The sequence below is a fragment of the Erpetoichthys calabaricus genome, chromosome 4 (genome assembly GCF_900747795.2).
Source record: "Erpetoichthys calabaricus chromosome 4, fErpCal1.3, whole genome shotgun sequence".
Lineage (NCBI taxonomy): Eukaryota > Metazoa > Chordata > Cladistia > Polypteriformes > Polypteridae > Erpetoichthys > Erpetoichthys calabaricus.
Window position 1 is genome coordinate 32,124,054 of NC_041397.2, and position 72,089 is coordinate 32,196,142.

At 40.1% G+C, this 72,089-nt stretch overlaps 1 protein-coding gene across 1 annotated transcript; it reads left to right on the top strand.

The window, feature by feature from the left end:
- The first annotated feature begins 1,511 nt into the window (after window positions 1–1,511).
- LOC114650807 (zinc-binding protein A33-like) lies at window positions 1,512–32,862 on the top strand. The gene is made up of 5 exons (XM_051926145.1): window positions 1,512–2,214; window positions 18,904–19,137; window positions 19,804–19,826; window positions 29,531–29,679; window positions 32,315–32,862. The coding sequence occupies exons 1-5, from the start codon at window positions 1,597–1,599 to the stop codon at window positions 32,860–32,862; spliced, it is 1,572 nt and encodes a 523-aa protein (XP_051782105.1). The 5' UTR covers window positions 1,512–1,596.
- Window positions 32,863–72,089: the final 39,227 nt, after the last annotated feature.

Consider the following 72,089-nt stretch of genomic DNA (forward strand, 5'->3'; position numbering starts at 1 on the left):
AAAAGGAACATTTGAACAAATCCGAACTTTATTTAAAAGCCAAGCAAGATAGTAACATTGCAGGAGTTCACCATTTTTAATCAGGCGACTGGCAGTAGTGGAGTCAGGCACAGAGAAGGTCAGCTGCTGAGAAAGCGTCTCGACTGTTGCAGGGCGGTGAAGCAGGTGACACGCTAATGAAAAAGAGGCACAGGGTTTATTGGTTTTTAAAGACTGCTTCCTTCATTGTGTTTTAACCTCAGTTTTAAAGGATTGCGGCGGCTCTCTCTGTAGCGCTGCCTGTGTTTGTGTGACTCTGTCGCGCTGCCTGTGTGTGCGTGGCTCTCTCTCTCGGGCTGCCTGTGTGTGCCTCTGTCTCTCTCTGGCGCTGCCTCTGTGTGAACCAAGGTTCCACTGAGGTTGACTAATGAAAAGTCAACGTGGCTCAGAGCTGCAAGTGGACTGTGGCGCAGACAAACAGAAATGACGGCATGTTTTCCGAGGCGTCGCGTCCGAGTTGGTGGGCGTGGCTCTGTGATTTTTTTCGTCGTATCCAATGGGCTAAGAGATGGTGGGCGTGGCTCCTTCCCGCGTGCGCCATTGGCGTCTGTCTTGTTGGCGGTTTAGTGAATCCACGCCCCTTCCGGCGTGCTTTCCATGGGTGGCTACTTGTCTCCCGGCTTAGTGAATTATATATATAGATTTTGATATAACACTGTGGGTCTCTTGTAATTATGTAAATAGTATTTACTTAATTTCACCTTTAAAATGTCTTGAAATTTGCATAGTCAAAATAAGGAAATGCCTTATAGATTAGAACCTTAGAACAATTCTGACAAGAACAGGCAATTCAGCTGAACAAGCCCGTTAATCCTATTAACCTAATGTTTCCAAAATGGCATTAAATCTAAATTAGACCATTAAAGTCTTACTCTGTACCAGGCCAGGCCATTCGGTAATTTATTCCATGTGTCTATGGTTCTCTGTGTGAAGAAAACCTTTCTAACATTTTTACGAAGTTCGTCCCTGTGTTCTTGTTGGAGCATTAATAAGTCTTGTGAAGAAGATGGATAACTGCATCCTCCACTCAAATCCTGCACCAAGTCACTGGATTTGAGGAGTTAATAGTTTCTCTTTTAGTCTTGAACACCTGCTAAGATGTCTGGGTTAGACTAGCTGGTGATGGTAATTTTTCGCTGCCTTACTGCTCCTCCTCCTCCAGGGTTCATTCAGTACTTAACACCTGATGATGGTGGGATCGAGTCCAGCCCACGACCCTGTAATAGTGTGTTGCTTTGTGAATTCATACTGTCTTTCTATATTTAAAAGGTATATTTGTTTTGTAATCTGAAGATGTGTGCTTATATTTCTGCTGAGCTTTGCTTACCAATGCTTAAGATCATTTTTCATGCCTAAGATTAAAATATCCATTAATTATTGATATGTTTATTCACGCCTCCCCTCCAGGTCACATTTCTTTTTTTTTTTCTTTTCATACGTGAGTTTTTTCTTACCGGACTTGTTATCAAAGTTGAAGATTCTGTGCTGTCAATGAGAAGAAAATAAACCCAGGCTGTATGGGAAGAACCTCATTTTTTATTTTGGTGCTTTGTAGTCATGGCAGGTATTGTAAAGCCAGTAAACAACCCTAAAGATGAACTAACCTGCTTCATGTGCTTGCAGATATATTCATATCCAGTTTCTCTCAGCTGCACACATAGCTTCTGCCTCAAATGCATCCAAGATCACTTTAAATACAGAGACGACACAGAAAAATACTCCTGCCCAGAATGCTATGCCAAGTTTGAAGAGAAACCAAGGCTGCTGAAGAACACTGACCTTTCTGAGCAGGTGCTTCATCTGGTAAGGGGCCGTGAACAAAGTGTTTTCTGTGACTACTGTTTGGAGGAGGAAGCTCCCGCAACAATGAGCTGCCTGCAGTGTGAAGCCTCCTTCTGTGTGGCACACCTTCGTCCTCACAATGAGAAGGTCTACCTTCAGAGTCACGTCCTGGTCGAGCCAAGTGAAATGATGGCATTGCGGAGATGCAAGGTGCACAGGGAGATGCTGAAGCTCTTTTGCCGTGATCACCGGACATGTATCTGTACACTTTGCAGCCTTGTAGGTGAGCACAAGCAGCACATGGTATGCACAGTTGAAGAAGCAAAGATGGAAGCAGAGGTAAGAGGCAGAATTCTAAAATATAAAACTCATTTCTTTTTCATTTCTGGTATGTTTAGATAAAATAAGAAGCTTAATAATGCTTGGTATGGGACATCTTCAATGTCAGTTTCCTTTGTTCCTTTTTCCTATGGCTGTGTGCGGGGCTTCCTGACTGGCTCCTACATCTCACCAGAAATTGCTCTTCATGCTCCCTTTCTCAGCATCTCATTCTAGCTTGATGGATCTAAAGGCCACACTTGTTCTTGCATAGCTTGCCGCAGATGCATTTCACAATCTTCATCATTGTCATTTTCCTGTTTGCATGTGTCATCACCATTAAATCCATTCTTCTTCCCCCACTTCGGGATCCCCTGGGGGTATTTTCTTTACAGTCTATCTGCAGCTTTCTTGGGTGCCTTCCTCACTATATTATCGTGGTATTCCCCTCAACTTACTCAAGTTCATTACATGATTGGTTTCCTCTCGCACCTTAAAATTAACACACACATGTATAGATATACACACACACACACATACACGCAGACCCTAACCACATAAGTGCCGTTTGAATAACACATACACAGCCTGTCACTCCCTTGCACTTCAAGAGGCTTACTTATCATTGGCACGAACAACGTACAGTATGTTAGATATATCTAAGACCTAAATATTACTTAGGTCTTGAAGAACATATTTAAACATACAAAGACCCAGCACCCTTGGCTATAGGCCATTTATCAACCGATGATGTCTTACATTATCAACCGATGATGTCTTACTTTACCTCACTGTTCTTTCTTGGATGGAGAACCCCTCCTCAGTCTGATAAACCCTGCAGTTGTAAGCGTTTGGCAAACTTCTAAGTGCTCCAGGTCCTCTTAATATTTACTTTATTACTTCAATCACTTGAGATATAAAGACAAAATATAGAAATTTTAAAGCAACATGCTATTTATTAAAGAATAATAATACCAGTAGAAAAAAGCATGAAAAAATTAGAAAAGTCTGTATACAGTATACTGTATATAGTCTTTAGAAAAAGCTTACGGAAAGTGTCAAGGATTGGAAATTGTCCTGGAATGGCTTTAGCAATAGATGTTATTCATGAAATGCTTCCACTGAAAATAATATGAAAACAGTTGCACGCCTCTCTGTCTCCTTTCTGGACATCACTCTTGCCTTCTCCTGACATGGCTGTTTCATCTTCTTTGGTCCCTCGGACAAACCTTCAGGGACACGTGATATTATACACACTTGATTGGGTGGCTGTCAATATGATGGATGACTTCGCTCACGGTTTTTGATCTGTTTATGTTTCTTCGTTTCCCCGGTCATAAAATAATCAATACAGCCTGAGGCATCATCCTGATCTTCTGCTTTGTTTGCAAGCATGTTTTAAGATGATACAATTCAGAAGGAGATAATGCTTTGATGTATTAGTACAATTCAGGAAAAGAAGGTGCTTTGATTTTAAATTGCCCATGCAAGTGTCCTGTGTTTAAGTTTGTTTGGGCAAACTAATAATGAAAATATAGGTATCTATTATTTAAAAAATTGCAGATCTTGCACCACAGGACACTTGCAGAAAACTCAGAACAGGTTGCTAGTCCATCCTGATTCCAAGCTGCCAACTGCATCTCCAGTCATCACCAATTTGTTCTTGGTTGTCTTACTCAACCATTTCCTGGATGTCACTGGCAAAAGCAGATAATCGCTTACTCAATAAATATTGCAGATAAACTGTGATGCATCCTCAGGGATATAACCTGGAGTCCTTGAGTGTTTCGGGTCTTTCAACATCAGATACCCTCATCCAGGCAAGCCAGTCTAGCATGATCAATCCCCGGCCTTGCATCCCAGCAGCAGTTGACCATGGGGCCACCCTCTTTATCCATAGCCTTCTGGTGGTCATTTCTGTAGCATCTGTGATCATCCTAATTGCCTCCTTTTTCAAAAGTCCTACCACACCCAACTGGGTCATAACTTTATAGAGAGACTGGCCTGCGGAGCACACCTGTATTGGCTCACAGCGAGTGTTCCAGCCCTGTCTTACACATTGCTCTACCAGCTCCTGGTACTTACTGAGCTTTCTCTCATATGCCTCCTGCATGTGCTCTTCCCAGGGTATGGTGAGTTCTAATATGATCACCTTTTTTGGAGACGTTCGAGAAGATGATCATGCTTGGATGGAGTCTTGTTAAGGCAGTGTGTTCAGGAAACCTTAGCTGATATTGAAGGGGACATCTGCATTTCAATTACAAAGAAAACAAGAACAAGCACATAAACAGTTTGAATAATAAGCCAAACAAAAGACATAAATAACAATCCCATAGACAAAGTTGAGAGGAGGAAATGAAAACTAAAAAGTCTGAATAGTGTAAGTCGCTCTAATTCAGGCTGTTTATAAGATATGTTATAATTCACTTCATGAGGTCGAAGAGTCAGAAGGCGCCAGACAAAAAACAACAGAAGTGATCTCAAAGTGTCATAAGTAATTCTGTAAAACATTAATAGAAAAACATATCTTGGGGAAAAAAAAATCATAGACAAACTTATAAAACTAGCTGCAACAAAAAATTTGAATTGGATAAGGAGGACACTTTTTACATAAAAATATAATAAATTAGAAAAGCTACAGAACAAAACAGAAACCTAGAAAATACATATAAAGGTAACCGAAAAAAATAAACATTGAGTCCAGATGTGTAACAAAAACAATAAGAAAAAAGTATGTGCAACTAAGACTGAATCAATGCTCACGTTGAAAGTAGAAGACGTCATTCAAAGTAGCTCCATTGTTGTCCAGGGCGAAATTCAAAGTCGGCCATTCTAAGTTTGTGGTAGATGAATGAAAAAAATGGCCACCAATGCATTTCGACAATCAGTTCCTTCATCTGGGTGTGTAATGTAACTAAATAAAATAGATAACCTCCACTTTAATTTATAATGAATATGAATTTTAAAAAACGAGTATGGTATTAAGTTTCCATTCTATTGTATGTGTAAAAATAACATTGTGTTGGAAATATCAACCCATAGGTTTTTTATTGGACTGTAATACTTATGAAATGAAAATCATAAAAAATGTGGAATATGTGAAGGTTGTACTGTAAATACAAAGAGTACCATGCATTACTAATACTAAAGTCAGCGGAGGCTTAGCTATCTCAGCAGGCATCTCGCTTATGAACAAATGTAATGGCCACCCAACTTGTGTAAATCAAACTTTATTATAAATAATATCTTTGTAACAATATTTATATATATATATATATATACTAGGTGGTTACCCCCTGCTCACTTCGCTCACCAACCCCCTTGGCCTGCGCTACGCGCCAGCCACTTCGTGTCTCTTCCGCTGGCATTGTGAAGAGGGGGGCTGAACACACTCCAAGGAGATGTGGTCGCTCCTCCGTAACCCCCTCTTAAATGGTTGATACAATGGGAAACAAATACAGTTTTTTTTTTACCTCCTCTTTGCTCAATCAGCTGCTGGATTGCTGCTGTTGCCGTGCTGCGTGATCTGTATCTCGTGCGGTGCTTCGAACATTTAAAAGCCTCTACAGCAGCTGTCTTTGTCATCTACTCTTTGTCTTTTATTTCAGGCCCCGGGCCCACTGGACTTGAGTTTTTGATATTTTATAGTTTATAATTTAAAAACGGAATAAGAATCTTAAAATCTAACAAAATCACATTAAAGTTCAATAAATTCTGAAAAGAATGATACCAAACATATATATGCGTGACAAAAAAGTGACATAAAAAGTCACATAAAATCGTTGCACTTTTAGGCTTAGGATTTTATATATAGAGAGTATATATATACAGTATATATATATATATGTGTGTGTGTGTGTGTGTGTGTGGGTGTATATTCTTGGGTGTGTATAAATGTGCTATAACCAAAGTGTTTATCACATCACTAAGCACACCTTAACTAAAACAGACTGCTTACCTGTCAAGCTGCGTGTTGTGTCACTTGATAACAGTTCTGTGTTACCTTTCAGTCACATTTTAGGTACATTTTCTTTTTTATTGTGTTTTTAAAGTATTTTTCATGTTTCAATGGAATTTCTGCTATGCTTGTTTATTATTATTTGTTTTTCTGTTTTTATTTATTAGTTTTTTAAGTACTGTGTCTTTAAGTGTTCGCTTCTTCCTTTGGGTTTTGTGAGTGGAAACACCCCAATGTCTCTGCTGAAGGACCCCCTCTGCCTTTATATTCTGACGAGCCTGGAGAGTTGCTCCTTAAGTGGTTCATCGACATTCAAAGAGTGTAATATTTAAGGATTGATTTGCTTTTCTGGATTTTTCTTCTGTTTCTGTAGATTGTGACTTTTGGATGATGTTTTGCTTACTGTGAGTTGCCTTTTTATTTTAACCCTTTTGCCTTGGTTTTTTTTCCTGTCTTTCACTATCGTGTGTGTGTGTGTGTTTTTTGCGATTTTCCAAATTAATATTTATTAAGATTTTGCTTTAGCTTTGTTCTTCCAAGCCAGAAGTTTTTTTGATGGATCTTCTCTATCGAATGTCATTTTGGTGTAATTTTGGGTATTTTTTTGACTTTAAAGCATATTTTGAACTTCATACACCAGCTCTCATTGGGCTTATTAGGCCAGAACCTGCGCATGGAGTCACTTTGGGGCGAGAATACATCCAGGCAGTTTGGTGAAGGAATGGCCTGCATTGTGGGTCTTTGGGAGACCTCATACCCCTTTGCGCCATGTTCGTGACACCCTTCTATAACCAACTAAAATTGGACTCTTTACTGTGTGTTTCATGTGCAACTCTGTATAATCAAGAGAAGAAGCAGTTGGGCATACGTGGGCAAGCATAAAAGATACAAGTAAAGGTGATTAAAAAGCACTAAAAATTGGAAATCAGAAAGGTCTAATGGTGACCTTTTGGCCTCAGTGTTAAAAATAATGTTTGAAGCAAGATTGAAAGCACAGTGGCAGAATCAGGCTTTGACAAATTAGTGAAGACAAGAAGAAAAACAGTTCAGGTCAGTGCTTGAGGCAAACAACAGGTAAGAGCCAATGGTCCTCATGCTGCATACTGACATAGAGTATGTGTCAGCTAGTGTCAGAAAATCATATTAAATTTAGAATTTCTGCTGTGAATAGATAGATAGATAGATAGATAGATAGATAGATAGATAGATAGATAGATAGATAGATAGATAGATAGATAGATAGATAGATAGATAGATAGATAGATAGATAGATAGATAGATAGATAGATAGATAGATAGATAGATAGATAGATACTTTATTAATCCCAATGGGAAATTCACATAAAATGTTCTAGGACAGTGGTTACCAAAGTGTGCGCCGTTGCGCCCTAGGGAACTGCGGCTTCCTCATAGGGGCACCGAGAAATATTACCAAATTTTCATAATTTTATTTCCATTTTCAATTCAATGAGATAGGACATGATATCTGGCAGACCTGATGTAAACAGGTGACTCACTTAGTAATAACTGTTTGCGGAAGCCTCTACAAATGGTTACTAGATGGCGCTCTACAATAGTTTCTTGATTGTTTTACTAGTTTGTCGAACGTTCTCTGTACTTGATGATCATATATAAATAGCTGTCAGTTTTGGGCATTCTCAGTGTTGAATTAGTTTGCAGAGATAGTATCAACTGTATATTGTGATTAAGTCAAGTTTCTGAAGTATTTCTTCTCGTATGTATTTTTAAAAATGTATAAGTTTTTACTAAACAGTAATAAGCGTTGTGAGAGTGAAAATAACGAGGGCACACCGTCAACCAGTGGCAAAGTCAATCACAGTTCATAGAAGCGCAAATATCGAAAATATGATGCCAGTTATTTAAACTATGGTTTTATATTGACAGAAGTCAATGGTGAAGAGAGGCCGCAGTGTGTACTGTGTATGAAAGTTTTGGCACCAGGGTGCATGCTACCAAGTAAGTTGAAATGCCATTTAGAAACCAATCATCCCAGCATGGTTAATAAATCTCGTGACTACTTTACCAGAAAGTTAAAAGAGAGAAATCAACAAAAAGGTAGTTTTTAAGAGCAGGCATCAATACCAAGCAATGCATTGCTAGCATCTTACAAGGTGGCACATAGAATCACACTGACCTCTCTCATTCATGCTGGCTGGTTGGCTCGTCCTCTTTCTTTCATCACAGTGCCGCGCTTTCGCTCTCCAAGCCTTTTTTTATTACCATGCTTCTTTTAACTTCACCTGTTTGTTGTCTGGTACAAATCTTGTTATCGATATTTAACCCACTTCCTATTGTCCAAATGACTTGAAATTTTGCCCACTTACTCACTTCCGATGACAATACATGAATCAATAATCAGTTTCACTAATTGATCAATTAATCCATGTTAATTAAGAAATGAAATTTTCATATGAAGAATAGTTAAAGATTTCACCAATAGATGGCATTAGTAGAATAGAATAGAAATATTGACGGAAGTGTAAAAATGTTGATTACAAAATTATACTAAAACAAACCCAAGACTAAAAAGTTTTAAATAACATATCCATCCATCCATTATCCAACCCGCTATATCCTAACTACAGCCAATGCCAGGACGCAAGGCAGGAAACAAACCCTGGGCAGGGCGCCAGCCCACCGCAGGGCACGCACACACACACACACACACACACTAGGGACAATTTTGAATCGCCAATGCACCTAACCTGCATGTCTTTGGAATGTTGGAGGAAACCGGAGCACCCGGAGGAAGCCCACGCAGACATGGGGAGAACTTGCATACTCCACGCAAGGAGGACCCGGGAAGCGAACCCAGGCCTCTTAACTGTGAGGTAGCAGCGCTACCCACTGCACCACCCTGAAAATAACATATATATAAAAAAATACTTTTTAAAAACCATGCTTATATTAAGTTAAAAAGTGTTTTTCATCAATCAATAAAATCTTAGCAAAAGCGCCCACGCTTTTATTTTACGAGTAACGTATGAGAGACTTATTTTTTACTTTTTAGTACACTTTTTAACTTAATATAAGCGTGGTTTTTAAAAAGTATTTTTATATATATATTACTCCTTTCCTTTTAGTCTCTTTTTTTTCCCTCTCCTTCTGTGCCGGCCCATTTTTATATGGATTCGTGGGTGCAGCGTTTTAATGGCATTGTTCAATTACATTTTTTTGTGATCTTAAATACGTGTTTTATTTCTTTTTACTTAACCCTTTAATTAAAAAGAAAAGATTGGCTATTTTGCAAATTAGAATTTGACCAGGGAAGGGTTGGGTTGTAGAAAGAGGATTGCTTGGGAAAACCTGGATTCAGCAAGGGCGCAGAGAATTGAAAAAGTTTGGGAACCACTGATCTAGTGCAGGGGTGGGCAAACTCATTCCTGGAGGGCCGCAGTGGCCGCAGGTTTTTGTTCCAACCCAGTTGCTTAATTAGAAAACAATCCTTGCCAATAATTACACTTCATGGCTTGTTAGTGCTTTAACTCTGTGATGTCAAGTCATTCTCATATCCTTGATTTTTTTTTCCATTCTAAGGATATCATCCAAATACTTTGAAGTGTAAAACGGATGAGTAATTCTCAATCCTTCACTTTTTTCTCTTCTCTTTCCTTCCAAGTATTTAATTAAACCAAATAGTGCATGATAAATACACACAGGTGTAAAGGGTAACAAACAAAATGGATAACTGCTGGTTTCTTTTGTCATTTGCATCTTATTGCTAATAAGGAGTAATTAAAAACCGAGAATGCAGCTGTTTAAGACTTAATTAAGCAACAAGGGTTCAAAATCTTAATGAGGGAGACAACTAAAATGAAGCAGAAGTGTTTCTAGAGCAGTAAGTGCTTCTTATTAAGCAATTGGGTTGGAACAAAAACCTGCAGCCACTGCGGCCGTCCAGGAATGACTTTGCACACCCCTGGTCTAGGAGATGCTGCTAATGTTCAAATCATATGTTTCTTTAATGAAGGTACACAAATGTCAGTTATTCGAATGAAAATCTGTCTGCAGCTTTGGCATTTCATTAAATGGACACCCATGCTTGCACATTTTATAAACTGTTCAGAAAACACAGAGAATTTGACTGACTTTCACAGTATTATGAAGAGGAAAATGTGTAAGTGCTGATACAAGTTCCAATGAGTACTGGAAACGATAAAGGAAATTATACTAGAAAATACACTGTAGCCTTCAAAAGACTTAGGATTACTGTAATGTTCCAAAAGGATCCAAGTGGTTTAAAACCAGAATAGTGTATCTCAGACCTGTGTAGAGTGTTTTGAAGGATTATTAAACACGTCCATGTGGGGTTCTTCTATGGCAGGGGTTCTTAACCTGAGGTCCGTGGACCCATAGGGGGTTCATAGATAAGTTTCAGGGGTCCATGAGAGTCAGATAAAAAATAACATTTATATGCACTACACAGCCTTCTCATTGAAATAAAGTAGATAATGAGAGAGCAGATGTAGTAGTAATAGTAGTATGAAACATAGTAGTAGTAGATCTGTTTTAATTTGCACAAGAGGATTGTATTTCGTAATTACAATGAGTGGCCATTACTGTTTGAATAAAAAAGAGTTATTTTTTCAAATTGTTTACTTTAAAATTTAATAATACTTTGTGTATGTCATATATGTATTAGACAATCAAATCTCAATAAATAAAGTACATTGTATTAAGTGTATGCAAAGTTGTGCTTATGTGAATATTTCTGGTGAAGGGGGACCAAAGCTTTCATAGGATTCTTAAAGAAGTCTGTGACTCAAAAAAGGTGAAGAATCACCGTTCTATGTCTTCTGTGCTTTTGCACCCATAACTCAAACAAGTGTATAATAAGCTGAGGTTCATTCTGTCCCTAACATCCTAAACCAGACAAGCTGTTTAGGAAAAAGGATGGGAGGAAGGACGGTTTAATGGATAAGAGCTCTGACTGTGTTTGCTTAAAAAAAATATGGAAGTCAGAAATGGGTAATTGTTAATTCAATGTTAAAGGGACATTTTTTTATACACAATTTCATAAAAAGGATTGTTGATTTGAACAAAACAGAACATTCTTATTGTAGCAAGCAATAAGTCTGGGAATTTGTTGAAAACATAATGTAGAGTATATTTGTCCCGTTTGGACAAATTGTATTCACATTTTTTAAAATGTGCAGGCGTTCTGTCTTTTCTTTTAGAAAGCTGTGCATCCATTTTTCATGTCACACTTTCTCATGAATTAACAACCACTTACCCCTGAATGGTAAAACCATTTGAGAATGATATGTGACGTTGCCTTGGCAACCTCCAAGAGCACTGTCACATTTTGGGATGCTGATGAGTAATGTTATTATAAGCTCTAGCTGGGCTGGAATTACTAATACAGTTACTTGGTGGAATTTTACAGCAGAAAGACTAGGCAAAAAAAATAATAAATAAATAAAATAAAAAGTGTTTGTACCTGCGATAATCTGCCTTTAATCATCATTTTACAGGCGTCTCTGACTGAATATTTGAAAGAGTTCAGCACAAAGAGGATAAAAACCAAAGCAGCAATAAACAGCCTCAGACAGCTAAACTCCCATACACAGGTAAAATATTATTTGTTTTAGGCACTGAAATATCAATCACACGTTCTTCACTTGTGCATAAGGGATTCTCTTTTTTTTTCTTGAAAAATTATTAATATTTTTTAGTAATACTTGTATGTAATATTTATGTGTTTGCCAGACTCATTTGAATTATTGCTGTGAAGTGTTTCAATCAACAACTTTCAGAATTTATGTGATGTACTGATATGACACCATCAAGATGACCCATAATTCTGCAGTGTTTCACACTTCCCGGTCCAGGGTTGGCTTCTGCGTTGCACCCAATGCTTCCAGGGGAGTCTGCACGTTTTTATGTTGTTGCATTGCATTTAATATACTTAGGACATGGAGGACTATCATAAATATTAAATATTAAAAGAAAGATGAAGGTGCTTGTGTACACAGGGCCTTGTGCTATCATTTGGAATACTGATGGTAGTTCATGCCAAGCTCAATGAAGATGGCAGTCCAAGTGGACTTTTCCTAAGAAGAGACTGCAAGATTGAATAGTTTACTGATGTTAAGTGAGAAACAATTCTCTGTTAAAGTGGGTACCATTAATTCATTTGATTGAAATATTTAAAAAATGTAATTGACAAATAGCTCCACTTTTGGGGGCACGATAGTACAACAATTAATGTTCAAGGCTCCGGGTTCATAGCTCCACTCATTTTTGTGTAATGTTTTCAAATCCTCTCTTGTCTCTCCAAAATTTTTTTCCAAGTCCAACCAAATTCTCAAAGACATGATGCAACGGCATTTGAATGTATGGATTTGTTTACTAAATACATTGTGTGGCGCAGTGGTAGTGCTGCTGTTTCACAGTAAGGAGACCAGGGTTTGTATTCCACGTCCTCCCCGTGTAGAGTTTGCATGTTCTCTCAGTGTGTGTTTCCTCCAAGTGCTCCAGTTTCCTTCCACAGTCCAAAGACATGCAGGTTCAGCGGATTGGCGATACTAAACTGGCCTGCGTATGTGTGGGTGCATGTGCCCTGCGATGGACTGGCACCCTGTCCAAGGTTTGTTCTCTGCCTTGTGCCCTATGCTAACTTTGATAGGCTGCGCACCCTGTTCATTACAAAGGGGGTCATGTAAAGGCTGGCTGACAAAATCAGTTTTTCCTATATTGAGTCCCAAATGTGGGGTGAGTGATAGGATCCATTTTTGTAGTGATGAGCAAAACTGCAAATTTTTGTTTTGCTTACAGCTTTGCAAAATTGATACTTAAATTTATTCCACACGAGATTTTAGAACCACAATACTCACTAGAATTTTAGGAGGGAATATTAAAAGTTCTGCGGTGGGCTGGCACCCTGCCTGGGGTTTGTTTCCTGCCTTGCACCCTGTGTTGGCTGGGATTGGCTCCAACAGACCCCCGTGACCCTGTGTTCGCATTCAGCGGGTTGGAAGATGGATGGATGGATATTAAAAGTTTTTTGGCTTTGAAAGTTAGGAATATTAATCCCTAACACCTCATTCATGCTTCCACATTTACGTTCATTTTTTCCGCCACTGCAATCCACAGCATCAGTTCTAATTCGTGGCTCTCGTTCACATCACTGCAGAGGTGCACAGGGCAGTTTTTGCTTTTACAAATGTGGATGCTGCTATATATTTTTCTTATGAAGATACACCTGAATGCATTATCATGGATATTACTGCATTATCTCACACAGAAAAACACAACACAAGGGAATCTGTCTCAGTCTGTCACCCTTTCCTGATGAGGCTGAGGATACGTATGCTTCAGATGCCATGGAGGAACGTATCGGTGTGCTGGCTCATCATTGTCCAATTTTCATTTGCAAAATCTCTAACTTGCTCATGCTAAAGGATACATTTTGATTAAAGAATATACAGTCATATGAAAAAGTTTGGAAACCCCTCTTAATTTTTTGGATTTTTGTTTATCATTGGCTGAGCTTTCAAAGTAACATCTTCCTTTTAATATATGACATGCCTTATGGACAGTAGTATTTCAGCAGTGACATTAAGTTTATTGGATTAACAGAAAATATGCAATATGCATCATAACAAAATTAGACAGGTGCATAAATATGGGCACCCTAACAGAAATATTACATCAATACTTAGTTGAGCCTCTTTTTGTAAATCTAACAGCCTCTAGACGATGTCCTCCTATACCCTTTGATGAGTGTCTGGATTCTGCATGGAGATATTTTTGACCATTCTTCCATACAAAATCTCTCCAGTTCAGTTTAATTTGATGGCTGCCAAACATGGACAGCCTGCTTCAAATCATCCCATAGATTTTCGATGATATTCAAGTCAGGGGACTGTGACAGCCATTCCAGAACATTGTACAGTACTTCTCCCTCTGCATGAATGCCTTTGTAGATTTCCAACTGTGTTTTGGGTCATTGTCTTGTTGGAATATCCAACCCCTGCGTAACTTCAACTTTGTGACTAATACTTGAGCATTATCCTGAAGAATTTGTTGATATTGGGTTGAATTTATCCGACCCTTGACTTTAACAAGAGCCACAGTCCCTGAACTAGCCACACAGCCCCACAGCATGATGGAACCTCCACCAAATTTGACAGTAGGTAGCAGGTGTTTTTCTTGGAATGCGGTGTTCTTCTTCTGCCATGCAGAGCGCTTTTTCTTATGACCAAATAACTAAATTTTTGTCTCATCAGTCCAAAGCACTTTGTTCCAAAATGAATCTGGCTTGTCTAAATGAGCATTGGCATACAACAAGCGACTCTGTTTGTGGCGTGAGTACAGAAAGGGCTTCTTTCTCATCACCCTGCCAAGCAGATGTTCTTTGTGCAAATTGCGCTGAATTGTAGAACGATGTACAGATTCACCATCTGCAGCAAGATGTTCTTGCAGGCCTTTGGAGATGATCAGTGGGTTGTCTGTAACCATTCTCACAATCCCGCACATATGCCACTCCAGTATTTTTCTTGGTATTTTCATATGACTGTATTTAAGGCACCATTTTTTTAAAAGGTGCAAATATATTTTCAATATACATTTTTTTAAGTAAATCCCATACATTAAACATTTTGTGTTTTAGAAGAATCTACCTGAAATACCCAGCGTTGCAATTGTTCGAGAAAAATATAATTGAATAAAACTACAACTTTAAAAATAAAAATAAATTAACAAACAATGAAGACTCACTAATGAGCTTGTCTTGCAGTCTTGTATGTATGTTATCATCCAGCTGACACTCGGAACCGGCCAACTCTATTTAATTTGAAAAGCAACAGGGGTGCGGTGGTGCTCAAATATAAAGAATGCAGGCAGTCACCTCCCGTTCACCCTATGGTGGTCGTTCTGAGAGTCAACTGGATGATAACATGCAGGTGGGTTAGAGTTGATTTGACCCTACAGTATTTTTAGTCGACCAATGAGGAACATGTGTACCAAGTTTCATGAAAATTGCTTCAGCCGTTCAGAATGATGCTGGAACATACAAACATATATACACACATACATACATTGACTTTTATATATGGATATTTACGATTTTCTGCATACGATGATCTCAGCCTTACATTGTCTCCAGGATTTGGTGCTATATTCTAAGTAAGTGTGGCAGAACTGGGTTTCTAATTATTAAACATAATGAGAAGTCATGGAAGGCTAACTAAAAAGATTACAATATACAAACTTTCGAGGCAACTCAGGCTGCTTCTTCAGGCAACATGGAATTCTCATTACACCCATAATGGCTAACACTGTACAACACCCTAGTACTATAATTATTAGACGGTAATTAATGGTAGCTTGCTGGGCAGAGCAACACATAGGGTGAAGAATTAGGGCAGAATTTCAGCTCTGTGACTAACCAAATCAGTACATTATACTCTATGAGCTTATGATACATATACTCCCAACTTAGCAGTAGAATAGAAAGTTAGAAGGCATTATACCTCCTTCTTTTTTAGGCCTTTGAAGAATTAATCATCTTTTTTTAAGAAAGATCTTCACACAAACCAAAATATACACTTGCAAAAATATGGCATATTATATACTGTATACACCGATCAGCCACAATAATAACACCACTGACAGGAAATGTGATTACCTCATTACAGTGGCACCTGTCTAGGGGTGGGATATATCAGGTGATGTGTTCAAACAGGAAAAAAGGGCAAACATAAGGAAAAAATAATATAGTTCAAAAAATATGAAAAAACGTTAATCACGTACACCTGAAATCAGTCCTGTCTAAATTTTACAAAAATGTCAGTTTCCCCGAAAGGGAGAATAATAGAGGGAGCAAGACTACGCCAACATTTCACATGCTTATGGAGCTGCTGCACTGCCACACTGTGATTTTTCAGATCTCGTGTCCCCGCTTTTCACACCAGCCTAGGACAGTAATCAGCTATAAAAACAGTCCAAATGTTTTACTAAGGGGAAGCCACCTCAGCACTGCAGGACCGTTTCGATGTCACAGATTGGAGTGTGTTTGCTCAGGGTGCAGAGCTAGAGGAATATACATTTAAAGTTCTTTCTTACATAAACATTTGTGTTGCGTAGCAAAGATGGTAAAAGTGTTTCCTAGTGTAGTGTGTGGCTGGGACGCCTCCACGCTGGAAGGACCAGGGGAGCAAGCGTGGCCAGAGTGTTACCTCCCCCGGCATACTACATGGACTCCCGCAGGGCTTCATGGGAGTTGGAGTTTGGTGCAACCCTGTTGAGATCCACGGGCGCCACCAGGGAGTACAGCAGTAGGATCTGCTGGGCCCTTTTGGGCAATTCTTCTGCCACACCTGGCAGTCCTGCTGGAAACTAGGTAATCAAGCACCTGGAGCACTTCTGGGAGAGAGAGAGAAGGAAGACTTGTGTATAGTGCTTGTGCTGGGAACTGTACTGTATTTGTGGGAAACGGGGGAAGGCGTTTCCCACGAGGTAAAAAAGAAAATAAAAAACTCCGTGTGTGCCGCTTGTCTGTGTCAGGTTGAGGTGGCGGTGCCAGCCTGGTGGTCCACACTAGTTATAATCACCTGGGCTGAATAATGAAATACAGACTTTGTTCAGGGCACAGGATGAAGCATTTAAATCTGGAGACTACAAGGAAGCGTGAGGGAGGTTGAAGAATTGTGTTGCAAAGTGCAAGTACAAAGAAGTGCATTAAGGGGGATTTTAATAACATCAACTACCAGGATAATGTTGATGGGCATAAAGACGATCATCAGCTCGATAGTAAGGACAGTTCAATTTTTAAAGACTCCAATAGCAACAACACACTCTCCCAGACACTCTGAACTGGTTCTTCGCTCGTTGTGACTGTCCGAATGGAGAAATCAACATCCATGATGGAACTTTAGAGATGGCCCAGACTGTAAGATTACATCAGCATGAGGTCACATCCACTCTGCATAGCTTGACATCAGCAAAGCAGCTGGGGCAGATGGGGTCAAGGGACAAGTGTTGAAGGCTTGCGCAGACCAAATAGCTGAGGTGTTTACCTGCATTTCTAACATCTCATTAGAAAAAGCTGTGGTCCCTATGTGCCTTAAGTCAACCACAAGAAAAGCAAAATCACTCCCCTCTGCAATGAATGGTAAACTTCTTTTGTGCCACCATTGAGAGCACCCTGTGCTAGTGCTGTATAGTGTGATATGCCAGCTAAAATATGAAAGAATTACATCATGTGGTGAAGATGGCACAATGAGTACAATCTCAGTACTAGAGGATATTTATACTGGTCAACTTCAGAAAAAATTGCTAGTGGTATTATTAAAGGTCCAACACATCCTGGACATGGATTGTTTGCCCCCTTCCCTCTGGTTAATTAAAAGCAGAACAAATAAATTCAGGGACAGTTTCTATCCAAGAGCCATCATCTCTGTAACCCCTCCACTACTCAAGATTGATAAAAGAGATTGGCTGTTGTGCATTGTGTTCTGTAATTTAGTGTTACCTCTTGTCTCATGTTTCATGTGTATATCTGTTTTTTAATTTATATATTTATTATGTTGTCTTAGAGAAAGTGCCAAATAAAAATGTTGTTGTTTTTAACTACAATAATAATAAAGATTATCTATCTATCTATCTATCTATCTATCTATCTATCTATCTATCTATCTATCTATCTATCTATCTATCTATCTATCTATCTATCTATCTATCTATCTATCTATCTATCTATCTATCTATCTATCTATCTGTCTATCTATCTATCTGTCTATCTATCTATCTATCTATCTATCTATCTATCTATCTATCTATCTATCTATCTATCTATCTATCTATCTATCTATCTATCTATCTATCTATCATGACCACAAGACACAACTGCACAGACACAAGTCCCTAGTTCAGGTCAAAGGTTAATTATAATAAAGTACCTTAAAAAGGCTTCTTTTCAGTATAATAACCTTCAGATCACAATCACAATCCCTTTTCTCTTCTTTTTTCCATCTTTTTTCTTCTCCACATCTCCCAGGCAAGCATTGTCCTTCTTCCATCTGGGGGAGGGAGAGCAACTCCTTTTTTATCCAGGACCCAAGCGTACTTCCAGTGTTAGGGCATATCTCATTAGAAGTAGTTCTGGGTCAAGCAGAAGTCTCTGAAATTAGGGAGCATAAATGCCTGCAGAACCCCCTGGTATCACCCATGGAGTCTAACAAGCCTGCTCCATGGCCCCACAATTCAAAGCATGCCCTGCAGGTGTCCATTTGTGTACAGAGGCCCAGTGATGCTGCCATGTAGGAAAAGGAGTCATTTGCAATTCCTCAATGATGTTATCCTCCTGGACAGGTAAGGGTCCTTTATCCAACCCTGCCAATTTCATGGCAAAGACAGGACGTCTCTTGCCTTTTCTTTCTCCTGGATGTCAGCCCAGACATGCTGCTAATGAATATCTATCTATCTATCTATCTATCTATCTATCTATCTATCTATCTATCTATCTATCTATCTATCTATCTATCTATCTATCTATCTATCTATCTATCTATCTATCTATCTATCTATCTATCTAAAAATACTAAAAATATTAGAAGAAAAGAGATACTGCTGTTGCAGAATGTTGTTTTCTGCCAAACACAGAAGCAAAGATTTCTAATTCTTTAAACAAATTAAGTTATTTTTTTTACAAAATATAATGCGGTATTTGTGATTTTAACTTGTAACCATAAGAGGCTGATTAACTTAAGATGTCTTTTTAAAAATCAAATAAAAAAATAATGAAAGGTGCTCTCACCACTTGTCTGTTGCCCTTTATGCAGAATGCGTATTCAGCCTTCCATGACCAGGCAGTTCATCACTATAAAGGCATTAAAGCTGTACTTGAAGAGGATGAAGTGTTGACACTTCGGTTCATTGATTCAGAACGGCAAGTTGCGATAAATTTCATTGAAAACCAAACCAAAGAAAAAGTCGAAGAACTGGATGACATCGAGAGAACTATACAGCAGATCCATATCATTTTAAATCAGACAGATGCTGTAAGGTTTCTGAAGGTAACTAAGGTTTTTCCCACTACCTTCCCTGTCTTATCACTTAAAGGAGAAAAACTGTTAATGAGTGCTTAAAAGCGTGCCCCAGAAACTGAGAAAAAAAGGATGAAATATGACTCTGTCAAACGTGAATACTCAGCCAGCCTGTTGGTGTTTTTAAGTGCCTTTAGTTTTGTATACAACTTTAATTCTAATGTTTAATTTATAGTGATGCATTCTTTCTTTTTAGGGTTAATCCTGAGATGTAGGTGTAAAACCATACTGTGAAGACTCCCAATTTTTAATAGTTCTGTTGAAGCTTCCCTTTATTACCAGAATATTACCACTTCATGTTTTATTTCGACACAGTAGTTTTTCACTGAAAGTATCTTTAATAAAGAAAACTTGTACAAAATACCAAAGGGCACATTAAATTTCCTGATTTGTGTCTGAAGAAGCAGTTAAATAAAATCTCAGGCTATTTTTAAGAGGTGAGTCAAAGATCGGGAGAGTGTAAGGTGTCATATCATTATCTATATTTACTCAGAATGATGCCTTTTCTTCCAGAGGATTATCTGAGTATAGTAATTTATATTTTGAAATCTCCATCTGTTCTACTTGTTGTTCCTATCTGTGCTAAAATTAAACCATATTCTATTGTAATTCATCTCTTTCATCTTTCATTTACAGGGTTCCAACTGCAATTCACATAGGTAAGCCAAAGAAACAATAGTGATAACAGCAATATTGTCCTAAAGTTTAATATATTCTTAGGTAATTCATTGTCTAATATAATACTTTGGGTCAAACAAAGCCCAGAGCACCAGGCACTTATTTTTTAAGTTTTCCATTTTCTGGTGAAGTACGCAATTTTGTACCAAAGAGGTTAATAAGGAAACTTGTGATGAGAATAGAACCTTCAGCATAACACTGCTTACCGTATATATTCACGTATAAGTCGGGTAATGAAACCAAAAAATCAGTCATAAAATCAGACCCTGACTTATACGCCCGTTCAAAAATACGACACTTCATTTGTTTTTTGTTTTTACATCTTCTTGCCTCCTTCAATCTCACACCAGGACACTCAGACACATCGAAATTTGTTGCAGCAGCGCAGTTACTAATTTATTTCGCTACTTCAACGACATTTAATTTAAAACCAGCTTCATATTTTCTTCTGATTGAACGCTCCATCATAGATAAGGGATGCTCTTATGATAAAGGTGTATGAAGTTGTGAGATACAAAAAACACAAATTAGTGCAAACGTTGCTTTAGAATAGTTTGGATATTACCGTGTGGTCACATAGGCACGATACATAGGAAAAAAAGGCAGTGTGCCCCGTGGTTACTCTCTCAGGTGGGCGCTAGCATATCATAATCTCTTAGACCAACAGCATGAGTTTTCCGCATTCAACTTATACAACTGACATTGTAAAATACCAGAAATTATATGCTAAAATTAAGTCCCGACTTATCCGTGGGAGAACTTATCCGCGAGTATATATGGTAATAATATTTTTCATCACATCGTGTTTCCAAAATATCAATAAACTTTACATTCTGCTGCGATTTCATCTAAAAAGTTCCATGTACCCATAAAACTGCATGTGAAGACTTCCCTATTTTTTTTTTCAAAATTTTATCCTTAACTAACTACCTTTAAAGCCTCCTTCATTGTTGTCAGACAGCTGTACTTTTGAACACTTCCATTCTGTCATTTCTGAGTCATCTGAGTTATCTTGATGGAATACTCCACTCAAAAATTAAATTAATCTGTTACTCACATCGTGATTGTATTGATGGCTGAGTAAAACTTTTAATGTCATGGAGAATGAAGAACACAAAATACCTGATAGAATGGACTTTAATGGAGATCTAGCTTGAGCAACAGCAAACAAAATCAAATCATCCATAAAAAATAGAAACCTTTCAAATGACTTGTGTCACATAATCCATACTTCAGTTATCCAGTCATATGTTCACTAATATAGAAAACATGAGAGTGAAGTGTGCTCAATCAGGACTGATGACCCATCTCTCCCCTCATTTGTTGGTCACACAGCAGTACTTCAGGGTTTTTCTTCAACTGTTGAATCTGCACTTTTAAACCGACCTTCTGCTTGTTCAGGCATCTCTGATATGCGAGGTATACATGTTTCACTCACTTTGTTCAATTTTTACTCTCTTATTGTACACATCTCTTATGACGTTTGTCTGGACTCTGCTATGATTTCTCTGAAAGTCAGGTTTGTTTAGGATTACACCAAACGCATTCAGGTGTTGACCAAAACTACAATACTGAGACACCCTTTGGAAAGGGTGCTACCCAGAAAACCCTGGTCTGACTGCATGAAATACTCTGCATTATGTGTGACATTCTGGATGCTGTGGTAGTCACATTGAGGATTGGCTGTCAGTAATTGAGCACTCTCATTGATAGCATAATGCAGGGCCATTTCTGGGCATAGGCTGTCTAAGCAAGCGCCTCAGTCGCCCTCTCATAATCAGGACACATTATTGCCGTCTTCTGTAGACATTCCTTTTATTATCTTGTTTAGAAAAAAATGTCCATACTTGACCATAGCACAAACAAATGTTGATGTTGTGCAAGGAACAATCTTTGTTCTGTTGCATACACTAGTGCAGGCATCAAGCTAGGCAGCTCATGTGACGTGCGACCTTTTCGCTACCTGAGTGCCTCACCAGGAGTCAGGACTCACCCGCCGGCCTTCCCACGTGATGTGCAACCTGTCAGATGGCCACACAGCTGGGTCCCAGTCCCCTCCTCCTCCTGTTCAAGAGCACCACTGCAGGGTGAGTGACAGCTGTGAGCGACTAAGTGAGTGACTTTGTGAGTAACTGAGTCTAGGCAGCTTCTTTATCGCCACTGCCTGCATGGCTGGTTCCTCGGGTCTGGAGATACTCAGATGAGTGAGTGAGCTTGAGGAGAGGAAGTATTTGAGGCAGGAGCACTCACACTTCAATAGGGACACAGTGGCCACTACACCACCAGGGATGTTTAAACAATACATACACTCCAGGGGGACATTACACACCACGCAAAAAGACCCTGGTGGTGATGCTACAGTGACCAGTCAGACCTTGATGGGAAAGCACTGGCACAAGAAATGGAAGTTTTCCTGCATTTTCTTAAATCTAACATGACCAAACTGGGGCTATTATCTTTCTTGCAAGAAACTAATTTACATAAAATATATCCAAATATGTGGATAGCCCTCAGAATTGCAGCAATTGCTTCCATAACTCCATCTCAGTGGCCTTGCAATGATTAGCATTAACAGACACGTGTCTAGGAATATAATATAATGATGTTATAAATGATTTTGCTCCAAGTCAATGCAAGTCTGATTTTAAAAAGACTTTTATTTGCAATGTTAAGTCCCTCCATTTACCAGCAACGTGATTCTAATGTTATTTATTTGTTATTTCTCTGGAGCCTGTTAAAGACAGGGATGTGCGGTCAGGGGAGGCTGGCACAGCCTCACCTGTCATCATTTAAAGTAAAAAAACTAATAATGATAACATAAAACTAATTTGTCCACCGGTCTGTGCTATGAATTTGTTTTCTGTATGATTTCAATAGTTGTGATCATTTTTATAGTCAAAATCGCTGAATTTGCCCACTTCCTGTTCAAATACGGGGAGAAACGTGAGGAGGTGCAGCACCAACGAGCCTCACCTCACCTGGGACTGCGCTCTCCATCACACACTGGGTTGATGCCTGCAATTGGCACGTGCCTGTTGCTGTCTCTCTGTATGTCGCCAATATAATGTTTCCAGACATGTTTATTATAAACCTGACTTTCCACAGTCTGGCTAATATCTTTAATGAATGTGTGTGACATATTTAGTCTTGCTGATCGGACATAAAACCGCAGTGAAAGGGCACAAGGCGAGGCAACAGGTGCTCGTTGCTGCTGTTCTTCTACACAGAGGCGCCAATAAGTTAGCAATATCAGAAAGTCAAGTGCACTGCAGCCGTCCGTTTATTTTTATTTGTTGTTCCGACTGACTGCCAAAATGGAAGATTAAGATTTTTAAAACAAAAGGAAAATAAGGAGTACTTTTACAAGAAGTGACAGAGATTTTCGTGGAGAAGGATAGGTGCATGGACTTCATTTACAAATAAAGGTAAGACCATAAATGGTTTTCAATTTTATAAAAAAAAGTGGGATCAGACTAAGAAAAAAAATCCAATACTTAAAATCTAAATTTTGACTTTAAATAAAATATTCTTTTGTTTTTCTTGTTATCCTTTTGTTGGACAGTCTGTATTAAATTGATTAAAGCATCAGAATTAAAAATTTTAAAAAACAACTAAATATTTCAATTAAGGTCAAAATTGAAATCCGTTTTTTTTGTACACCACTCTGTACTTTTATTTGTATTGAATAACTGTGAATTGAGCAATTACAACGGCAAATTTAGAAAACGTGGAGGGTGAGGAGCACATGTGCTTTCTCTGCTCTCTATCCCCGCTATAAATGTAACATTCTTTCTTAATCAAATATGTACCTTACTTATCTGTGTGTAAAGAATGCTGATGAGATATGAAACATAAACAGTAGTCAACGTGAATGCTGCCAGTTGAAGAGTGAATAAGCTTCTCGTTGGGGTTCATGTATTTGTAAACTGACTGAAGGAGTCCGTGCCTCACCAGCCATGAACCTCACTGCACGTCACTGGTTAAAGAAGTTATTTACATGCAAAGTGGTTCTATTTTGTTACTTTATTGTTCTATATAAATTTTTAATGTTTTGGTACATGCACAGTTTACTTGGGTTTCCTCCCACAGTCCAAAGATATGCAGGTTAGGTGCATTGGCGATCCTAAATTGTCCCTAGTGTGTGCTTGGTGTGCGTGTATGTGTGTGTGAGTGGGTGTGTGTGTGTGTGTGTGCCCTGCGGTGGGCTGGCGCCCTGCGCTGGGTTTGTTCCTGCCTTGCGCCATGTGCTGGCTGACTGACTGACTGGCAGTTTACATGCAAATTAGTTATATTGTTATGTTATTATTATTACTCTATTTACATGTATTTATTTTTTAATTAAATAAGTGAGTAACCTCTGTTAGTGGCATATTGTGTGTGTGTGTGTGTGTGTGTGTGTGTGTGTGTGTGTGTGTGTGTGTGTGTGTGTGTGTGTGTGATGGTGTGAGGGGGGGGCATATTTGGGGCCTGCAAAAACTGGTCAGTCATTAAGATGATGGTTGGAATGAAAACTTGCAGCCGCTGTGGCCCTCCAGGACCAGAAATGGAGACCCCTGCTCTGTATGTCCATCCATCCATTTTCCAACCCGCTGAATCCGAACACAGGGTCACGGGGCTCTGCTGGAGCCAATCCCAGCCAACACAGGGCACAAGGCAGGAACCAATCCTGGGCAGGGTGCCAACCCACCGCAGGACACACACAAATACACCCACACACCAAGCACACACTAGGGCCAATTTAGAATCGCCAATCCACCTAACCAGCATGTCTTTAGACTGTGGGAGGAAACCGGAGCGCCCGGAGGTGGCCATGGCGGCACGGTGGCACAGTGGGTTGCACTGCTGCCTCGCAGTTGGGAGACCTGGGGATCTGGGTTTGCTTCCCGGGTCCTCCCTGCATGTTCTCCCCGTGTCTGCGTGGGTTTCCTCCGGGCTCTGTATGTTTATTTGACAATCTGATGCTTTGTCTGTCACTGCCTTCTGTAAAGCTTGCTAAATTCTTTTGATCCACGTGTTTCTAACATTGCAGTGTAATGTTCTATTTTTCTAAGGTTATTTTATCAAGGATGGTGTCCCACCTTGCGTCTACTGATTTTGATTTTCTACTGAGTCAACTCATTGACTCAGGCGCCAACGCGAGTGGCAGCCTTTCCAGCAGCTCCATGTACGACTTTATCTTTCTACATTTTTATCTATTTCACTGTTCACTCTTACAACTTTCTTTTATGTGGACTCGTTCCCTGGACACTTTTTACTACTTGGACATGGATTTTTATACGCCGAGACTTGTCTATTCAGGCAGTCAACTTCAAGCGCTGAGAACAAATGCCCGCGCCGGTGTGGTTCCCTATTTACCTGACGAGGTAAGAAAGTGGTATCATGGCAGCAGAGCCGGAGCTAAGCTAAAGGAGAAGCAGCTTACGAGAAAATGGTGATATAAGCCTTCGGTGCCTTCTGTGATCCTAGGAAATGTGAACTCAATAAGATCGATGAACTGGCCACGCTGGTAAAAAATGTCAGGACCTACAGAGAATGCAGTTTGTTGTGTTTTTGTGAAACATGGCTAACAACTAATATCCCAGATGCTAACGTGGAGCTACCCGGGTTTAGCACAGTTAGAGCGGACAGAGACACAAATACCTGCAGGAAGCAGAAAGGAGGAGGACTCACTCTCTATGTGAATACAAGGTGGCGCAATTCTGGACTTGTAAATGTCAAAATCTCCACTTGCTGCAGGGACATCGAACTGTTGGCTGTAAGTTTGCGTCCCAATTATTTGCCCAGAGAGTTTGGACACGTCATTGTTGTTATTGTATACATCCCACCTCGGGCGGACATGGAGATAGCGGGTGACATCATCCATTCTGCTGTTGTGCTAATCGCTTCAGCCATGTAATGCTGGACAAAACATTACCTGCCTTCTCCCAGTATGTGGATTGTAACACCCAGGGAAATAGGACTATTGACCTACTGTAGGCAAAAGTTAGAGATGCATACAGCGCCACCCCGCTGCCTGTGCTTGGGAAAGCAGATCATAACCTGGTTCTGCTTCAGCCTCATTACAAATCAAGAGTGAGGGTCCTACCTACAACCACACGCTCATTCAGGAAGTGGACCCCTGAGGCAGAGCAGGCTCTGAGAGACTGCTTTGGAACTACGGACTGGGATATCCTGCAGGGATCATATAGTGAGAACATTGAGGAGGTTGTTGACTGCACTACTGAATACATCAACTTCTGTATGGACATTGTAGTTCCAGTAAGAACAGTACGTTGCTATGCTAACAACAAGCCATGGATTACAAGTGACATCAAGGGTCTTTTGAAGCAGAAGAAAAGGGCTTTTAAAGGCGGTGATCAGCATGAGCTCAAGCGCGTGCAGAAGGAACTCCAAGTCCAGCTCAGGGCGGCGAAGAAGCAGTACAGGAGAAAGCTGGAGCAGAAGTTGCAGAATAACAGCATGAAGAAAGTGTGGGATGGGATGAAGATCATCACTGGCTGCAGCTCGAAGCGGGGTGCCACCATCGAGAGAAATGTGGAGAGAGCAAACCAGATGAACAACTTCTTTAACAGGTTTGACCACCCTAACTCACTCTCACCTCGGAGTACTGCATCCTCCACCCCTCCTTCTGCTGATACCAGCATAGGAGAGAGTCTACCCCCCACCCACAATTACAACAGCCCAGGTAAGCAGAGAGCTGAGAAGACTTCGTGCCAGCAAAACAGTGGGTCCAGATGGAGTATCGGCACGACTGTTGAAGGCCTGTGCGTTGGAGCTGGGGAGTCCTCTACAGCGCATCTTCAACCTGAGCCTGGAACAGGGGAGAGTCCCAAAACTTTGGAAAACATCTTGCATCACCCCAGTCCCAAAGGTATCATGTCCTAGTGAGGTGAATGACTTCCGGCCTGTCACTCTGACGTCACATGTGATGAAGACCATGGAGCGGCTGCTGCTTCACCACCTGAGGCCACAGGTCCGCCACGTCCTTGACAGTCTGCAGTTCGCATACCAGGAGAAGGTGGGAGCGGAGGATGCCATCATCTACATGCTACACCGATCCCTCTACCACTTGGACAGAGGCAGTGGTGCTGTAAGAATTATGTTTCTGGACTTCTCTAGCGCCTTCAGCACCATCCAACCTCTGTTCCTTAGGGACAAGCTGACAGAGATGGGAGTAGATTCATACCTGGTGGCATGGATCGTGGACTATCTTACAGACAGACCTCAGTATGTGCATCTCGGGAACTGCAGGTCTGACATTGTGGTCAGCAACACAGGAGCGCCGTAGGGGACTGTACTTTCTCCGGTCCTGTTCAGCCTATATACATCGGACTTCCAATACAACTCAGAGTCCTGCCACGTGCAAAAGTTCGCTGACGACACTGCTATTGTGGGCTGCATCAGGAGTGGGCAGGAGGAGGAGTATAGGAACCTAATCAAGGACTTTGTTAAATGGTGCGACTCAAACCACCTACAACTGAACACCAGCAAAATCAGGAGCTGGTCGTGGATTTTAGGAGGACCAGGCCCCTCCTGGACCCCATGATCATCAGAGGTGACTGTGTGCAGAGGGTGCATACCTATAAATACCTGGGAGTGCAGCTGGGTGATAAACTGGACTGGACTGCCAATACTGATGCTCTGTGTAAGAAAGGACAAAGCCGACTATACTTCCTTAGAAGGCTGGCGTCCTTCAACATCTTCAATAAGATGCTGCAGATGTTCTATCAGATGGTTGTGGTGAGTGCCCTCTTCTACGCAGTGGTGTGCTGGGGAGGCAGCATAAAGAAGAAGGACGACTCACACCTGGACAAACTGGTGAGGAAGGCAGGCTCTATTGTAGGCATGGAGCTGGACAGTTTGACATCTGTGGCAGAGCGACGGGCGCTGAGCAGGCTCCTGTCAATCATGGAGAATCCACTGCATCCACTGAACAGTATCATCTCCTGACAGAGGAGCAGCTTCAGCGACAGACTGCTGTCAATGTCCTGCTCCACTGACAGACTGAGGAGATCGTTCCTCCCCCACACTATGCGACTCTTCAGTTCCACCCCGGGGGGTAAACGTTAACATTATACAAAATTATTGTCTGTTTTACCTGCATTTTTATTACTCTTTAATTTAATATTGTTTTTTTATCAGTATGTTGCTGCTGGAGTATGTGAATTTCCCCTTGGGATTAATAAAGTATCTATCTATCTATCTATCTATCTATCTATCTATCTATCTATCTATCTATCTATCTATCTATCTATCTATCTATCTATCTATCTATCTATCTATCTATCTATCGGTCTTAAGGTCACATGACCACATAGCAGAATAAGCAAATTCAATAACCAATGTAAGAATTTCGTTTAAATAAAAGTTTAAATCCTCCTGTGCCATTCAGTCCATTGGGCGGCAAGTTGTCTCCATCATGACTGGTTCTGTGTGCTGTTCTCTGCCTCGTCCCATGCAACGTCAACAGTCCACTAGTCATCTATGAATGTTCTCTGCCTCGTGATTTTCGGCTGTTCCTGCTTCTTTCCTGTTCCTGCTGGTTTCCACAGCAAGGCCACCTTCAGTATCCGATGTGTTGCATTGGCAGAACATGCCCAGCGAATCGGAACCTTCGTCCATTGATCACTGTGGAGAGCAGGCGGCAGTCCATCGGGCGATATATCTCAATACAGGAACGGAAAAAAAAATTTGTAAAACTATCAGCAACATGTTTTCTGTAATAGTCCTTTTGAATACCCAGTTAGCCAATGGGATGGTTTTAATTTTGTGCTCTGATGCCAGTTTTGGCTCGTGTTTGATTGTTATTCAAAGGTATACAATTTTTTAGCAATTATATATAAGACGACTCTCCATCACTCACTATACCACCTGGAAGTAGTTTTATTTTAAATCTAAATACTTTTAAGTTGTCTTTATAAGATTATCAATTGCAAGTTTCAGTTGCTTTGACCAACAGTAGGGGATGCTGCAGTACTTTCAGAAATCCCCCTTCCTGCACTTATGGTTTCATTTACCAAAGATAAATTAATTGTTCACATATCCATTAATTATTTGCAAGCCTTTTTAAACACTAATGCATTTCCTTCTATTTTATCAGCTTATATATTTGTAGATAAGGCTACTTACTTTTCCATACTGCATGAAGGTATTTTGTCTGTCCATTTATTTTCTGAACATACTTATTGTATTTTAAGGTTGACATGATCCATATCCTTTCCCAGCAGCCTCAGGTTTAAAGTAGGATCCAACTCTGGACTGGGCACTGACTTACTTACTCATTCTTGATTAATTACAGTCATTAGAAATCAAGCTACCTAAATTACATCTGGCCATTTGTTCATGGACTCTTTCATCCATCAATCCATTCTTTCATTTATTTTGTACTCACACTTTCGCTACAATATTGATAAGAAGTGAGAGTTTTTCATTAGCATCTGGTGTAAAGCAGGACCCAAATCTGGACTGGGCATGAGTGTAGCACAAGACAGAGCCACACTCACTAAGAGTCACAAAACACTCATCTGACTAAATAAAGTCCATCCATCGTTCTATTCGGCAAATTAATCCATCCATCTATAGAGCTATGAATCGATTCTTAATTTTACGAACCCAAGCACTCAGTCAAATTAACATTTTTGTTCATCTGTTGTAATCTTAATAAATGTGTCTATTTTTTTAAAAGAATCCAGTCACTGCTGAAGAGGCCAGAGGCTCCCATTTATGAAACAACTGTTGATGAAGGAAAACTTTCATCCTTAATGAAGACCATAATTAAGATGTCAAATGGTTTTTCGAAGCAAGGGAGCTGTGTCAGGAAAGCACTTTTGTCCTGTAAGTTAAACTAACAATACTCATTTTTTATATGTCTTGGCATAGTGTTACAGCAAAGGTTTTTTCCCCCTGGCTTGTATTTATTTTCTGCTTTATAGTTGTTTTTATGGTGATAGATTGCTCTTGTTTTTAAGTTATTTCTGAGAGTTTTGTTTATTACTTGTTAATTCTGCTCTGTTCCATCTGTTCTGTGGGTGGAACTCCAACAGATGGGGCCACCCTGACTTCACTGCTGCTGGGTCCTTCCTCTGGCTGTTAGGGTCCTCTAAAGAAAAGGACCAAGTGGTGGATCACTGGATGGTGTGGGAGTCCTTTTTGTGTACACAATGCTTTCTTTTTGGTTTGATTAATTTTTCTTGTCTTTGGTTAAATGTATTGGGACTTGTTCACCTCTGACTGTTTTTTGAAGATTCCTTTTTGCTCCTTTAAGCATTTTGCACTATTTTTTATGTTTTTTTTCCTCTTTTTAAAAAAAATAAATCTCCAATTTATAAATAGACTGTGTAGGACTTATTTCTAAAACCCAAAGTCTGATAGCTTATCTCCCTTGTAAGGCATTTTTGAGTTATATTTTGGAACTTTCTATATATTTTTAGCTTTTATAGCAATTTTTGAACTGTGTAGGCCGAAGCCAGCAGGTAGTATTATGGGACTGTCTGTTTCTAGGGTAGACCTCTTCTAGTCAGGTCTGTGAAAATCCTGGTCTTGTTATGGTCATGTGGAGGCCTTCTATACCCATTTCACATGTTTGAGAGTCCTTCTCACAACACTAACACTTTTGTAAACAGAATCAGATACTTGACAATCACACAACTGCAATAACAAGTCATTTAAGTAACTGCCAGTCATTGCTAATTGCTTTATAACTTCTTACATGTTGTGCTACCTGTTTAAGACAGGTTAAAATCTGAATAATCAACGTAGACTTCAGCATTACCATTTGCATTGCATTCCATGTGATTATTCAGCACTTCTGGGTCAGGTGAAAACTCCTCTTTTTCATCCCAGAAGTATGTCATTCCCTCTGTCGCCGTGACTAAGACATACTTCCGGTTTATAGGTGAAACCAAAGTCTCTGGGCCTTCCTGCAGCATCCCCTGGAGGCCCCCATGGTATCCAGAAGGGCTGTGATGAAAAACTCCACTGTCCATGATACCCTGCTGGAACTCGGGGCACCTCTATGTTGCAGGCAGGGCTCCACCTGGCAGCCTGGGGGTATTGGCCGGGATAAAAGGCCGGCCATGTCCCACAGGGGTTTCACCAAGCCACTAACTCCAGACATCATCCTTTAACTACAGTCCTGGATTCAAATAGCTGTCTTTATTTAACACAATATCTTCAAGTCAGGCTCCTTCCACAATTCACAACGAAATTTCTTTTCTTTTTTCTTCCTCCATTCCTCCCAGGTGAGCTTTGTCCACTTCCTCTACCTGGGTGAGGCAGAGGACTGGTAGTACTTCCATTGTGTCAGCGCTGTAGTGAGGAGCCTCTTCCAGCTGAGATGGATCCTTCATCCATCAGGAAAGCCCCCCCCACTCACCCCTTATATAACATCCTCCCCACTAAGGACCTCAGCAGGGGTGCCCTTCAGAATTACAATTCCCATGTAACCCTTAAAGAGAGATGCTGCCACCCAGTGTACTGATGGAACATATGGCCCTGGATCAAGAAGTCTCAGCAGGTTCTCCACTTCCTTTGAATAAGATAAGCCTAAACCTCCCACCATTCTCACAACATTCTCCAGGGACACCATCAAGCATTCTGCAGTGCCTCTTTCTGTAATGTCCTGCAACATTGAGTGTACATGGCAGAAAAGCTCCTTGGGACCTTGCTGCCCTCCATTAAGGACACTTTATAAAGCGTTACATCTGCCAAGCCTATAGCATTGTGAAGGACCACTCCCACCCCTCCCACCGTTTCTTTGTCCCACTTTCATCTGGTAGATGGTACTGTAGAATCAGAACCCGTTTCTGCAACAGCTTCTACCCCTTGGCCATCCAGACACTGAACTCTGTGTTGCCCCATAAATAACTATACGTAGTACAATCGTTACACTTGTTACTACTGTTGTGTTTTAGTATTACTTGTTGTTATTATTTAATTATTTATTACTATCTATTTCAAATTACTACTATCTATTCATGTATCTATTATTTTTATTTATTTATCTGTTTATAGTATAGTATAGTAGGTTACCTGTCTTGCACTTATCTTGTGTTAAGTATATATTACACCGCAGTCCAGGTGGACGTTATTTCGTGCCACTGTAGGCTACGTATGGATGGTATGACAATAAAGCCACTTGACTTGAGGCAGTCATCCCCTGCCCTTCCATTATATCCTTCTGACTGAGAAAGGGAACACCAAGTCAGGACACTCATCCCTCAATGTTCTCGATCCATTATGAGGGCCTCCCAGCCGAATAACCAATTCTTCATCCCAGCCAGAATCCTTGTCCTGCCATTGCAGTGTACAATAAAAATGTCTGATATTCCCTTATCTTTCATAATACACATGCCATCCATGTCATAATGCGGACATAAATGCACAGCAAATGAATAGTTTGTATTTACACTTTAACAATTTCACTTATATTTGTGCTGTTTTTTCATATACTTTAATTTCTTTGAAACAGATGCAACTACAATCACATTGGATCCATCCACTGCAAACGAGCATCTGATTCTATCCGAAGATCGAACGATTGTGCGGTACACAGATGAGACACTTAAGGCTCCCTATGGTCCCAAACGATTCGATGATACTTTGTATGTTATGGGCTCTGAAGGGTTCAATTTTGGCCGTCACTACTGGGAAGTTATCACCCGAAGCAAAACAGACTGGGAGATTGGTTTGGCATATGCTTCTTTACCCAGGAAAGGGAAAACCTGGTTGGGAAGAAATAACATTTCGTGGTCTCTGGAATGTAACGGAGACCGCTGTATGGTCTGGCACAATAACATCTCCATAAGAGTGAGTATTAACTACAAGCTAGAACGAGTTGGCGTTTATCTGGATTACACAGGAGGGACGATAGCTTTTTACGATGCTGAAAAGATATCTCTCCTGCATTCCTTTCACAATAAATTCACTGAAGCAATTTATCCTGTACTAAATCCTTGCAACAGTAAAGGAGGAAACTTTGCTCCTTTAACAGTTCTGCAGCTCAAGGGCCTTCTGTAGAAAAGTGTGGATTACATTACACGTTCCTCCAAAGCTGAGACTTACAATAGCCTCAGATACGAATCAGGTGCTTCTGCGCTGCGTTAAATGTTATCAGAGGAGTCAAAAATGAACTCTCGCCTATTCCGTTTGACTTCTCTGTATCCTCATGCGGCACTTGGTGTCACTGCTCTACTGCCAAGTTGTTTGCCAGCTTATGGAAAAGTCACCTCAGATAAAGGAGCACTGGAATCATCAGGTTGAAGGGTCCTTTCATCAGACTGGCCGTCGTAGCACTGACTCAGCTGTGGAATTGCCAGTAGACAGAGGAGGATTGTTGGTCTCTAGGACTCTGATGGTGTCTGTCTTGTCTCTGACTCCTCTTCTACAACCTGGCTGTGGTTCTACAATTAACTGATGGATAGATATTGTTGTTTTTCATTTATGTTAATTGGTTTCCTATTTGACTTTAATCTATTTGAACAACTCTGTCTCCTTATATGTGATAGTTCTGTATTTAATGAGTGGCAGTTTATCCTGTAGTTTCTATTGGACTGTTGTATTTCTGAGGTGGCCATGAGAGATTGGCCATCTTGCTCTGTGAAGGGGAATACTTGTGTTCTGTTTTGTGTGTTGTATTTACCATTTTGTTGACACCCATTGCACACCCAATCTACGCCTCTCTCTTTCAATTGTCTTTCCCAAGATTCTTTCCATTTTTTCACTACAAGGGTTTTTTTTCTTGTTTTCTTAGGGAGTCAAGGCGGGGTGGCTGTCAAAAAACAGGGCCTGTTAAAGCCCACTGAGGCATTCATTGTGTGCTTTTGGGCTATGCAAGAAATAAACTGTTGTTATTGAACTTTTATTTGCTTTTTTTCAATTTTTGTAACTCATTTTAATTAAGTATATAAAATGTATTAGAAGTGATGGAATATATATACAGTATATATGGTAAGAAAGGTGCTATATTGCGCCCAACCCAACATAGATTGTTTGTTTTTACATGTGCCTCCCGTGTCCAATCTTTTATTTTTCTTCAGCTGGAGGGCACGTCTTCCCCGTAATTCCTCCAGCCACAACACAGTCCCAAGCACAAATAAACACACAAGCACTATTCTATCTCTTCCTCCATCACTCCTCCTTAGCAAGCTTCGTCCTCCTCCTCCTGACTCTGGCCGCTGAGTGGTGGTTGCTGGCTCCATTTTATCAGGCACCCGGAAGTGCTCCAGGTGGTTGATTGCCATCATCCGGCTGCACTTCCGGGTGTGGCAAAACCAGTGCCCAAAAGGGGCCAGCCGCTCCTCTTGCAGCACCCCCTGGTGGTGCCTGTGGAACCCCACAGAGCTGCACAGAACTCCAACTCCCATGAAGCCTTGGGGGAGTCCGAGGCACCGCTGCAACCCAGGGAGGCTGCCATCTAGTGTCCAGGGGGAGATACTGGGCTTCCCACCCCTGTCCCCCTGGCAGATGTGGTGAAGGGGCGTCCCGGCCAGACATGGGCCCTGGCCATCTGTCACAATATATATATATATTGTAATAAATCAAGAGACACAAGACAAGTAAAGAGTTGGGGAATCTCCCAATATACTGGTCGTAAGTTCCAGTTCAAGGTTGCCACATTGAAAGTTGCACAATAAATACACATTTGACAACAGAGTATGGGTTCCTGGAGCTTTTATAGAGGCTTAATGAAAACAGAAAATAGGCTGACAGCAATGACGGGGTATGGAGAATAGTCGGAGATGACGTCAGGAGGAAGCTGAAGATGTGATGAACTTAGTGGAGCGATATGGCGTTATTCTTCGGGGAAGATCTGGGCCGTTTCTTACGGTAAGGCTTTTTATTCTGTTGTTTTCCTGTGGGTGTGAAGGAGAAGAGAACATTAGTGCCGCATCCTGAATCCCTGTTTCTTGTGGTTTCACACGTGATCAGGCCATTCGGGTGTTCCCTAATCACACATGTGTGACAATATATACAGTATATACAGTAACGGCGCACTGCATGATAATGTGCAGTGAATACACTTGACTTGAGCATTCCTCATTTTTATCCTCTTTTTCTGTACATTTAGCATTCGTTTGCTCAGAGGTTGATACGCCTGCTGTTTCTTGAGCAGCTCTTCTTTTCTCCATCCTAGTGGCTCGCTTCTTCTCTTCTTTGGTCGGCATCTTCTCACCTTAAAACTAATTAAGTCAGTGTTTGTGTTGCAATTACTTAGAATGTTTTCCTTAATTTTTCACTTAAGCTGGCACTTAAGTCTTCAATCTGCCTCAAGAATGATTTAAGATATGAAGAAATAGGGGAAGTGATGGCGAAGGTGGTAGGGATGAGAACGGCGCACATACACATGCCCTGCTGGCTGCTGCCAAGGGTTGATTCTACAATAAAATAAAATAAAAATAAAAAGAGGAATAACCTTGGAGGTCAATCATCACCCAAAAGCGGATAATAGACATCACGTAGTATATGTGTACCAAATTTAAGTTCAATAGTTCAAACGGTTTGCGAGCTGCAGGTGATTTAAAATCCTGGACAGACAAACGGACAGCCATGGTAGCGTATTATATAAGAAGATATAGGGGTATATATATACCTGAAAGTTCTTTATATTAAAATTTTACTCTATTAAAGAACTTGTTGATTCCTGGATTAGAGATCAATTGATTTCAGAAACTCAATTAAATCTGCGGGCGGCATGGTGGCTCAGTGGGTAGCGCTGCGGCCTCGCAGTTAGGGGACCTGGGTTCGCTTCCCGGGTCCTCCCTGCGTGGAGTTTGCATGTTCTCCCCGTGTCTGCATGGGTTTCCTTCGGGTGCTCCGGTTTCCTCCCACAGTCCAAAGACATGCAGGTTAAGTGCATTTGCAATCCGAAATTGTCCCTAGTGTATGCTTGGTGTGTGTGTGTGTGCCCTGCGGTGGGCTGGCACCCTGCCCGGGGTTTGTTTCCTGCCTTGTGCTGGGATTGGCTTCAGCAGACCCCCGTGACCCCGTAGTTAGGATATAGCGGGTTGGATGATGGATGGAATTAAATCTGCTCCTGCTTAAAATAAAAGTACTTGTTGATGGTTTGACCCACAAGGGGGCATGACTGAGCCCCAAATCCCACACACACAATCAAACCTGAGACAGTTCTACATTCAAATAAAAGTTATTTTATCAATTACAGTACCTTGTTTTACTCTACAAAGTCCAAATACCACAATGACAAATAATAAACGGTCTTTCTCTTCTCCTTGTGCTCCCCCAAGATGAGTATTGCCCTCTTCCTCCTGAATGTGACTCACTGATGAAGATGAGGAGTATTTGCGGTGACACAACACTGCATGCTGGAAGCACTTCTAGATTAAGCAGAAGCCCCTCAAAGCAGGAACATCACTCCCCTGCAGCTCCCCCTGGTGGCACCCATGTACCCCAACAGGGCTGACCATTTGGACTACCACTCCCAGTATGCCATGCGGGTGTACTAATGGGAGAACTGTGAGGGGAATGCTGGCCCCCAGTGTACAGTATTGGGGAAATATATAACCCCAGGAAGCAGACATCCTCTGCCTTTCTGCCATGGCTTCCCAACTGGGAAATGTGCCAACCCAGCCAGAATACCCATCCATCCATTTTCTATAATTATGGCATCCCGGCCCGGGTACAAAACAGTGAAATTGAAGCATAAAACAAATAAACAATTGGAGATATGGATATTGCACAGCCGTGAAGTGGTCCTGAGCAGCAGGGTCTCACTTTTTTTAATAACATTTAAATCCATATGGTTGAATTTTCTCAGGTAACGTCAGAGGGTATCACAAAGATTTCATGCCAATCAAGACAGACTAGGCCTTAGCATCCCATTGTTTGTTTGATTTTTGTGAAATGAACTTGCTTGTTTCGCGAGTCATTAGATAAGGAAGGACAGACATTATTAGTGAGGTAAGTGCATAACTAAAACATCTTTACTTATGTTTGATATAATTAATGGTAAAGTCAAGCCATCTTAAGCACTGTTGCTTGAGATGATAAAGCGGGTGCCAACAAGCCTTGTTTTGGGTCCTAGTGGAACTTGGCGTTAGAGGAAACGTTGTATAAACAGTTGTGACGGATGCTTATTCCATCTCTTTTCATTTTAATTGTACAAAACCTTGCATCCTTTAGTTTTTGAGTCTAACTGAGTAATCACTTTACCATCCTTTGTATTTAAATAAGCCCAGCAGAACCATTTTTTGGGGGCCATTGTCAGATTATCGTGGCCATGACCTAACTGCCTGCCTTTTTTCCTCTTGTTGCTTTTCTTCGCTTGACAACTTCAGTACATTGAAATTCTACTTGCCATCCGTAAAATTGTACACATCGGTTGTTTTCATCTCCTTCCTCTTGGCATACAATGTAAGTCTCTCTCCTTTTTCAGAAAGGTCATTTTTAGTAATGAATTTGCATTATTCTGCGTTGTCCTTTTTGCAAATTCAATTTTGAAGTCGTACTGCTGTACAAATTACATCCATCTTGCCAATTGACTTGCTAGGTTTTTAAATTTAAATAATCATTTGAAAGCAGAATGAGTTGTACATTCTGTGAATGGTCTATCATACAAATTACAAGGAGAATGTTCTTTATTACTCCTGGCAATTGTTTCGTTATTGCACAGTAATTTAGTCCGGCCTCAGATAATGCATGACTGCAGAAGCAAATGACTCTTTTCTGTCCATCTTGCATTTTTAAAAAGATGCCTTGTACCATCTGTGCACTGATGTGTGGGTCAAGGGTAAAAGCATGCGGGAACCGAGGGAGAGGATAGTACTGGAGGATTAATGAAGGGATCAGTGAAAACCTGAAAGCAGGCCCATAGCATGCAAATTTGCATGGCGTTGTGATTCTGCACCCATTTTCTGAACAGGTCAATGCAGGGCATTGCACAGTAGGCTGACTCAATTCAGTTTCATTCACATGTACCATCACAAAATGGAAATTTGTTTTTTCAGCAGGATGCTTATAGGGTCACAGCTCACAAAAACTCAGCAATCCAGTGTAACCGTGTCCAAATAAAATATTATTAAAAATAATATGCTGTAACAGATGGCCAGAATGCTTGTCCGGCTGGGACGCCCCTATATTAAAAGGACCAGAGGAGAGGCTGCATTCTAGGCATTACCGTCCCCTGGACACTAGGGGGCAGCCACCCTGGCTTGCTGTACGAGCACAGGTTTGAAGCTTGAAAGCCAAGAGTGGCGTTTGGGTGTGGCGAGTGCGGCGACCTCCCCAGGTTAAGAGGGCCCCGCTTTTGAGCTCCGAGTGTCCTATTCGAGCGGATTTGTCAAGTTATATTCTCCAGGTATATTTTGATAAAGTCCGTGTGTTATCTTGCAAAAATTTAGCTGAATGCTGTAATGGGAAAGAAAATCCTGTGTATGTTAAAATTATTTTTATTAAATTCCCATGGAGGTTTATACAGTCCACACATACCGGTAACAGCGTTTGACGTAACCAGCCCACATGGGGTTGGTCAGCTAGGCCTCACACACCCCTAAGGCCGCCTCTGTTGAAAGCTCGTGGCCACCACCAGAGGGCGCTTCGACTTGGTTGGAGCAGTGGCGTAGCTACAGTTCATGCCGCTCGGGGCAGGGTGGTGCTTCAATTTGCAGCTCTCCGACATATCTGTTAATCTATCAAACAAGGTTGATAACCAGAAGATCAAAGAAAACTGATTGTCAAAACCAAAGGCAAACCGCAAAAATGATTGTCAAAGCGTAAAAAGCAGAATGTAAGTCGCATTTAATTGCTATATTTTTATCCAAATCTTGGAAAGAAAAGAAAGTCCTGTTGTGAACTTTATTCCGTCTCATATGATGGTGTCACCAATAAAGCTCCCCCAAAAGAGCATGGTAACATGTTAAAATGTTCATGTCCAATAACAAAAACAAAATAGTATCAAAAACAATGCTAACAATTATTAACTTGTAAGTAAAGTAATAAATCTCAAAACAGATAGCAGAATTAGATTCCTTGGGTTGAGAAACCCCCAAAACAAATTGGTTTCAATATTTATCTGTAAATAAAAACCCAGGGAATAATAAAGAAGATTGCAAATCGTCAAATCTTCTAGCTTTAGAAAATCGTAAGGTACTCCCGGACCACAAGGTTGTCCTGAAGAGAACTACAAGATTTAAATAGATGCTTAATAACAATAAATTCTATGAATTTTTGCATATTAACTGAATCAAATTATTACTGGACAGGAGGTGATGAGACCACCAAATCAAACAATGACCTGGAATGTTTCAATTGAAAATTTTGGTAGGTAAGTGGTTGAGACACCCAACAATAAGATATTTGTATGGCCAAGCCCAATGAAGCATCACAGTTTATTTTTTCTTTCCATTTCTTATGAACACGAATCTCTAAAGTTGTCCTTATGTTGTCTTTGGGTTTAATGAAGGTACAATTTTCTAACTTCTCTGTTATATTTTCTGCTGCTTTTTATTCCAACACAATCTATTACATCTACTGAATTTCACAATGTTAAAGTATTTGTACTTCTTTTATCTTCCATGTAGGCACCATCTGTGCCTTGAAATGTTATGTTAGATACGAGTGGAATCATTGTGAGTCGTTCTTCTAAAAAGTCTGTTCATGCCTCAGTTGTAACTCACCTTAATGTTCCTTTTGCTTTAATTAAACTGTCAGTTTTCAATCGGCACTTCCTCTTTCTTTGATTATGTTCACCACTTCGAGTCTCCTGAGCTCCTACACTTTCTTCTTTCAACCAGCCACAGAATTCTCTTTTCATTTCCTAGGCAACAAATAAAGAACAACAGTGACGTGATGTTTAGTGAGCTTGCACACACATTGCCTGCCTGCAAAGAATTAAAGAAACAGGATTAACTGGATTGGTTTCTAAGAGATGATGGAGAATTTCAAGAACAATATCTGGTTTTTGCAATTTTAGCCCACTACATTAAAATAAGTTCTTTGGACAACCAGTTAAAGAGATAAGATTGGTTGAATGGTAACAAATTGGGTAGCATTGTTGCATGAAACAGATTTGGTCCTAGTTTGACATATGGACTTTGTATGCTCTTGGCATATTCATTTTTTAAATCAGGGGAAAATTAAGGAGAAGAGAAACATTAAAGTCGTCAGGGATCTGCAGCCTCTTGTAACATCACTGTATAGAAGATAGGCCCCCCACTACAGACATTTATTAATCTAACCTGCTATGGAAAAGAGATGATCCGCTGTAGCAACCCCTAACAGGAGCAGCCAGAAGAAGAAGATCAGTCTAACCTGCATGTCTTTCCCATGAGGAAGAAATGGAACTCCAAGAATAAAGTCACGTTTACATGGTGAAAATTAAGAAGCTGCTCATTTTCCATCCATCCATCCATCTTCCAACCCGCTGAATCCGAACACAGGGTCACGGGGGTCTGCTGGAGCCAATCCCAGGGCACAAGGCAGGAACCAATCCCGGGCTGGGTGCCAACCCACCGCAGGACACGCACAAACACACCCACGCACCAAGCACACACTAGGGCCAATTTAGAATCACCAATCCACCTAACCTGCATGTCTTTGGACTGTGGGATGATACCGGAGCGCCCGGAGGAAACCCACGCAGACACGGGGAGAACATGCAAACTCCACGCAGGGAGGACCCGGGAAGCGAACCCAGGTCCCCAGATCTCCCAACTGCGAGGCAGCTGCGCTACCCACTGCGCCACCGTGCCTCCCGCTGCTCATTTTGCACAGCAAAATATCAAGCAAACCAGAAGTAACAATAAACACTTCACTTGTGTGTCATGGATTTCTTCCAATGGCCAGAAACAATCATCATGAAGTGGTGGCAAGAGCTATGCTGGTGCACCACCGTCATACAGTTGCTAGGTGATTTGTTGATCTAGTAAACCTCTGTGAGCACAATGCCTATAGAAAAGAACATGAAAATGACACGTTACTTGGCACAGAGAGAACGCGCTTCACCTAGGACACTCTACTGAAAATGGCAAGCTATGGCCAGACTGTGAACATATCTGGTAAATTTAATTTCACTGTATGATTTTACAAGCAGGTCTTGGTCTACTTTGCTTCCTCTGTTTTATAAACAAATATCTGTGTTGCTGGGATGTGGCACAGTAGTAACGGTTTCCTCAGGCTTTTCCGGTTTCCTCCCACAGTCCAAAGCCATGCAGTTAGGGTGAATTACTGACACTAATGTGTGTGTTTGGTGTGTGTGTGTGTGTGTTCGCCCTGTGATGGACTTGGGCCTTGTCCAGGGATAGGCTCCAGCCATTCCAGATGCCTGTACTTCTAAAATGTCAAAAGCAAAGCTTAACTATTGCTTGTTACGGTTCTTCTTTCATGTCAAAGTTTTACTAGAGTAGGATCTTTGTATAAAATTACACTTTATGATAAATAACCATGTACCTAAAGCTAAGCACATTCAGGTCCAGCAAGGGTAGCAAGGGGTTCTTACACTGTGGTCTGAATGTGGATCCCAATGACCCAGAGTGGTGACAGGGAGACTGTGCTGCAAGAATGGCATCACCCTTCAGATGAGACGTAAAACCGAAGTCCTGACTCTCTGTGGTCATTAAAGATTCCTGCATGTCCTTCATAAGGAGCAGGGTGTGCCCTGATGTCCACGCTAAATTGCCCTCCATAGTGCAGTCATTCTGGCCCCCTTATAATCCCCCGTCTCTCTCTCTCACCACTTCACCACCTAATAGCTAATGTGTGGTGAGCATACTGGCATAAAAATGGCTGCCATCACATCATCCAGGAGGATGCTGCACATTGGTGGTGGTTGAAGATCTTTGAGTAGTGAAAAAAGCACTATACAGTCGTATGAAAAAGTTTGGGAACCCCTCTTAATTCTCTGGATTTTTGTTTATCATTGGCTGAGCTTTCAAAGTAGCAACTTCCTTTTAATATATGACATGCCTTATGGAAACAGTAGTATTTCAGCAAGTGACATTAAGTTAATTGGATTAACAGAAAATATGCAATATGCAGCATAACAAAATTAGACAGGTACATAAATTTGGGCACTCCAAGAGTGATATGACATCAATACTTAGTTGAGCCTCCTTTTGCAAATATAACAGCCTCTAGACACCTCCTATAGCCTTTGATGAGTGTCTGGGTTCTGCATGGAGGTATTTTTGACCATTCTTCCATACAAAATCTCTCCAGTTCAGTTAAATTTGATGGCTGCCAAGCATGGACAGCCTGCTTCAAATCATCCCATAGATTTTCAATGATATTCAAGTCAGGGGACTATGACGGCCATTCCAGAACATTGTACTTCTCCCTCTGCATGAATGCCTTTCTAGATTTCAAACTGTGTTGGAATATCCAACCCCTGCGTAACTTCAACTTTGTGACTGATGCTTGAACATTATCCTGAAGAATTTGTTGATATTGGGTTGAATTCATCCAACCCTTAACTTTAACAAGGGCCCCAGTCCCTGGACTAGCCACACAGCCCCACAGCATGATGGAACCTCCACCAAATTTGATAGTAGGTAGCAGGTGTTTTTCTTGAATGCGGTGTTCTTCTTCCGTCATGCAAAATGCTTTTTCTTATGACCAAATAACTCAATTTTTGTCTCATCAGTCCAAAGCACTTTGTTCCAAAATGAATCTGGCTTGTCTAAATGAGCATTGGCATACAACAAGCGACTCTGTTTGTGGTGTGAGTGCAGAAAGGGCTTCTTTCTCATCACCCTGCCAAACAGATGTTCTTTGTGCAAATTGCACTGAATTGTAGAACGATGTACAGATACACCATCTGCAGCAAGATGTTCTTGCAGGTCTTTGGAGATGATCTGTAGATTGTCTGTAACCATTCTCACAATCCTGCATATATGACAATCCTGTATTTTTCTTGGTCCTGCCAGACCTGCTGGGTTTAACAGCAACTGTGCCTGCGGCCTTCCATTTTCTGATTCCATTCCTTATAGTTGAAACTGACAGTTTAAAGCTCTGAGATAGCTTTTTGTAGCCTTCCCCTAAACCATGAGACTGAACAATCTTTGTTTTCAGATCTTTTGAGAGTTGCTTTGAGGATCCCATGCTGTCACTCTTCAGAGGAGAGTCAAAGGGAAGCACAACTTGCAACTGACCACCTTAAATACCTTTATATCTCGTGATTGGACATACCTGTCTATGAAGTTCAAGGCTTAACGAGCTAATCCAACCAATTTGATGTTACAAGTAATCAGTATTGAGCAGTTCCATGCATTCAAATCAGCAAAATTACAAGGGGACCCACATTTTTGCACAGCTAGTTTTTCACATTTGATTTAATTTCATACAACTAAATACTGCTTCACTAAAAATCTTTGTTCGGAAAACACCCCAGTTCTCAGTTCCTAGGAAATGAAAGACATACCACTGTTATCTTTTTTGTTGAAAGTAGAATAAATTATTATGCAGGCTGAGAGGGGTTCCCAAACTTTTTCATATGACTGTATATGTAAAGAATTATTATTATTATTATTTACTTTGTATAATAATTTTTCAGACTAAACCTGGAATATCTCTTAGATAGTAGTGCTTGGTGTGTGTGTGTGTGTGTGTGTGTGTGTGTGCCCTGCGGTGGGCTGGCGCCCTGCCCGGGATTTGTTCCTGCCTTGTGCCCTGCGCTGGCTAGGATTGGCTCCAGTAGAACCCCTGTGACCTTGTGTTAGGATATAGCGAGTTGGAGAATGACTGACTAGCAATAAGAGTTCGTTTATGAGTTGTTATTACAATGTCTCTAAGAGATAGGGCCTATCCCAAAAGTTCGAACATCCAACATCATTCTGTCGCATAAGAAGTGTGGAGTCACATCTGGCTAATGAGTCTCAGCTAACTTACATTCAGTCGTTGTACTTTTTACATTGCAAGAGGAACATTTGAATCAGCTGGATGGAAATGAAGGTTCAATGACTTGGTATCATTGAAAGTAACCTGAGAAAAACATCAGCTGAATCATTAGAATTACAAATAAAATTAGACTTTGTGGATGGCCAAAAAGAGTTACTTGCAGAAATATTAAAAGGTATTTTGAACTTATTATACAACCAGTCAGGATGTACCTGTATATAGAGAAGAAGAAGGACTAGGAAGTGAAAGTCAACAAAATGCAATGTCAGAACCAGGAAAGCTTTACAAATCTTTTTGTCATTTACAAATGTACGCTTGTCCATTCTGTGAATTTCCCATTGGGATTAATAAAGTATCTATCTATCTATCTATCTATCTATCTATCTATCTATCTATCTATCTATCTATCTATCTATCTATCTATCTATCTATCTATCTATCTATCTATCTATCTATCTATCTATCTATCTATCTATCTATCTATCTATCTATCTATCTATCTATCTTCCTGCTTCCAACACATCATCTTCAAGATCAGCCCCCTTCCCTTGACAGATGCCACTGTAATGAGATAATCAATGTTACTCAATTTACCTGTCAGTGGTTTTAATGTAGTAGCTAATCAGTGTGATGACAATCAAAGAAAGTTAAAAGGCTGGCAGTGATGGTTAGTAGTTAAGGCTTTGGACTTTAAACCCTGAGGGTATGGGTTCAAACCGTGCTACTGACATGTGCACGTCACTTCACCTGCCTGTGTTCCAAATGGAAAAAACATAATAAATATAACCAATTGTATCTTAAATGTTATAAGTGACCTTGGTTAAAGGGTTCAGCCAAACAAGTAATTACTGTATAAAAGATGACCTGCTAACTCAGATGTCTTAGATGGTACTGGAAGGCCACCATGTTCACTACAACCAATCCCATATTTAGCTCTTAATAAAATCCATTATGTAATTCTATGGCTTGTCAGCATTGTCATTCTCAAACACACACCAATCAAACGCGTTCGCATGCGTTTTAATAACCCAGCTATTCACTGGAACTTGGTTTCAAAAATACCCTTATCACATTTAGAGAAGCCAGAATATTGTTCTCTAAGAAACCAGGTCAACACATGAAGATTAACTTGGTTATGTGGTCATGTAAACCCTTAACAAGGCTGCAGTTAAGGACGTCTTTGTCTGCACATGCCTATTGCATTCTGTTAGCCGGTGCTTGCATCCAGCAACCGTGGATAGAAAATGGTGAAAACGATGGCTGATCACATTATTCCCTGTCTTTGTTGAAATAATCTCTCTCAGTATTTCAGAAATCAATAAATCTGTATTGAGGAGCCGGACGTTCAGTGCTAAGCTCAGCAGCACAGTTTCGAGAGACACAGCCTCTATGATTTTTTTCAGGCTCACGTTGGCCATTGATGATGTTTAATTTTTTTTCTTGTTGTGCATTTTCATGACATTGGAGTGTTTTTCCAAAGGAGATCTCAATAAGTGGACTTGCAATTCTAAATGGGGCTTTTTAAGAATCCAGGTTTGTACCTTAACCCGGTTATTCACCGTAGTCTGTGTGTGTATATAAACATACTCATTGTCAAAACTCATTTTCTGAGATCACCATCCAAATGCTTTGTTGACCACAGCAGATCAAACATTCTTGGACCTTCACTCTTTTCTTTTCAAATAATTTTCAGAGAGACGACATTCATGCCATTATTGTTTGGCTGCTGGTTAAAAAAGTAAACTAAACTAACATGCAAGTCAGTTAAAAGCAAGGCAACATAGCATATTCCATTAGCTTTAGAAATTGATTAATAATGGAGAAAAAAGATGGAGTTAAAACCTGCACCCACTGTGGACCTCCAGGAGGTGAGTTTGACACCCCTGCTCTATTGTCCCTCAGTTTCTTTGCACACCTGAATTCTGCATAAAACTTCTGGGTTCTCTTATTGACAGCCTGATCTCTTGGTTCTCTCACGTCCATTCCTGGGCCTATGAACTCTCCAGAAGTCCAAAGATGTTGCCACCTCCAGCTATTTCTCAAGTAACTCAGACTCTTGAAAGATGGAAGGCTAGGTGAGCACCTGATGAGTTTTAAACAGTGAGTTGTCTGCCCTCTGGTGTTCTAGCAGAAGCGCTGCATCCTCTCCCTGCTGACTCCAACCCTTTCTTGTGTAGGTGGCCCTGCCTGCTGCTCCTCTCTACTATTTTTCTCTGCTCCTGAGGGTTTGTTTAGCCCTGTCATCATCTTGCATTATTCAAGGCAAGTCAAGTTTATACATTGCGCATTTAAAATAACTAAAAGTTGACCAGAGTTCTGTACAACAATAAAGACAACAACAGCATGATAAATTAGAATAAAAGATAAAAAGGAAACAAGAATTAACATATAACCACAAAAAATGCCTGCAAGGGAGGAATCATAAAACTGAATATACAATTAGAGAAACGACCAGAAGGTCAAAGACAACAAGAAAGCCCATCAATGTGATCTAAAAACAAGTTTTTAAGTGAGATTTATAATTGTCAGTCATCTTATTGTTCCAGGACACCACTAAACTTCAACTGTGTGTGCAGCTGACCGTAATAATTGATCATAAGACCTGAGCAACATGGAATATGAGTAAGGACACAAAAGATCAAGAACATATACTGGAGCTGACCCCTGTGAAGCTTTGAAAACAAATAATAAAATCGTGAAATCTAGCATGCATCCTACAGGAAGCTAATGGAGGGAATGACTCAACTGTGATGTCTTGTTTTAGTGCCAGTCAAAGCTCAGCCAGTAGCATTTTAAACTACAGTGATCCCACACTGTATTGCGGTTCAGCTATCGTGCCCCCGCTATATCGTGGAAAAATTCAATAAGTACATCCTACCTGTAGTGTACTTTGCAGCCAATTCATAACAAAGCATATGGTTTTCAGAAGTCACTACGGTAGACAAAGAGTTTTGCGTTACAGTACCCAGATGATTTCTTACAAGGCCCGTTATTGGCTGAAAGAGGAGACTCAACCAATCAGAGTGGGATTTTCATTCTCTTGGGCTCTGATTGGTGGCTGCTAACGTGGTGTAATCTCGCAAGAACAGCGAGTGTGGGTCTGATTGTTGTGAGCAAACTTTTTGTGAACTTTTTGTTTTGTTTTAAGCCTTATGATGGCTCCCAAGCATCCTGCATCTTCTAAGAAGGGAAGGAAAGCGTTACGTGGCCGTCACTTGCCATTACGGCTTGAATGAATCGACGGTACGCTACATTATTATTATTATTATCCATCCATCCATTTTCCAACCCGCTGAATCCAAACACAGGGGGTCTGCTAGAGCCAATCCCAGCCAACACAGGGCACAAGGCAGGAACCAATCCTGGGCAGGGTGCCAACCCACCGCAGGACACACACAAACACACCCACACACCAAGCACACACTAGGGCCAATTTAGAATCGCCAATCCACCTAACCAGCATGTCTTTGGACTGTGGGAGGAAACCGGAGCGCCCGGAGGAAACCCACGCAGACATGGGGAGAACATGCAAACTCCACGCAGGGAGGACCCGGGAAGCGAACCTGGGTCTCCTAACTGCGAGGCAGCAGCACTACCACTGCGCCACCGTGCCACCCTATTATTATTATTATATTATTATTATTATTATTATGTTACTCATATCCTTAGCCTGACATCCACATATCATATGTGTTTACAAAGTGTGTTTTAATAAGTTTACATGTGTTTAAAACGTGTGGAAAAATGTTTATTTATATGGTCTTTCTATATTGCGGATTTTCACCTACCGCTGATGGGTCTGGAATGTAACTTACGCGATAGGCGGGATCACTGTATTTGTAGATGGTGTGGAAGAAATCAACATATTAATTAAAGAAAGAAACTTATTCTCTACTGGGACAACCTTGATGAGTCAGTAATCAGACAGGAGGAAGCCTGTCCACTGCGTCTTTAATTACTCCTCAGCAAATGCTGAAGAGAGAGTATTCATTACAGCATCGGTTACAGTTTGATCAGAATGGTCAAGGAAATGAGGGCAGACATCCACTTTATAAACAACTGAATTTACATTAACAGTGCAGATTAATACATTTACTCAGATTAGTTTGTTGGCTTCTGCCCAAATAAGTAAATAAAAGTCTATTCAATCACACTCTTGTTCTTCTCATATCTTCTAGGCTCAGCATGTACCCTTGACATCTCTGTGTATGTGACAACTGTCCAATCTTGTTGCTTATAGGACATCTACAGATCTCGTCATCATCTCTTAGTACCTTATACTGTATGCATGCCTTCTTCTGATATATCCTTGTCTTTTATTTACTTAGCCATTTCAGTAGTTCTCTTCATGACATTTCTAAAACAAATTCTTATGCATATCAATGTGCACTGGAAATCAAAATACTTAACCACTGTTAAGTACCACAAAAGCCACAAAAGTATAAATTAGCTCCTGGAAATAATTAAAAGACAGTAATGGCATCTCCTCTGTGATGACTCCTTTTAACCACACCATTTATCTTTTTAACAGATTTGAAATCTCAGTCAAAAAAAGGTAACTAAGGTGAGACAAGATGTGTAGAGGTAGTGTAGTGGATACCAATAATGAAGACTGAAGGGCCACAAAAAAAATGAAATCAGTTTATGATTCATGTAGTAGAATAAAAAATGATGCCATCTAACATTTCATATCCTCAAAGCAGCTAAAGAGAGTATCCTTATCTTCAAATCTCAATGCCAGCAGTTCAGTTGCTCATCTGAATGTCTGCCGTAAGACCTTCCTCCATTTTCAGACTCCATAGTCTAAAAAACATTTGCTAGTGTCTCTCTCTTTTTTGCTTGAAGGTCTAATGAAAGAACATTGTGCAGGGGAATGCAATTTTATTCTGGAGTTTTAACACGAGAATCCTACAAAAAAACTCATAATCCCAGCCCACCTTAAATTCCTTTGCATCTCTCCGTCAGCGTCTTTTGTTTTGTAAATGTGTCGATCAGCACAAGCAGCAAACAACCTGCTGAACCCATCCCCTGCCTTGATGGAGCTCAACTCGGGCAAAAAGTTCTCCGAGCTCAAGCCAAGGCTCCTTATCTACCTACTGTTTGGATGCAGCAAGAGGTCGGGTGTCATCCTGCCAGTGAATCTGCCACACACATGTCCTTCAAAGACAAAGCAGCACTTACAGTGCTCGCCAAGGTATCGTGCAAAGCCCAGTTTGTGATTATGTTTTTTGATGGTCTTTATATAAAAATTAGAAAAGCCACATCGAATGTTATTTACCTATTTAACACAGGAAGCTCTGCAGTCTACTTGTGACTTTATGGTTTAGGAAGATAAGTAAACACATGTGTTCCAAATAACAATATGCTGTATTATTTACCCTATACAACTCCAGGCACCTCACACGCAGACAAAGAGACTTGAGCTGGAAGAACTTTTCGCCCAAGTTGAGTTCCGTCGGATGCTTTACATTTTTTTGTGTACAATCGGGGCCCTTGAGAGCCGCCATAGGGAGCTGTGAGGAGGAGGTTTCCTCCTTTTAGAGAGGTTCCATCTGACCTGGAAGTACTTTCAGAAGGACTATATAGTGGAAGGACTGGTGGGGAGCATATTCAGGGCATTACTTCCCTGGTGGAAGTAGAAGTGCCACGGGCTCCCTCAGGGCTCCATGGGAGTTGGAGTTTGGTGCAGCCATGTTATGTTCCATGGGCACTGCAAGGGGGTGCTGCAAGTACTGTTGAGCTGTTTGTTGCAGCACTTCTGCCACATCTAGAAGCCCTATCAAATGAGCTAGCTGCCCCTACTCTTGGAGTTGGGGGGTGGAGGACAAAGCTTGCCAGGAGGAGTGGAGGTGGAGAAGAAAAGAAGAGAAGTGTATTTTGTGCAGTGTACTGTGCTTGAATTGCGCTGTTCAGGTGGTATGCGGGGGAAGGCGTTTCCCACAGAAAAAAATAAAAAGTGTGTGTGCTGAACTTGTGTCCTGGGTCTGTCTGTGTTGGGTTTGGGCAGCAGGAGCGCCCTCTGCAGGCCACAATTTAGATAGCACTTTTCTCTCTATTCAAAAGCACTTTACATAGTGTGTGGGGAGTCAATTCAACCTTCATTAATGTATAGCATCCACCTGGATGATGTGATGGTGCAATGGTAGCCATTTTTCCTGCAGTACACTCACCACACATTAGCTATTAGGTGGTAAAGGGGTGAGAGAGATAGACAATAAGAGATAGGGGATGATTAGGGGGCCAGAATGACTAGGCCATGGTGGGCAATTTGGCCAGGACATCGGGATACACACTACTCTTTACGAAGAATGCCAAGGGGCTTTTATGACCACAGAGAGTCAGGACCTTGGTTTTATTTCTTATCTGACAGCACCATTTTTACAGCACAGTGTTACTGCACTGGGGCTTTGGGGTCCACATTCAGACCACAGGGTTATTACCCACCTGCTGGTCTCAAAATTGACCAACTAAACCTTTACTGTTATTTTTTTTGTTGTTGTTTTTTTAATACAGGCGATTCCAGCAAAAAAAAAAAAAATAGAGCAAGCATTTTTTCCTTATACTTCATGCATCCGTAAAGGCAACTCATTTCCACCAAAGAAGCCTGGCCTCCTGTTTTAGTGTTACCCCTGCTGGCCACTGCATGAATAATTAACCAAGCGTCTGAACAGAATAACTGATTCCTTCAAAATTTCAGCCTAAGTAACTGTGTGCCTGTCATACTAAGAGACCATCCATGGAATTATTAATAAGTTCACAGTATGCTTTGAATTATTAAAAAGTAAACTGGAAATATTGACTGTTGGAAGAAGGCAACGCTCAAATTTCACTGTTCAGAATCAAGCCTGATGTCTTTAGTTGCAAAATATAAAATATTAATTCTAATGCAAAGCTAACAAATCCTATTATAAGGTATGTGTGCTTAAATCAGAGAGTATAAGAGTCAGATGTAAGTGCACTATAAAGACACATGTGCTCATTGTTTCTTTAACCTCCACTTATTCCTGTTTATTATTTTATATAGCATGCAGCTCTTCATTTTATACATATTAGTTCTTACAAGAGAACAAATTTTAATCTAAAGAAAAGCTTTTCAGGGTTTCTTTTTTATATTAGGTAGCAACTCTGAATTTGCAAGTATTACTGACTGGCATCCTATTCAGGGCTGTGTCATGGACACCAAGTATGGATTGGAATCCCACCTGAGATGGTTCAAGGTTCCTTACCCAGTTTAACTGAAGAATGGAAGGAGACCACCTCCCAGAACCATATGCCCCCCCCCCCCCTCTCCAGTCTGACAGGAGACAGCAGCTATCTAGTGGGTCTCCTATACACAATCCCATAGGGTTTCATGGGAATTGGAGTTCCAATGGGCAGCTGGTTCTTGTGAGAGGGAACTGTAGGGAGGAGGTTTCCTCCTTTTTAGGAGGTGTCACCTGGCCCAGAAGTGCTTTCAGGAGGCCATGTGCCAGTACCAGAAGTACTCCAGGGTTGGGAATAAATGAAGCCTCTCCTCCTCACTCAGGGAGTCAAAGTTGGGTGGAAGAAGATGAAGCTCACCTGGAGGAGAGGAAGGACAAAGAGGGGAAAGAAGATTATTGCTTGTATTTTGTACATTGTGCCACATTTGAGAGAAGCCTGTGAGAGGTATTTATGGAAAATGAATTTTTTATTTGAACCCGGGACCTGTATTTGTGTTGGTGTGTTTGGGACTTGGGACTCAGTAGCACCTCTACTGGTTACAGCTGATAACTTGAACCCCTTTACCCATCCCTGCCCCTTTACTGCTCCTGAACACTAAGAGATGGCTGAAATGGCTGGAATGCATTCACTCTATGCACAGAATCATTTTCTTTTGCTTTATTTATTCATTCATTTTTCTGAACCCACTTACTGTATTTCATGGAAGTGTTGCAGAGCGCCAGAGCTTACTCTGGCAGGATTCAGCTCTGAGCAAGGTATACTTCACCACAGACCCTCAAGCATTCTAATATAATGATCGCCAATACGTCTAACGTGGAGTCTCCAGTGTATTGATTTGGGAAGAATATGCAGACTCCACATTAGCCCCATATTTGAATCCCGTCTGCTGCAGATGTAAAGCACCAATGATAAAATCTGAAACACCCTGCACCTTTTTTGCAACTTACCAATTCCCTTTAGCTTTTAACTAAATTCGTGGCCAGGCTCTTCAGTCACCATTTTGTGTGTGCTTGTTTTTCCTATGAGGTCTTTAGTTAGCAGGATGCTGCCCTGTTACTGGGCATGTGCTGCTGACACGGTGATGATCACTGTCATGATTCTTAGTTTTGGAGCCTGTAGATTTTCTTGGTCGAATTTTCTTCTCCTTTGAAGCACATTTGTTTTGTTTATAAAATGTAATTGTTATTGCCAGTGCCATTTTGTTGTTGCAGGAATTCCCCTTTTGTGGTGTTTTTAACAGTAGAATTACCAAAGCCTATGAAAAAGCTCGTAATCTTGGCCCACCTTAAACCCATTTGCACCTCTTCATCAGCGTCTTTTGTCTTGTAAATGTGTCGATAAGCACAAACAGAAAGGAGCCTGCTATCCCATTCCTCCCACCAACGCAGAAAGGGCAGAAAGTTCTCCCAGCTCAAGCCTTGTTTATCAGGGAGCGAGCTACTGGGAGTTGTAGAGAGTAAATAATACATCATTATTTGAAACACATGCATTTCACGTGTCTTCCGTGTCTAAAGTGATCTATGTAAGTGTAGGATGACAGGAATTGCAAGAAATGTTGAACACATACGTAAATGACAAACTTTTTTTATGTTTTAGTACTAACAACAAAATTTTGACATGAAGTGTATAATGTGTGAAGACTGAAGTCCAAATATCAAATAAGCACTTTCACAAAAGGTACAAATATAACAAAACTAAAGCACTTTTATTCAAGACTATAACCGAAGAAAAAGAAATCAGTACTTTGTTGTCACAACTTCTTCGGTATTTCAGTGGTAAGAACTGCTGACTCGCAGGTTTGAGCCTTGCTGCATACCAAAAAAAACACTTTGAGTAGTGAGCTGCTCTTATTGTTGCTATTATGCAATAAAAACATACATTGGATTTGAGTCTGTAAAAGCCGGTATAAATGTATGGTACTTGTAAAGGTTATCGTTTTTTTATTCAGTTTTATTCTCTCAGTCGCATTCACACTCCCCCTGATCTGACACTGTTAGTTTTCAAATAAAGACACGCTATAGCAGAGGTGAACTCAGATGACATGATGAGGGTTTTACATCAGAGAAAGAGAACAGAAGCCCTCCCCGTAAGAAACTCACATATAAGTAAAAACACAGCTGTACCAGGTGTAAAGGCGAAAGATGGCACTGTTTGGATGCAGCAACAGGTTACAACACAAAAGACGCTGATGGAGAGGTGCGAACGGATTATAGGTGGGCCGGGATTACAAGTTTTTTTGTAGGATTTGGTAATTATAATGTTAATGGCTGCATTCAAAAGGTTGATGACAACAGTGTGTCTAGCTGGTTATGTGGCATAACTACGTTTGCTATCAGTATTTAAGATGAGGGTGCATTCTTTGTAGCCTCCAAGTTTTGCATAAAAAGCTGATCTATGCTTTGCATTTATTTAAGAAAAGGTTGCTAGACAGGTTTGAAATATTTTGCTTTGTTTAATTTTGCATCAATTCATTTTTTTCTGATGATTTGTTTTCTTACTTGATTGTCCTCTCTCTGTTTCCTCATTTACAATCTAACCTGCTTTTTTTACTCCATGTCCTGATCAAAATTTCCTGCGTGATTCCTCATGCTTCCCATTTATTTCTCTCTGTCACTCTCAAGATTATTACAGCCATAATACACAAGATGGCCACTTGCTCTACACAAGTGTGCACTTCTTTTCAGGAGAGTAGATGCTATGAATGCACTCACTATAGCAGGGCTGCATTATTAAATTGTTATTCATTTTTTTCGCAAGGTTTTCTGTTTTCATCGATATTTTCTTCCTGTATGGCAGGGTTCCTGGTGGTCCACAGTGGCTGCAGATGTTTGCTTTAATTAGTACTCATCTATTTACTACTAAAGTAATATGTTTTGTTGGGCTTAGTTTTAGTTATCTTATTTGTTATGATTCAGAACCCTTAATTGCCTTTTAGTTTTAAACACCTGTATTAAGGTTTTAATTGTGGTCTGTTTTGTTAACCAGCCATCAGTAAATAATTAGGTGCAAAATGACAACAGAACTGCCAGCTCTCCAGCTAATGTGCTTCCCATTAAACCTGTGAATGTGCCACATGAAGTATCTGTGTTAGTGCAATGTCTTCAAATGCATGAGCAAGAAGGGAAGGACCAAGAAAGACCAATCTGTTCCAGAAATACAAAACATATGGATAACACTCTCAGAAAATGAAGAAAATCTACAATGTGATGAAGACTTGTCTTAGAAGAATGAAACCACTACCAAGCCATTGAATTAATTGCCGTTTCAGTGTCTGCTAGGCTTGGCTTCTAATTACGAAACTGGGAGAAATAAATGAAAATCTGTACCCACTACGAACCTCCAGGACTATACAGGGTTCTCAAGTACATGGAATTCAAATGAGACAATAATTTTGAAATCTAAGGTTATTAAAATTATTTTGCACCATTTCTGCTACCATTTTGTTTTGGTAGAAGATGAGGCGATTTTCTGAGTTCTGTTGTTAAGATGCACTCCTCAGTTGCCAGGAGTGTGGTCTCAGAGGTCGTGGCATTTGACATTATTGAAGTTTAAAGGTCACCTGAGAACCTTTCCTCATCAGAGTTGTGGGAATCACAACCGTGTTACTAACAAAACAAAACTAACAAAAGTCTTTTTGGTTTATGATCTTTTTGCTCTATTATTCTGATAATGATTCTTGCTTCACGTATTAGCTTAGATGAAAGAATTATAACAAGTATACCTTGAAAAAAAGTTTTGATTATTTGATATGACTTTGAAAATGAAACCCATTTTTCACCATCACATAATACTTTCTTACAAACACATTTTTTAACTGTCAGTTGTAGTTTTTTATATTATAAATTATAAAATCATTTTTTATCAGCACCTGCTGCTCAGCCCTGATCACAGAGCACCAGCTCTGATCTGGGCTCTCGAGAAACTGAATGAAGTGTCTGAGTGTCTGGGCTTGCGAGTGTCCTGGATAAAAACCAAGATCCAGGCCTTTAATGACCTCTTGGGCACAGCCTTCAGCAGTGTGTCTGTTTGCAAAGAGAGTGTCGATCTCATTGAGAGGTTTTCTTACCTCCGCAGTGACATTCATGTCTCTGGTGACTCTTCCTATGAAGTCAGTAGATGGATATGGAGAGCATGATGGTCATGAAGTTGCTGGAAAGGCGTGTGGGGCATCTTGGCAAAAGGGCAAAGGTCCAAGTCTTTAGAGCCCTGCTGCTTCCTGTTTTGCTATGTGGTTGTGAGACATGGACGTTATCAAGTGACCTGAGATGAAGACTGGACTCCATCGGCACTATGTCTCGTTGAAGAATCCTTGGGTATGCAGGTGTGACTTTCTGTTGAATGAGCAGTTGCTCATTGAGTCCCAAATGATGCACATTACCTGAATTGTGAAGGAGCATCAGTTATAGCACTACGGCCATGTGGCACGATTCCCACAGGGGTGATCTGGCTCTCGGGATCCTTGTTGTTGAGGACCAGAGTGACTGGACCAGGCCAAATGGACGCCCACATAACACCTGGCTGCGGCAGATAGAGGGTCATTTCTGGAGGGTGGGACTGGACCGCGTGTCTGCCTGGGGAAGGTTGCCAACCAGGATCCTGAGCTGTTTCATCATTTGGTAGTTGTGGCAACGCAATGTACCAGTGTATTCTCCCCAACCTGACGTGACCTGACCTATTGTTCATTCCTTGGATTTGAAAGAAACATACGAGAACTCTGAAAATCTTCTTAAGAAAATGAACTACAATTAGTACTGTTAGTTCATATGTGTGGAACCAGAAAGATCTGTGTATCTTAATCAGTCAGTTGTCAGGGTATAGAAAATCCCAAGATTTTCTGTGTAAGTGGGAGAGCAGAGCCAAGAATTGACATTGGATTAAATTAAATAAGATAAAGTGCTGCTACTACCACTTCATATTTAACTTGGTGAAATGAAACCGTTAATGAAATCCCTATCAAAAGCCTGTGGTATGTACAGTATTTGTGTCGAAATTTACCAGGTTTGTCTGAGGCTAAATTAAAAAAGGGACCTGATATTAGAACACAGATTTCTAATTCAGAATTTGGTAAACTACCCGGAACTCAAGGTTTGGGTATCATTCACAAAAGTAACTTGTAAGTGTTTTAAAGATCCAGAGATTGTAAAAAATGTTTTAGTTAAGTTTAAGGAATTGAGTTGCAATATGAGTCTCAAAGTTCACTTTCTGGATTTGCATTTGGAATTTTTCCCTGGAAATTTTGGAGCAGTGAGTCAATAGCAGGGTGAAAGATTCAATCAGGAACTTAAAGACATTGAAGAAAGGTGCCAGGAATGCTGGGATGTCAGTATGATGGCAGACTACTGCTGGATGAATTATAGAGAAGTGCCAGAAAGAGAGGACAAATGATGGCCCACCAAAGATTTTAGACCAAAAAAGTGACAAAAACAAGAGAAATTATATGTAAATCAATGACTATGTATTGTTGTACTCTTTGCATATATGTTTGTTTAATTTGTTCAATTGTAATTAAATTTTTGTACTTAAATGGGAATGTAGTGGAAACATTCTAATTATGTACATTCTCATGGTGTTCATTAATTAATTAAAAATAACTATTCACAATTAGAACAATTTTTATAATTTCAATTTTTCATCCCAGTGTTACTGATTTTTCTTCCAGTTTTAGCTCTAACTTTGTTGTAACATACTGTATCTTCTTCTGGTCCTACTCTTACAATATGCAAGCTTTCGATGTACATCTTGCCTGAAGAAGGGGCCTGAGTTGCCTCAAAGGCTTGCATGTTGTAATCTTTTTAGTTAGCCAATAAAAGGTGTCATTTTGCTTGACTTCTCATTACATCCATAGTGACTAATACGGTACGTCACCCTAGTACTAGAAGACAAGGAGAAATTATAAAAAAGTCTAATTTTGAGAATAATTATCTATTTCTGCATTTCTATTTTTACCATATTTTTGTGCAAACCTAGTAATGGGTATTTAGTTATTTTTAATATCTGCATTTTGGGAAACCACACCATTTTGATTTTGAGGCATTCTGGGAGTCAAAAAGGTTAATTAGAAGATTTGAGACCCTCCCGTATTTCGCACCTTGCTGCTACTCATAGGAAAGAGAGCAGGGATACTGGGAGCCTTGGATCCAAAGATGAAAAGATTAAATCTTCTTATTAGATCGTCTGGTAGAGCCTTATGTAGAATGCCCCGGAAGGGGTGGATAGCCATTTTGTTTAGGTCTGACTTTGACTGTGACCTAGTCTGTTGTGGCTGACCATTGACACTTTAGAGGTTTATTTTCTCTAGGAAAATTTCTAAATTGAAATTTTGATTTCCTCCGCTCTGTTGTCAACTGACCATATCTTAGCTATACAAGGTCAGCTCTACAATATAGATATACTAGGTGGTAACCTATGGTGGCAAAGTTTTCAGGGGATGGTATTTTGTTAACTCGAAAAGTCGATGGCATTTTGGGGGGGTGTTGGGTGATCTTTGGCCCAATCTGCAATAATATGTATAGCAATTGCCTTACAGACTCCGTGGTTCAGGTGCAACATTTTCACTTGTGCCTGGGACAACAAAAAAGCTGGAGCCACCACTGCAACTATAATCTGAATGGACTTCTAGTGTCACAATTTGTTTATGTTAATCAATTTGAAATTACTCTCTTTAACCTAATTTGTATTTTTATGCATGTTAAATGAGCAATTTCTAGCAATATGTAATGTTACATATATGTTACATATCTTGTAATTTGCGTTATACAGTCGTTGTGAGATTGTTATAGGGCCCTGAACTTAACTGAATTTATCCACAGAGAGAATCCACTTTAGGGAGGAGGTCAAAATTAATTTATTTATTTAGCACATGCCTTTATCCAAAGTGACGTAAGGAGGAAGTTATAATACATACTACATACAAGAATAATTACAAGGTGCAACCTTGATTAGGAGGTGCAGTGGTAGCACTGCTGCTTTGCAGTGAGAAGATTGTAGGTTCACTCCCTGTGTAGAGAGGGCTTTGAGTGGTGAAAAAAGTGCTATAAATATGTAAAGAATTAATATCCACACTATACTTTATAGTTGCTTACTATTTATGATAGAGAGATTGCTTCATTGCTTCCTGTGATGCTCTGAACCTCTCAAAATGAACACCACTTGTGAACCTTCCTGACCATAAGAGACCAGGGTTGTCTTAACTGCATCATAGACCCCCGGGCTAATTAGTGTTCTGGGACCCCTGTTTTGATAGCAAAACAGAAACATACACAAGCGTCAGAAACATAGTGAGCCCCTATGCTCCTTAGTGCCCCGGATAGTGCCCATTGTGCCCATACGTTAAGACGGCCTTGTTAAAGAGATGTGTTACACTCCTGTGTCACAGTGCTGGAAATGCTGGTGCTCAAAAATTTGAAACTCCCACAACCAGCCACTGATGTATAAGGGAGACAGTGATCTTTAGAATCTCTTAAAGTCCTCCACCAACTCAATATACTGTAGTTATTTGAAAAAGAAATGGCTTTCTTCTACATTCTTTATAACTGTTGCAACATGTTGACATTTTCATTAATATTTACTGAGCTGTAACTTTCTATTTCTACTCTATTATGAACATCTTTTATTTTTTAAATCCTAATCAATATTCATTTTTATTTAATACTGTATATTAGTCTGGTGGACCACCAGGGCTGCTAGTTTACCATGCTGTTTGCTCTTGATTGCTTTTATTTACATTAATCAAAAGGCTGTGATGTGGAAAAGAGTAAAACTCATCTCCCCATCTGTGGAGACTCAACTGCTCCCTGGTCCGATGCACATTTGGAGGAGAGAGCGGTACGTGACTGTTTACTTAAAGATGTGGCTTAAGAGTCGGCCTTCTTTTAAGTTAGTCACTGGCAGCACTGCTCTAGTTAACCTATTAAGGCTCACGTTTATCCTACGAACACTCTGTCCATGTCAGATGATGTGCAGAGTGTAATCACATTTTCTCCTCTCGTGCTGGTTTGATTATTTTTGCCATGAACATAGATAATATGAAAGCCTTTTGACGTCTATTAGTGAGGAGTTAAGCAAAATGACACCTTTTATTGTCTAACTAGAAAGATTACAATGTAGTGGTCTGGTGCCGCTAAGATTCACGGTGATCTGTTTATTTTTTTGGTGGAGACTCCAGGGACGCATCCAGCCTTGGCCCGACACGCACACACTCACAAGCAGAAACATAAAACCAACAAATGAATAAATAATACAAGGTGAGACACAAAAATAACCGGATTGGTAAAAAAAAAAATTTATTGATAAATTACAGCATTCTAAACATTGTCACCTTCTATATAGTCCCCCTCCCGATCTCTACACCGCTCCAGACGTATTGAAACAGTGCTGGAAGTCTTCTTGCTTGAGGCTCTTCAACAGGCTTGCCTTTTCTGTCTTCACTTCATCCATTGAAGAAAAATGTGTTCCCTTCTGGTCACTTTTAAATTTTCGGGAACAAGTAAAAATCACAGGGAGCTAAATCGGGTGAATAGGGAGAATGGTCAAGGACAGGAATGTTTTTGTCATTCAAGCATGGTGTGTGGGAGCATTGTCTTGTCTTGTCTCGCTGTTCGCTGTTTTCACCCGACATTAAATCATGTAGCGATTGTTGTGCAAATACTGACTATATTCACAGGATACACTTAGCCAGTCGACGGTTTGAGAGGGCATGTAGGATGGGATATGGTTCTATGATTCACGTCCGGCCGACCTCTCAGATGGTTTCCCAGGAAAGCCCCAAGCCCAGTCCGGTTATTTTCATGTTGGACTTCGTATACTATATGAAAACCCAATACAGAACAACAATAATCAGACAAACCTCCCCTTTCCCCTATGACAATACAGTTGTAACATAACAAAGAACCACAACAATAAACACTCAAGACAATGTCCTAATACAGTCCAATACAGCAAAAGCAGGTGAAATGGTTTGGTGTGAAGATGACAATCCCGAGAACAGCTTTCGCAGTAAATGAGTGAAGCAGTCCTACAGGTAGTCCTGAGCGGCGAGGGGTGAAATTTGTAGGAGCGCTCCTTTTGAAGATGCACAATTATATACTAAACACACGACAGGCAGACACGAGACAGTCCGTTCATCCTAACAAGAAACGATCCAGATCACAATTGACTTTTCAGACGACACGTTGGACAGGATACACAAAAACACAGATCTCTCGTTGCTCCACCAGGCCACCCTTTTCAGCTTTGCCGACGGCCTCTTTCACCCCCAGCAGCCCCTACTTCCGTTGCAGTCATGCTATGCGGGTAATCCCTCTCGGGCTGATGGGAAATGGAGTTCTTCTCTTCTTTTGTAGCACTGCTATAACAATATGCAAGCTTTTGAGGCAACTCAGGCCCCTTCTTCAGGCAAGATGTAATTGAAAGCTTGCATATTGTAATCTTTCTAGTTAGCCAATAAAAGGTGTCATTTTGCTTAACTTCCCACTGCATCCATAACGGCTAACACGGTACAACACCCTAGTACTAATGTCTATTAGTAATTAATTTGAGCATAAGAGCTTAGTTTTGACAACCAGTGGCACAAGTGAACAAAGCTGAAATACATTAATAAGCTCAAGACAGGAACCAACCCTGAACATGGTGCCAGCCAGTCACAGGGCACATTCAGTCACACCAATCGGAGAAAGTAAATTTATAGTTGCCAATCAACTATAAAAAGGGGCAAGAAGGGCATTCATTTGTGTTTTGTATTGCATAAAATTAAGTATTTTAAAACATTTTAATTTCATATGGAGCTGGTGAGTGGCAAAATATTGCATGTTGGTTAGTCATGCCAATTAGAATTTCCCTGTATTGTGTACCTGTGACAATATGACTACTTGTACTACTACAGATGCAAACACAAAATCAGGTAGTAACTGCAGAAACAGGAAAGAAATGCAAGTGTGCAAAAAATAGAAAATACTGTGAGAAGATGTAATTAATGTGCACAGATCCTGATGTGATTTTTTTGCATAAACATAAGGACATACTGTAAGAAATTGACAAATGAGAGGAGACCATACAGTGCATCAAGCCCTTTTGTTTAGCTAACAGCTAAAGTGTCCCAAAATCTAATAAAGATTCTTCTTAAAGGTTGTCAAGGTTTCTCCTTTAACTCTATGTCATGGTGGTTTGTCCCAGATTCCCACATACTGTATCTTTGAGAAAAGAAGAGCTTCCTGGCTTCAGTCGTAAATGCACTTCCCCTTAATTTCTACTAATGTTCCCAAGTATGTGATTCACTGTTAAGTTAAAAGAAATCTGTGGGATCGACTTTATCAACACCTTTGAGGATTTCAAAGACCAGGATTAGGTCCCCTCTGTGCGAGACTAAACAGGTTTAATTCTCAGAGTCTATCAGAGTAGGACACGTCCTTAAGTGCTGGGCTGCTCTTCAAGTGCTGCTATGTCTTTTTTTGTAGCATGGTGACCAGGACTGTGCAAAATGCTCACTAGTACATGAAATAGTCTGAGCATAATATCCCTTGATTTACAGTATATTCAATTTTACGATGAAAGCACTAGTGACTGCAGGCAGAAATGTCACAATTATTCCAGAATATCTTTTTTGACCTTTTGTGCATACCATCTATGTTTATTACTAGTTTTACCATTTTATTTTTGACTGGCACTGCCCTTTTGTATATTTGGGAGCTGGAAGTGGCCATTTTGTTTATGTTTGTCATAGACTTCATCCCCTGCCTGTAAAAGATGGCGTCACAGTACTATCAGCATCTGCATTAAGATGTGGAATAAAAACAAATGACAGCTCAAGTTTAATTTTCATATTAGAGCCTCTGTTTTAAGCAGAGCTTTTGAACTTTACTGAAGGTATTTTTAACTTTCATTTATACATTTAAGTTTTGGTTTCCCTGGTAAAAACAAAAAAGCACCAATTCACACTTCATTTAAGTACACTTTCCATTTAAAAGTGTGCTATTTTCTAGCACTAATTTTGTACTTAGATGTATTTAGGCATATAATTAGTTACACTGATAACATTAGCACACTAAGTGTTCTTGAATGTGCTATTTTGAGAGACCATTAGGATCTGCCTAAATATGCTTAATACATTTTTTTTTATTATTTCTGTAATTTCATAAATGTACTTTATTTCCACTTGGAATCTATTTGAATCCACCTTTCAGATACTTTTTAATATATTTATGACATATAAGAAATAGGTTTATATTTCAATCAAAATGCAAGGATAAAACATTAAAAGCATATTTGTGATATATTTGAAATCCATTTACATCTCAAAAATCACACACTCTCGTATATTATGGAAGCATAGTTAGTGTACTTAAATTAAGTGTACTTCAATCTATTATTTTTCCAGGTCTCTGCCAATAAGTGTAAGTAAGTGCAGAAAAGTGGTCTGCAGTTTATGCTCGGTACATACTGTATAGACCAAATAACAATCAAAACAACTGCTCTGTTATAACACTTTATTTTATGATTTGAATTGCATTTCAAGCATTCAGACAGACTGTGACAAACACTTGTGTCCAAATGGACCTCAACGGGAAATTGTCACAAAAAAACTGAAGGCTATTTGCTACACTGCAAAAAAAATGATTTGTTCACACAATTTAACTCAGCCAACGTATCTTGTTGCTTGACTCAGTTAAGTTGTCTAAACCAGAATTGTAAAATTTATACATCCTGCTATAATATTTTGAAACAAGTAGACAACACATTGACTCAACTATATAATTCTAGTAATTTGGGCTTCACAGCCACTGTTGTGAAAACATATTGGTTTAAGCATGTTTTATGTCTTCCCAACATACAGTTTAACAGTTATTTTTCTTAACTTTAAACTTTAGTTTTAGCAAACATAATAAAGTGTTTTTTTCCAATATGCCTTGGTAAACTTAAACTATACTACTTTAATGATTTAACCATAAAACAAAATAACTTTGGTCTGGTTTAATTGAACAAGTTTTATTTTTAAAACAAATACAATGTCTTCTTCTTCTTTCAGCTGCTCCCGTTAGGGATCACCACAGCGGATCATGTTCTTCCATATCTTTCTGTCCTCTGCATCTTGTTCTGTTACACCCATCACCTGCATGTCCTCTCTCACCACATCCATAAACCTTCGCTTAGGCCTTCCTCTTTTCCTCTTCCCTGGCAGCTCTATCCTTAGCATCCTTCTCCCAATATACTCAGCATCTCTCCTCTGCACATGTCCAAGCCAACGCAATCTCGCCTCTCTGACTTTGTCTCCAAACCGTCCAACTTGAGCTGACCCTCTAATGTTCTCATTTCTAATTCTGTCCATCCTCGTCACACCCGATGTAAATGTTAACATCTTTAAGTCAGTCACCTCCAGCTCTGTCTCCTGTTTTTTGGTCAATGCCACTGTCTCCAACCCATATAACAAAGCTGGTCTCACTACCGTCTTGTAGACCTTCCCTTTCTCTCTTGCTTGTACCCGTTTGTCACACATCACTGACGCTCTTCTCAACCCATTCCCCCCTTCCTGTACTCTCTTCCTTACCTCTCTTCCATAATCCCTATTACTCTGTACTGTTGATCCCAATTATTTAAACTCATCCACCTTCGCCAACTCTACTCCCTGCATCCTCACCATTCCACTGACCTCCCTCTCATTTACAGACATGTATTCTGTCTTGTTCCTACTGACCTTCATTCATCTCATCTCTAGAGCATATCTCCATCTCTCCAGAATCTCCTCAACCTGCTCCCAACTCTCGCTACAGATCACAATGTCATCAGCAACATCATAGTCCACGGGGACTCCTTTCTAATCTCGTCTGTCAACCTGTCCATCACCATTGCAAATAAGGAAGGGCTCAGTGCTGATCCCTGATGTAATCTCACCTCTACCTTGAATGCATCTGTCACTCCTACTGCAGACCTCACCACTGTCACACTTCCCTCATACATATCCTATACAACTCTTACGTACTCCTCTGCCATTCCTGACTTTCCCATACAACAACTCAACTCCTCTCGAGACACCCTGTCATATGCTTTCTCCAGGTCCACAAAGACGCAATGCAACTCCTTCTGGCCTTCTCTAAACTTCTCCATCAACATCCTCAGAGCAAACATTGCATCTGTGGTGCTCTTTCTTGACATGAAACCATACTGCTGCTCACTAATCATTACCTCCCTTCTTAACCTAAGTTACACTACTCTTTCCTATAACTTCATACTGTGGCTCATCAGTTTTATCCCTCTGTAGTTACTTCAGCTCTGCACATCCCCTTATTCTTAAAACTCGGTATCAGTACATTTCTTCTCCTCTCCTCAGGCATCATATCACTTTCCAAAATTACATTAAACAATCTGGTTAAAAACACCGCTGCCATCTGTCCTAAATACCTCCATGATTCCACAGGTATGCCATCTGGACCAACGGCCTTTTCATTATTCATTCAGGAAAAAAACAAGTATAGCATTTGTAAACAAGTTCTCTCATATATTGCGCAAAGATACAAAAAAACTCAAACCAATAACATTTTTAGACAAATTACTAACCTCAGGTTCTGTCCAGTATTGCTGAAAGATATCAGAAAAAAATAAAACAATTGTAAAATTCTACTGAGGAAACTTCAGGTTGTGTGACAGAAACACCAGTCTGTCCACAACATCTGGCTTCAGACTTGTGTATTCCTCCAGTCAAGTGGATTGACATCACTGTCCACCTTAGGTATCATCAAGTAGCTCTTGATATCTTTTTCAATGACAGCCTTCTCTGAATTCCCGTGTTTTTCTGAAATGGTTGGCATAAGACTTTTAAATTCTTTTTGCTCCTTGCTTTGCTTCATCACCTGCTCCAACTTTATACAGTCATAAGAGCGGGATGGAGTGGGGTGAGGAGGCGGAGATCTGTCCAAGTGTTTTAAACAATGAAAGAAAAAAAAAGTGCTTTGGAATCGAGGACCCCCAAAAAATACAGCCTTCATGTCACAATCCCTCCTAACCCATTAACAGCTGTGTTTGGTGTTCTTCCAGATGGGCTTAAAGTGGAGAAGGACAAACAAACTGTAACTGCCTTTACTACACTATTGGCACGTAGACTTATCTTGCTCAACTGGTAGAATCCTAACTCTCCCCTTTTAAGTCAGTGGGTAACTGATGTTATATATTATTTGAAATTGTAAAAAATAAAATTCTCACTTAGAGGATCTGTACAGAAATTTTTCCAAACCTGGCAGGATCTGATCAATAACATTTTAGAATACGCTTTTAAAGCCCTGAGGAAGCAGATTCTCTCCCTATTCTCTTTTTTTTGTCTTCTCCATTTATCTATATTCACTTATTAATTTATTTTTTATTTATTTATTTGCTTATTTTTACTAGGTTTAAGTTTTATTCTGCTAGCCATGCTCTCTTTCTCAGGGGTGGGGGTTGATTTGTTTTTCAATCCTATTCTTGTAAAATTGATGCATTTGTGTGATTGTTGTTGTGTGATTTCAATAAAATAATAAAAAAAAGAATTATTGAAAGGCAGGTTGAAGTAGTTTAATGAGGGTCAAATAAACCAGCAAGCAAGACAAAGACACCTAGCAAATACAAAACCAAAAGAAACAGAGAAAGGGATACTAACAGTAAAGGCACCATTTGGCTTTCTCTAACACTGAAGAGAAAAGCCAAGCAAAATGACACCTTTTATTGGCTAACTAAAAAGATTACAATATGCAAGCTTTGGAGGCAAACTTGCATATTGTAATCTTTTTAGTTAGCCAATAAAAGGTGTTATTTTGCTTGGCTTTCTCTACATTCATAATGGCTAACATGGTACAACACCCTAGTATCTCTAACACTAAAGAGAATGTGATTGAGAGAAAACAGACATCCAAATCCCAGAACACTGGCTGTTTATGGATAATCTTATAATGCCGTAAAGTTAATGCAAACCATGCGCCTTCATATGACTGGCAAGCTTACCTTCTGAAATTAAAAACATAGCAATAGCTCTAAGATGATTTAAAAAAAAAAAAAAAACATTTCCATTGAAATCATGACATTTAGATTAACAGTAAGACAAAACAAGGAAACAAGGGCACTATAATGAAAGGACAAAAAGAAAAAGAAAACCCCTTCAACCGTCATATACTCCCAGCCCTGTGAATGTTACAATGGAAGAAAAAGGCTAAAATGGGAGAGGGGTGCTATTGTAAATCATCAAAAGGGGACAACAGTTCATTAAAGTGCTAAAAGCATGGGTGTAGTTTAAAGGGGGACTGCCCCCCACCCCCCAACAAATGCACTACTTTAATAAAATATAAAGGTTTCTTTATTCCTCCAAAGTCTTTTCACTTTTTTCAGACCACAGCTAAAGCAAATATGTAATAATCGATGAATATGGTAATTAAATCCATCCTTCTCTAAACAACTTTCTCTTGTGTGTTGCCTACCCCTACCCTTAAACAGAGAAACATTCTGTATGACTTCGATTACAAAATTTAGCTTGAGAGAATTACAGTTCAACTGTATGTTTTGTATACAGTGTTTTCCTCTTTTACATGTCAGGTAGCTGCTCCTGTCAGCAAACAGATCCCCAGTAATCGGTGTGAGTTATTTAATTAGCCACAGAGTAGCATGCACATACTCGCAGCTCATATTTGAATGTGCCACCTTTATAAACAGAAGTGCACCAGCCTGAGTAAACCTTTGTCATGCCATACACAACACTGTGACAAAATATTCAATAAATAAAAATGTCTTTTTGATGAAACATATTAAAAACGAACCAACTTTCCCACCATGTTCTAAGTCTGCTTATCAAGACAGGCTTACAAAGAAGCTGGAATCTCACAGAGCAAGCATTAGGTGCAATGAGAGAACAATCACTGGTCAGGGCGCCAGCCCATCACAGGGTGAATGCACCCACATGCATATCATTGGCAACTTTAGCATTGCCAATCCAAGTAACCTGCATGTCTTTCCAAACAGTTAACTCAATCTTATAACACCCCAAATGTTCCGCCTTGCGTACATCTTCTAAAATAAGCAGACAAACTTAAAAAGAAAGTAATTTTCTATCATTTCAATTTCATTAATGCTACTTGTGTACTTTTTTGTCTTTTCAAAATTTTAAGTGTGTTCTTGTAGGTGAGATTTAGGTTATATTGTAATTTTTTATTACAATCAATTTATCATATTTGACTTGGGGTATAGGGCAGCACGGTGGCGCAGTGGGTAGTGCTGCTGCCTCACAGTTGGGAGACCTGGGGACCTGGGTTTCCTTCCCGGGTCCTCCCTGCGTGGAGTTTGCATGTTCTCCCCGTGCCTGTGTGGGTTTCCTCCGGGTGCTCCGGTTTCCTCCCACAGTCCAAAGACATGCAGGTTAGGTGGATTGGCGATTCTAAATTGGCTCTAGTGTGTGCTTGGTGTGTGGGTGTGTTTGTGTGTGTCCTGCGGTGGGTTGGCACCCTGCCCGGGATTGGTTCCTGCCTTGTGCCCTGTGTTGGCTGGGATTGGCTCCAGCAGACCCCCGTGACCCTGTGTTCAGATTCAGCGGGTTGGAAAATGGATGAACTTGGGGTATAATGTAAATATTTAACAATGCAGTTGTGACTCATAGGTCTGCAAAAATAAACTCATACTGTAAAATATTGTTTTAATTATGAATAGTTATTTTCATTTCATTTCATAAACACAATAATGTAATATAATTAGATTTAAGTACAAAATTAAAAAGAAATTTTAAAAAAAGCATCACATTACACAAGTTATTCATGCATACAATCATTTATCCACTTTTTCAGGTGTGACCCTATAAGTCAGCAGTAGTCCACCACCATACTGACATCCCAAAATCCCTGGTACCTTTTCTTTCCATGTTCCTGACATCCTGTTGCAATCTTTCACCCTGCTCTTCTGAGATTTACAGGGAAAATTTCCAAATGAAAATCTAAAAGTGATCTTTGAGAGTCATGTTGCAACCCAATTTCTTAAACTTAATTATTATGTTTTTCACAATGTCTTTATAATTTGGATCTTTATTGTTAGCTAAAAAAACTTAAAAAATACTTCTTTTAATGATACCCAAGCCTCTCATTCCAGGTCATTCATTCATCACACTATCAAATTCTGTACTAGAAATCAGTTTTCCAATCTCAGGTCCAGCAAGAATGCCTCTTTCAATTTTAGCATCAGACAAACCCAGAAAGATTTGGTACAAATACAATAAAACAGGCTCCATCTTGTCATAGGGTTTTGATAAACTGTTTTAGTAAACCATACTTAATATGGAGCTCTTCTAGCAACACTTTATCTGGATCCCCCATGCTGGGTCTGATGATGTTTTTGACACCAAACTGTAGCTTTGTTCTAACTGGCCATTCCTTCTGAATCCAATGTCAATTCTTGACCCCCCTGTTCCACTTACAGAGAAAACTTTGGAAGTTTGAATGTCCTGACTGCTGCCTGTTCATCACCATTTTCAATTCCTGCTATATTCTGACCTAACTATCTGATAAAATAATTGTTTTGCTTTAAACATTGATTTTAATAAAGGAAAATATTAAATTCAACAAATTATCATTAAGACAAAATGTTAATATCTAATTAATTATAATGCAAAAACAATAACAAAAACTATAACAACTAAAAAATATGTTTTGTGAAGAAATGTTACTTGATGGAGAAAAATTTTTTCGATTTTGAATTTGGCACTCAAAAATATACAATAATCGCATGAAATTAAACAATTTTCAGTGTAGATAGATAGATAGATAGATAGATAGATAGATAGATAGATAGATAGATAGATAGATAGATAGATAGATACTTTATAGTTAGGTCCATAAATATTTGGACAGAGACAACTTTTTTCTAATTTTGGTTCTGTACATTACCACAATGAATTTTAAATGAAACAACTCAGATGCAGTTGAAGTGCAGACTTTCAGCTTTAATTCAGTGGGGTGAACAAAACAATTGCATAAAAATGTGAGGCAGCTAAAGCATTTTTTAACACAATCCCTTCATTTCAGGGGCTCAAAAGTAATTGGACAAGTTAAATAACTGGAAATAAAATGTTCATTTCTAATACTTGGTTGAAAACCCTTTGCTGGCAATGACAGCCTGAAGTCTTGAACTCATGGACATCACCAGATGCTGGGTTTCCTCCTTTTTAATGCTCTGCCAGGCCTTTACTGCAGCGGCTTTCAGTTGCTGTTTGTTTGTGGGCCTTTCTGTCTGAAGTTTAGTCTTCAACAAGTGAAATGCATCCTCAGTTGGGATAAGATCAGGTGACTGACTTGGCCATTCAAGAATTTCCCACTTCTTTGCTTTAATAAACTCCTGGGTTGCTTTGGCTGTATGTTTTGGGTCATTGTCCATCTGTATCATGAAACGCTGCCCAATCAATTTGACTGCATTTAGCTGGATTTGAGCAGACAGTATGTCTCTGAACACCTCAGAATTCATTCGACTGCTTCTGTCCTGTGTCACATCATCAATAAACACTAGTGTCCTAGTGCCACTGGCAGCCATGCACGCCCAAGCCATCACACTGCCTCCACTGTGTTTTACAGATGATGTGGTATGCTTTGGATAATGAGCTGTTCCACACCTTCTCCATACTTTTTTCTTGCCATCATTCTGGTAGAGGTTGATCTTGGTTTCATCTGTCCAAAGAATGTTTTTCCAGAACTGTGCTGGCTTTTTTTAGATGTTCTTTAGCAAAGTCCAATCTAGCCTTTCTATTCTTGAGGCTTATGAGTGGCTTGCACCATGCAGTGCACCCTCTATATTTACTTTCATGCAGTCTTCTCTTTATGGTAGACTTGGAGTGTTGTTCACTTGGTTGGCTGTTGTGAAGGGGTTTCTCTTCACCATGGAAATGATTCTGCGATCATCCACCACTGTTGTCTTCCGTGGATGTCCATGTCTTTTTGCGTTGCTGAGTTCACCAGTGCTTGCTTTCTTTCTCAGGATGTACCAAACTGTAGATTTTGCCACTCATAATATTGTAGCAATTTCTTGGATGGGTTTTTTCTGTATTCACAGCTTAAGGATGGCTTCTTTCACCTGCATGGAGAGCTCCTTTGACCGCATGTTGTCTGTTCAACAGCAAAATCTTCCACATGCAAGCACCACACCTCAAATCAACTTCAGGCCTTTTATCTGCTTAATTGATAATGACATAATGATGGACTTGCCCACACCTGCCCATGAAATAGCCTTTGAGTCAATTGTCCAATTACTTTTGAGCCCCTGAAATGAAGGGATTGTGTTAAAAAAATGCTTTAGTTGCCTCACATTTTTATGCAATCGTTTTGTTCACCCCACTGAATTAAAGCTGAAAGTCTGCACTTCAACTGCCTCTGAGTTGTTTCATTTAAAATTCATTGTGGTAATATACAGAAGCAAAATTAGAAAAAAGTTGTCTTTGTCCAAATATTTATGGACCTACTTTTACTCCAGCAGCAGCATACTGATAAAGAACAATATTAAATTAAAGAGTGATAACAATGCAGGTATACAGACTGACAATATCTTTGTATAATGTTAACGTTTACCCTCCTGGGTGGAATTGAAGAGTCGCATGGTGTGGGGGAGGAACGATCTCCTCAGTCTGTCAGTGGAGTAGGACAGTGAAAGCAGTCTGTCGCTGAAGCTGCTCCTCTGCTGGAGATGATACTGTTTAGTGGATGTAGTGGATTCTCCATAATTGATAGGAGCCTGCTCAGTGCCTGTCGCTCTGCCACAGATGTCAAACTGTCCAGCTCCGTGCCTACAATAGAGCCTGCCTTCATCACCAGTTTGTCCAGGCGTGTAGTGTCTTTCTTCTTTATGCTGCCTCCCCAGCACACCACCGCGTAGAAGAGGGCGCTCACCACAACCGTCTGATAGAACATCTGCAGCATCTTTTTGCAGATGTTGAAGGACGCCAGCCTTCTAAGGAAGTATAGTCGGCTCTGTCCTTTCTTACACAGAGCATCAATATTGGCAGTCCAGTCCAATTTATAACAGTTGTAAGAGATCAGACAGGCCAAAAGAAACAGTTCAGGCACTACCCTGGTGACCCTGTATATTTGAAGTTAAAACAGCAAAGAAAAACACACAATAATTGTGGCGATGTCTTTTCAGATGTGGTTTCTCAATTGAATCAGTTCCAAGATGGTGCATCGCCCTGTCATAGGTGCTTCTGGCAGAAGTGATATCAGTGGTGTTATAGCTGTCAGTCTTCCAGTCTGCTAAGGGAGGAAGAGAAAAAGCATTGGCACACAGTGCCAACTTCTGGAGTGGTGGGGAATTACAATCAGAGCCCTTAAGGAGTCCCCAATATGCATGCACATGTCACTGTGAATTATTTGTTATGGGTTATCTCCCACTACCCCCCCAACCCAAATGTCAATCTTTGCCCATGTCTAAAATGGGGGTAAATTTATAAAATGAGGCAGCTGAATATGAAGCAAATTTAGATCCTTAATTGATACTATCAGGACGTCCATATGTGAGTTAGAGCTGAAGGCCAAATCTTAATATTAGTACAGGAAGAACCATTAATTGTCATGGCGGAGAGTCCAAAGAACTATAATTTATTAAAAAGAAAATAACCACAGATTTAGGGATGAAGAATCACCCACTCTCCATTGAGAAACCAGAGTCTGTTTGTCCACTATAGTCCCCTGAGAAAAAACATTCTGCTGGAGAGAGCAGAAAGAAAGTAAAGAGAGATCAAGAAAGATGCATATATGTGGAAAAAGTGGAATGTTCATGAGAACAGCTGAGGAAAGAGACAAATAACTGTATGGAGGAGTAATAGAACAACTTCGAGCATTATAGGATTTATGGGGTCATTGTTGTCACATGTACAAAGTAGAGTGAAATTCTTACTTGCATGCAACATGTCACCACTTTCTGGTGCCATAATTAAAGAGTATAACTGCAAATATACACTTTAGAAGAGGTCATCCACCTGAAGCTAAGCATATTCAGGCCCGGCTAGTACTTGGATAGGAGACCATCTGGGAAAAGCTTGGATTGGCGCTGGAAGAGTTGTTGGTGAGGCTGGCAGGGGGCTCTTACCCTGTGGTCTGAATGTGGATCCCAATGCACCACTGCAGTGATATGGGTCACTGTGCTGTGAAAATGGAGCCATCCTTCAGATGAGACGTAAAACTGAGGCATTGACTTGGCAACCTTTGTAAAGAGTAGGGTGTATTCCG

Bases quoted from the DNA above. Each gene is read 5' to 3' on its own strand.
- LOC114650807 (XM_051926145.1), top strand. From the start codon at position 1,597: ATGGCAGGTATTGTAAAGCCAGTAAACAACCCTAAAGATGAACTAACC. The intron at 19,138-19,803 runs GTAACTAAGGTT...TTTCATTTACAG, and splicing joins ATGCTGTAAGGTTTCTGAAG to GGTTCCAACTGCAATTCACA. The intron at 29,680-32,314 runs GTAAGTTAAACT...TCTTTGAAACAG, and splicing joins CAGGAAAGCACTTTTGTCCT to ATGCAACTACAATCACATTG.